We start from the raw sequence: 70,937 nt of genomic DNA on the forward strand, positions 1-70,937 counted from the left end.
AGGCCAATGACATGCTCAGAGATCTTTCGCCTCAAGGCTTGCTGTCACTCACCTGCCTCGCTCCCAACCAGGAAATGAAGGCTGAGTTTGCAAGGGAAGCCCAGGCAGGAGCAGAGCAACTCCTGCTCAGCGCAGCAGTGTCTGCTGGGAAGATTGCCATTGACAGAGGCTATGACATTGCCCAGATATCCGGTGAATCTCCTTCCTGATGCACTCTGCCCTAGCACTCCATGTACAATCGGAAGACTGGGCTTTTAGTCCCAGTTTCTCCAAAGATGTGTGACCTTGAGCAAGTCACTTCCCCTCTGTGTGCCTCAGCCTCCCCGTCCGTCAGACGGGGCATAACAATCCCTATCCGTCCTTTTCATTTGGGGTATTGTGCCGCTCAGTTGAGAAAGTCGTTATGAATATATGTATTTGTGGAAAAGGAAGTAGGGAAAGTTATACAAACCAGCCAGTCACTAGTCTCTGGAGGGGCAAGGCAGCAGTAATGATACCTTTCATTGCTAGGCTGCTGGGGAGTCCTCAAGGTGCCGTCACATGCAGGTGACCCCCTCCCTTTCCTGTTCACACTGCCCCTCCTCCTCGCCCTGACTCCTCATGGGTGAGAATGAGCAGTCCCCAGCCAAGCAGGCTGATCTCTCGGTGGAACAAAGGCATGGGTCTTAGGAAACCCAAGAGTAAGAGACAAAGGCTCTTCGCTTTGACTTTAGAATCTTCTTTAGGGTCTTAGGGAGTGTAGACGTGGTGCTTTAATTGATCACTTAGAGGGTGGGAATGAGGTGGCTCTCAACCATTTGCCCCAAACACCTGAAGCTCATGTTCATGCAATCCACCTGCAGACCCCCCACCTTTGTGTGTGGAAACCTTACACCCCACCAGGAGGAATCATAGGTTCAGGCCATCCTTTGGTCCTGCTCTCTCCTGACAAGGCTAGCTGTTGATGCCACTTGTAATCTGCTTTCTCAAAGATGAATGTGGCTGGAGTGGAGGGGGTGACGTGTGTTGGAGGCCAGCTCCCAATTGTGTGCTGGGGGAAGATTGGAAGAACCCCATTCTTGCCTTGAATGCTCCTGTGGGACCCTGAGCCCACTTCCCAGTGTGGCACAAGGGAGGTGGTCCAGCAACCTAGAGAGCGGGTCACTGGGTTCTACTGGGTTTTGGGTTAATGGCTTTTCTCTTGGCTGTCTGTTTCTCCAGCTCACATCCTGCTAGGGTGGTGCGCTTTTTTTCGCCTTGCCCTGCATCCACTCTTCCACAGACACCTGGACTTCATCAGCCTTTTGACCTACGACTTTCATGCAGCGTGGCGCCAGACCATAGCACATCACAGCCCCCTATTCCGAGGCCAGAAAGATACAAGTTCTGACAGATTCAGCAATGCTGTGAGTGTCCCAAAGGCGGGAGGGCTGAGAGGGGACCACAGACATGCCACTTGCCAGAGCTCAGACACCAACCTCTCCACACCTCAGTAATCCTGCAAGGGAGGGGTTATAGGGCCCACTTCACAGATGAGGAAACTGAGGCCCAAAGTTTACGCATTCTCCATAGCTCTGGCAACTGGGGAGGTGATACTTCCATAAAGAATCAGGACATCTCCTGATGGGCCTGTAGGGTGGACCTAGAGAAGGCAGAGGGCAGATTGAAGAGAGCACAAAGAGGGCTGGGGGCTGAGAGGGTAAGAGTCTAGTCTAGACCTGCCATTGTTTGCTGTGTAACCTGGGCCAATCACCAGATTTCTGCAACTATCGAACAGTAATAATCCCTTCCTATACCTAAGAGGATTTTTTTCAAGACTGAAATTACACAATGCTTTTTAGACTGACATTATAGGTTCCCAGAAGGAAGGGAATTCCAGACGCATCTAGACCTGGAACTCCACCTTTCAAGGCAGCAGTGGGAACTGCACAACCTTTCCCCTCCTAGACCACCAGCATCTAACTGCTCAAACTGTCCTGCCCTACCCACCCACAGGACTACGCTGTGAGCTGTGTGTTGAGGCTGGGGGCCCAGGCCAATAAGCTGGTGATGGGTATCCCCACTTTTGGGAGGAGCTTCACCCTGGCCTCTTCCAAGACAGATGTGGGAGCCCCGACCTCAGGGCCAGGAATACCAGGCCGGTTCACCAAGGAGAAAGGGACCCTCGCCTACTATGAGGTATGAGCTGGGGAGAAGGTAAAATTTCCCAGGGCACCCGCAGCCCCGGGGAAGGTGAGCCTCCCATCCCACCCACACTTTACTCCTTTGGAAATTAAAAAAAAATGTTCCAGTAGACCTAGCACTCTGGAGAAGAGGAAGGAGGAGGTCAGGCACATCCTGTCTGCACCCGCTCTGGCCACCAAGTTGGGGCCTTCCTTCTAGCCCAGGAAAAAGCAATGGCCAAGAGGTAGGTTCTTTTGTTTCGGTCCATCCTCTGCTGCTCTGTGCTGCCTTGGGCCGGTCCTCAGTGTCAAAGCACTACTTCCCACATCCCTGTTTAAGATGCAGGAAGCTAATCAGAGCCCCCATAATGCCCTCAGGTTACAGCAGCTACAGAATCCTGGGATCTTTGCATCTGTTTTAAGTAAAGTTGTGTGAAGCCTGCAGTCTCTAGGGGAAGATGTAGCCTGCAGGAAGAAGCAAGGGGCTGAGAGATTTGGGCAGTGGGGTCCCCCTGGTGACCTGCAAAGTCTCAGCACAGCTGCCCACACCACCCCTGCCCTGTTCTCTGCTCAGATCTGTGACTTCCTCCGCGGAGCCACGGTCCATAGACTCCTTGGTCAGCGGGTCCCCTACGCCACTAAGGGCAACCAGTGGGTGGGGTATGACGACCAGGAGAGCGTCAAAAACAAGGTACGTACCTAAGGCCACACCCCAAGTTGAAGCGGGGAGGGAAGCCCCCTGCACTGAGGGTGGGGCTTGGCTACAGAGGTGTTTTGGGTCTCAGGTGTCTGCTTTTCTCTCCCATGGGGAGGTTTCCAGATAGCATGCCCCCCATAAGCACCCTGGCCCAGGGAACCCAGCCCTGTCTGCTCTGGGGCTGCCTGCCAGGTGCGGTACCTGAGGAACAGGCAGCTGGCTGGCGCCATGGTGTGGGCCCTGGACTTGGATGACTTTCAGGGCACCTTCTGCAGACAGAATCTGCACTTCCCTCTCACCAGTGCCATCAAGGATGCGCTTGCTGAGGTGTCGCCTTCGGTCCTTGGGCACACAGTGGGGCAGAGATCGCTTGGCTCTAACTGGCTAGGAGCCTGATCACCTGCCCTGCTGGGTCCCCTGTTGAGCTTCAGTCTCCCTTCCTTGGGCCCATGCGGAGGGCCACAGCTCTGCCATCTGAGCTCAGCTCTGGTGGACAGGCAGGTAGGGGTGGGGCTGTGGGACCAACACAGTGTAAGACACAAGGTCAGCACATAGCTTCTGATTAAGGAGAATGCTCAACAACTCCAAGCCCCACACAAGGAGATTTCTTCAACTCCCTTGCCCCCAGGCCTCTATGCCTAAGGACACCATTTTGGCAAACTCTACCCCTGCAGAGTGAAATATCTTACAAGAAGCAGCAACCACACTAACTATATCCTCTGCCAAGCCCAACTTGAACCTTTACTCAGGAACATAATCATGTCCCCATTCCACTTCCCTTTCCTGATTCTGCAGCTGCTCCATAAAGCACTGGGGCTCACCAGTTATTAGCACTTGCTTCAGTCTATCTTTGCGGTCCCACTGGACCCACGGGGCTCACCTCTCCCATCTCTTCTGGATTCCTCTCTCTCAGGCTTGGTAGTCCTGAGCTGCAGAAAAGGAGACCAGCCTGTCCTCTGCCGGGCCCCAGGAAGTCCCCAAAAGAGGCAAGCATCACCAGACCCATTAGTCATGGACTTAACCCAAGAGGGCTGATGGGCTTCCAGATCTTAAACTCATTGTCGTCCAGACTTCTCGATACAGTTCCTTGTTGAAAGAAGCCTTTTCTGTTTCCAGGGGCTAGCAGGAACTAGGAAGGAAACCCTTGAACACCAACCCTTCATCTCCTCTCACCTCGGGGAGGTATAGGAGCCAACACAGGGTCAGATTAGAGAGACCCCTGACCTTGGACTCTCAGGGCTAGAAGGAGACACCTATGTTATCTCACACACCCTCCCTCTGTCCCAGGCCTAAAGTCTCTACAGGACTTGAGAGCTAGCCTTCCAACCTCCCCCCACACTCTCGGTGACCAGTTGCTCATTACCTTAGAGGAACCCTTTCCATTGCTGGACTGAAATCAGTCAGGTGTCCTAGGGCTGTAACCCAGCCCTCTGTCTCTCCCCTCTCAGGACATAGCCCTCAGCCCATGCAGAGATCCAGACTCCTCAGCTCAGCCTGGGACACGAGGTGGGGGCCAGATGGGACGGGATGGGTCAAACGGGATGAGCTCAGATCAGCCAGCCTTCCAGCCTTTATGAAGTAGAGAGGTTCTCAGCAGTTTCTGTGAACTCCCAGAGCCCCAAACATGCCTTGTATCTAGAGAGAGTTCAGCTGCATGCTCCAAAACCAAAGAGAATTTATTTGTGGATTCCCTGATGTTTGGATAATCTGTGACTTGGCCTAGTGGTTTGTGACACTGGTTTGAGGTGTGGGGAAGAAAAGACCTATCGGCCTCCCTGAAATCTGAACCAGCTGGAGCGGGGCAGATGCAACTGATCCCAAGGTCACCGCCAAGCTAAAGGAAAAGAGAGTGAGAACTTGGCCAGAGCTTCAGGGTGTACCTGGCATTTCACTGCTGGCCAGTGGGCCAAGCATTTCCTAATCCCTGCCCACTGCCTACCCTACCACACAGGGGTCTTTAAAAGCCAGGGGCTGTGAGTCCTCCAGGGAAGTCAACCCCCACCCTACCTCCCCTGGCCACCCTTCCCCCATCCTGAGACAGTCTCTGGAGGGCTGACTCAGGGTCCTGCAGAGTTAGTCACATTCACTTATAGCTGCAGAGTCAGAGGCCAGGGATAGAGATCGGGTCTCCAGTCCTGGAGGACTGCCCAGCAGGACACTGAGTCACCCGGCAGAGGGCATGGGCACCCAAGCGGGGCAGGATCTGGAGGCTCCCCAGGCCCTCCACTGCCTGTCTCCAAAAAGGACAGCCACTGGTGAGAGGTGGCCACACTCCTGTGCCCCCAAGCCCCGGGGCGGGGGGAGAGCATGCATGCCACTGAGGGCCCTACATAAATTACATGTGTATTGATTTTTAAATTATGGGATATATCATACAAGCTAAAGAGTGCATAAAATGTATTTGTTTAATTTAAAGAATTCCTATATAGTGAAAGCCTGTGTAACCACCACCCAGGACAGGAAATGAGGCCTCATTAGTGCCCATGAAACTCCACAGTCACATACATCCCTGTCCCTCTGCCCAGAGGCAGGCACTATCCTGACCTTCCCTGCCTTCTTTTGTGGTCTCACCCGCTAGAGACGCCCCTTGAAGAAGAGAGCTGGTGCTCCCGGTGCTTGAATTGAATATGAAAGGGGTCTTGTCGCTCTCTGTGCCTGGCTCCTTTGCTCCCCGTTATGTCTGTTAGATCAACCATGTAGCTGAAGTTTGCTCATTTTATTCCCTTTTTGGTTTAGAGGGGCACACACATGTCACAGTTATTTATGCATTCCCCTGTTGAGGGAGAGCTGTGTTCTCCAGATTTGGTGTTACAGACAATGCTGCTGTGAATGTTTGCATGCCTGTCTCCTGGGGCACAGGTGTGAGAGTTTCTGGGGGTGTAACTGCTGGGTCATAGAATTTGCACATTTTCAATCTGACTAGATACTGTCTCACTTTTTCCAAAGAGATTGCTCCCATCTACACTCCCACCAGCAGTGAGAGTTCTCGTCACTTCCCCTCCTCCCTGACGCACGTTATTTTCAGGCTTATTAAATCATTCCCAATCTTACTGTTTTATTGGATGAATGACACAATGACTAGCAATTTGGTTGTACCTGCCTCATTTCCTCGTGGCATGCAGATGTCCTGCTTCGAAGAGTACAAGTCTCAGAGTGCTGTCCTCCTCCAAGGTCTCTTCCAGGCCTGTCTTATGACTTGATTTTACCCCCAAGGGCTAGGGGACTGTCATAGTGCTCTCTGTAACAGATGGGGAACCTGAGGTCCAGAGCAGGGATTGGAGAGGCTGGGTAACCAGGGGCCTTAGACTCCCTTCCTTGGGTCCCATTGCTAGAAGACCTTCCACCAATCAGGCCCACCTTGGGCATCCCAATTCCCTCCCTCTCTAGGCCCTCAACCTCATACAGCACAAGTGAGAATTCCCAGGGAAAGTGAGGACCAGGGGAGTGTGGGACCCCAGGGACAAAGCTGGGAGTGCTCCCAAGAGAAGGCTGTTTCAGGCTGTCTGGACCCCAGCACCCAAGCTGAGAAGCCCTGGGCACAAGTGGTCCCCCAGAGGCCAAACACACAGAGCCTGATCTGGGTTCATTCTCTAGATGGAAGCTCTTGTTCCCATTGCCCTGACCCCTGGCACAGGCTCCTGGCAATGTCCCATCTCACCGATCTGTACCCTCCTCCCATCTGGGCACCAGAACTCTGCCTGCTGAGATCCAATCGGGGTGATGGACGAGACCGCGCACTCCTCAGGGGACCCTTGCCGTCCTCTGCCAGAGCTATTCCTGGCTTCAGCGCCTCCCCACGCACCCCCCCAGTCCCCCTGCCTGACCTGACCCCACAGCTGGGAATCATTTGCTTGGGGGTGGGGCAGCCCCCTGACTATATAAGCCTGGACCTAGGTGTCCCAGGCACCCTGGAATCACAGACCCTCCAGTGCTGCTCCCTGCGCTCTCCAGCCTGACCCTCCAGCAATCCTTGCAATGAGAGGAAAAGCCACCCGTGAAGCCCTTGCCTGTGGTCCGGAGGAGACTGCCTCTGAGTCTGCAAATGTGCCCACCACAGAGCCCTCTGGAGAAGTGGCAGCACCGAAGTCTACCGGGGAAGAGCAGGCTCCCAAGCCACAGGAGCCTGCCTCTCAGGCACCTGCTCCCGCAACCTCTAAACCCGCACCTCCAAGTGAAGGTGACAAGAGGCAGGGCAGGTGGAGGAGGGAGGCAGCCTTGGCGGAGACTGGTGCGGGCAGAGCTTTTGGCTACGAACCTCTTTATCTCCCCCTGCTTCTCCCTCAGATGTCCCCAGTGCCCCGCTGCTGCTGGCTGTGGAGGACGTGAGAGAGAGCTCGGTGACTGTGAGCTGGGAACCCCCGGAGAGGCTAGGGAAGCTGGGGCTCCAGGGCTATGTTCTGGAACTCCGCCGAGAGGGAGGTGAGCTATGGGCTAAGCCCTGCATACACCCAGGGGAGGTGGGCTTAGAGGGCAGCAGGGACAAGCCCCCAGACTCTGCAGTTGGGTCAGTCCAAGGGGAGATACAGAAGGAGGGAGAGGAAGCAGTCCGCTCAAGCCACTCACATACAGCTTCTTGCTCCACCAACGCACCTCTGAAAGCAGGAGGATGTCCAAACGGCCTTAGGAGGACCCCTGTCCTCCAGCTCCAGGAAGCCTCTGAGTAACAGAGATAAAAGGGTAGGCGACAGTGGGGCACTCCTCTGTGAGAAGGAAGGAGGTGCTAAGTCTCAGAGGACTCTCCTTGGGGAGGGCAAGCAGGAGGTGGACAGCAAAAGAAGCTGAGGGGGAGGGTAAGTTGTAAGAGACAGTGAGGAGAAATAGGGGACGGGCGGCTCTGGCCAAATTCCTCATGCCAGCATCCTGTTATCCACCTCCGTGGCAGTCAAGTTCAGCCTGGCCTCTGCCTTTGCCCCTACCTTGCTGTGTGATTTGGCAAATGTGTCCAACCCTCTCTGGGCTCCGGCAAACCCATCTCTGGCCACCACTCAAGGGTTCTAACATCAGGTGTCTTTGATGCCATTTGACAACAAGAAGTCAGGGAGGCAAAGGGAAATAAGTCCCAGAAAGGGAGGTCAGCTTCCTCAGATCATAAGCGAGAAGGGAAGCCCCACTGAGAAGGGTGCCCACAGCCATGGAGCCAGGACCTTGCACTCTCTTCATTTCTCTCAGCCTTGGAGTGGGTGCCTGTGAATTCCCGGCCCATGATGGTGACCCAGCAGACCGTGCGGAACCTGGCTCTAGGTGACAAGTTCTTCGTACGTGTGGCTGCAGTGAGCTCGGCAGGGGCTGGCCCACCAGCAGTGCTGGACGAGCCTGTCCACATCCAAAAGATCATTGGTAAATCCTGCTCCCCAGCCCTTCCCAGGCACCTTATCTAATGGATGGAGAAACTGAGGCCAATGGGTAGAGCGAACAGGGCAGTCATTTCCCCCCATCCCACACTCACGTGCACAAGCCACCTGCTATCGCCATTCTGCCTTAAGAAAGTCCCAGGTTCCTCGGCAGCAAGGGGCCTCTAGAGGTCAAAGAGGCCATTTCCCTGAGTGGCCCAGCCCCCAAGCTTCCTGACCTCCAGAAGTGAGAGCTCAAGCTCCCCAGGTCACCTGCCTCAGAGTCCCAATGTTTAGAGTCATTACATTCTTCCTAGCTAACTTAATTCCTTCAGCGGCCATGGAAGTTCATTTTCTGCTCATTTCATATGGCCTGGGTTCCAGACAGGAGTCTTTGCTTGCCTCTTGCTGCACCACGTCCCTAGTGGGAAGAAGATTAATGCCCTGCAAAAGGCCGGTGAAGGTTTCTCCATCCCCAGAGGCCAGTGCTGCACTGGGAACCTGGGAGGCCAGCTGCTGTCCCCTTGCTAGATTTCTATTTGTAGGGTGCATTAGCCTCAAGTCCTCCCAGGACTGATCAGGTTTCAGTCTGTTAATGGCAGTGAGTCATTTGGTCTGATCCAAGGTCTCTGGGGACAGCCCAGAGCCCCAGGGTGACAAGAGACATAGGCCAGCAGGTGGCCTGAGGCCTTCTCCACCTTTCTCCTTGTTCCCCCCTCCTCATCTTGACCCCATAATTCTGGACAAGGCCTCCAGACAGAGGGGGTTTCATGGCCACAGAAGGGGGTCAAGTCTGGATTCAAGGAAATACTTTTCAACTCTAAGGTCTGAGAGATGTGGGAACCAGGGGGTTGGGAGTGTAGAATTGTAGACTGTCACGGCTTGTCCAGCCAAGCCAAGCAGGTCCAAAGGCACCCAGGACTCCCTTGAGGTCACCTAGCCTATTAGTGGCAGTCCCAGAACCTAACTCCCACGCAGGACAGTTCATGTCTAACCAGGCAGCAGGGAGTCTTTTTCTGGTGGTTTTCAAAACCAGAGGACTTTCCCCTTCTTTGAGCCTGGGTGAGACATGGTCCCACGTGGCAGCTCCATATGGACTCATTGCTTCTAGCCTGGGAGTGCCAGGAACCCCTCCTTGTTGGTGAGTGGGGTTGGTGGGCATCCTGGACCTTTCCTCAGGGCCCAGGGATCTCAGACTCTGAGAGCCTGCAGGGGCCAGGGGCCTCTCCTTCAAGGCCTAACCCTGAAGGTATCAGCTAGACTCAGAGCACCCTCTACTCCATTACAATTCCTCTGGCAGGAGAGAAGGGGATTTCCTGGAGAGAAGAGGGGAGGAAGCTGTGAACAAACAGGGAGCAGCCAGCTAGGCCCCCCTCATGGGCAGCGCAGGGTGGGGACCCTGTCCAGAATCCTCAGCTGCTCAGCTGTCCCTCCTCAGCCACCTGGAGCTGCCAAGCATTCCTGGCCCCCTGCAGCTGCCCCTGGAACATTCCACGCCCGATGCTCCCAGGGCCAAGTGCCTGCACAGCTAATCCTCAGAGACGCCGTGTTCCTTCTGTCTCCTCCCTCTCTGCCCTGCGTGCCACTGACCAACTGCTGCCACCTGTTTGCCACTGAGGAGCCTCAGCCACCACCACCCCTACTCCCGCCCAGGGGGATGGTGGCAGGGGCTGTTGCAGCATCCCTTGGAATGCCCAACAGCTTCAGTGGTTGCACCTGATTAGGTGATAGTCAGGAAGGTGGTTCTCTACCGTAGCATGGGGCTGAAGTAAAGTGTCAGGAAGGACTTCCCCACCACAGACTGAAAGGTAGTGGCAGGACTAAGGGAGAAGGAAGTGGGTAGGTCTGCTCTGGCTTCATTTAAAAAGGGAAAGATCCCAATCCTCCCATATGGCTTGGAGACAGAGCAGTGGGCAAATGGGTCTCACAGGGGCTTCTCTGAAGGCCTGAGCTGTTCAAAGCAGAAAGGCAAGGGGGACTGGGAGGACAGTGTTGCCCCCCTTCCAGCGAATGCAGGCCCACAGGCGGAGCACACGCTGCCCACCAGGGGGAGCCAGGGAGCCAGCTGGGGTCCATCTGGAGCCCAGGAATACCAGAGCTGCAGGGCAAATCCCAGCCTGGCAGGGTCAGGGCACCAAGGGAGTGCCCGGGATGCCTACTACTTCACACCGTGGAGGCCCTGCCCTCCTGGAACCTCCTGGCTCTCAAGTCCCCAAGGGCCTCAGAGGATTTGGGTCCCTGGATCTGGGGCGTGAGCTTTGCCCTGTCCACAAGGAAGCAGCCTCAGAGCACACTCAGGAGACCTCCTGCCCAGCCAGCAGCCTTCTCCAGTTGTCCCCTGCCCCTGCCACAGAAGCCCCCAATCAGCAGCCCCCCTGCTGTGCTAAGCCTAGCCTCTCGCTTTAATGCAGAGGCCCCCAAGATCCGCGTTCCCCGCCACCTTCGTCAGACCTATGTCCGTCAGGTGGGAGAGATGATTAACCTGCAAATCCCCTTCCAGGTGAGTATGCCTCCTGCCCAGGATAAGAGCTTGGGTGAAATAAGGGCCCCCGTCTGAGGTGTATTAGAGGAGCCCAGGAAATGTCAGGATCCCCGTGGAGGTCTGCCTGAGACCCACCCACCAAGATGGCCTCACCCTCCCTCTGTTGTACACATGACTCAGTTGTGATTCTCCGGCTGGTGAACAGGACAGGTGGCCCCGGGACTGGCTGGACATCCGGAGAATGAGGCTCTAGGCAGCACCTGTGGCTCTAGCTTCTGCTGCCCCTGCTCGGAAGGGCCAATGGGGCCAGCTCCCCTGGCACAGGGATCCCTGGAGCTGAGTGGGTGTGGGGGTGCTGGCGCCTTCTGCGCTCACCTTGAGGGCTCCTCCCTCCCAGGGGAATCCCAAGCCTCAGGCCTCGTGGACCCACAACGGTCACGCCCTGGACAGCCAGCGGGTGAATGTGCACACCGGGGACCAGGACTCCATCCTCTTCATCCGCTCAGCCCAGCGCTCTGACTCAGGCTGCTATGAGCTCACTGTACAGCTGGAAGGCCTGGAGGCCAAGGCAGCCATCGACATCCTGGTGATCGGTATGGGGCCAAGGGAGGCAGGGCTGACTTGCTGGGGACCCAGAGACCTCACCTCCTGCCCCAGAACTGATGGCCAATGGGGTCAGGCCAAGAGAGAGTGATACGAGCCAGATCTTGGGTTGGGGGGATTTTGCAGCAAGCCCAGCCCTCCCCCTCACTCTCTCTTACATTCTGGTCCTACAGAGAACCCTGGACCCCCCAGCAGCATCAGGCTACTGGATGTCTGGGGCTGCAACGCTGCCCTCGAGTGGACACCACCCCAGGACACAGGCAACACAGAGCTCCTGGGCTACACAGTGCAGAAGGCAGACAAAAAGACAGGGGTGAGGCCTGCTAGAGCAGAGTACGGGGAAGAGGAAGGTCTGACTGGGGTTGGGTCTGGGGGGGAAGAAGTGGCCTAGGTGTCTGGGAAGGCCTGTCCACTAAGAGTCCACGGACTGAAGAGCTCTGGTCTGCCTACCACTAACCTGACTCCCTGTGTGGCTTTTGGCAAATCTCTTTCATCTCTGGGTTTCAGTTTCCTCCTGAAGACTGCAAGGGTGGCTCTCGGAGGCCCTTCAAGCTCTAGAGCTTCTGGAAATGTAATGTGCATATGAATTACCTGGGAATCTTGCTAAAATGCAGATCTTAATTCAGTGGGTCTGGGGTGGGGACTGAGATCCTGAACGTCTATGAAGTTCTCAGGTGATTCTTACTTTGCAGGACCTCGGGCCACACTTTGACCAGTAAAGTTCTAGAATTCTCTGAGGACCCCAGCAAGGTCACATTCTCCCAGGGGTTCCTTCTCCCAATTTAAAGTCCCTCAGACCCAAAGCTGGACGTTTCAGCCTCCCAGGGCTGGGGTGTGGAACAAGCCCCTCTGAGGAAGAGGCCACAGGGGGAGCAGGGAGGGGGAGGGTAGGGGGGAGGTGAGGATGACAGGCCCAGGGTCCTTGCAGCAATGGTTCACAGTACTGGAACGCTACCACCCGACGACCTGCGCCATCTCAGACCTCATCGTGGGTAACTCTTACTCCTTCCGAGTCTTCTCGGAAAACCGGTGTGGACTCAGTGCCTCGGCGGCCGTCACCAAGGAGCTCGCCCACATCCAGAAGACAGGTGGGTCTGGGTCCAAGACCGGAAACCAAGCTAGGTCTTGCCATGCTGACCCTTCTCCCTGTCTCTGACTTTTCCTTGGTGTGTCAGCACCCCTCCCTGTGTGCTTCTCATGGGTGCCCACTTGCCAGAGCTTTTGCTGCCCTCTCCACACCCACTCCACAGCTACCCACACGCACACATTCACACGGCGTGACTGTAAAGAAATGGATATGGTTGACTGATTATAACAAACACATCAGGGCAAACCCATGCAAATGAGAAGCACCCCTTGGGAGGCTGTGCACTTATTCTAAAGATGCCGTATAGCTGCCGACATCATAGCAGTCATTGGGTCTCCTGTGCAGTGTCCCAAGGGAGCTACTCTGAAGGGCAATGTGTGTGGGTAGGTAGACTGGTGAGTCTGCTAAAAGCAAACTCCCGACCCTAATATAACACCACATAGATGGACAAGAGAGATATGGGTATTTACTGTCTCTATACAGTCACATGGTCCTCTTGCGTCAAATGTGAAATTCCAAGCCCTTTCTCCCTGTCACCCTGTGTGCTCCAAGGCCCTCCCCCGTACCGTCTGTGCGGGCTGCAGAAAGCACACACTAGCCTGAACTGCACAGAATTAGGAAGACATTTTCGTTTAAAAGAAGAAAGCCAGTCGAGTCTCCAAAGACAAACAGAAATGAAATGTAGAATCCCTGGGTTTTTAGTCTCCACCTTCAGCCAAGATCATCTCAGCTGTTTGGTTTTGCTGCCCACTCCCCTCTCTCTTCCCCTCTGTGACTCACCCAGCTGTAGTTTCGGCTTTCCTCTGCCTCTTTGAGACATTCTGCCTCTAAGCTCCTGCATGTTGGCTGTGCCTGGCTTCTCAAAGACCCCAGGAGCCTAGGGTCCTGCCACGGGGTTCCAGAGGAGGAGGCAGGGATGAAATGGATTGTCTCCCACCCTTAATTTTCCTCCAGACCACCAGCTCTCTGCTCAGAGAGCCGTGGTCATCATGTGACCTTCCATTGCTTAAGCCGCAAACTCACTACGTGATATTGGGCAAGTCCCTCATCTATGAAGGGTCATAGTTTTCCATCTGTCAACTGGGGATGACAAGTTTATCCTTGCAAAGGAATGCTGTGTAGACTAAATGGGATACCTAAGTGTAAGCTGTAGTGATTTTAAGAAAATGGATGAGGTCAGTCTTAAGAGGTCTCCTCCTGTAACCTCAAATTAACCCTACTTTCTCCCTCAAAACCAGATATTGTGGCCAAACCTAAAAGTTTTGTTGAGCGAGACTTCTCAGAAGCCCCCTCGTTCACCCAGCCCCTGGCTGACCACACCTCCACCCCTGGCTACAGCACGCAGCTCTTCTGCAGTGTCCGAGCATCACCCAAGGTGAGGGGCAGGGCCCTGCTGTGCCCTGGGCAGGGGCGCTGGTGTTGAAGAATCTTCCCAGGCATCTTTCCCTAAGCGGAGGATGGCCTTCGAGAGCCTCATCCTGGCCCACAAACTTCCCAGCTCTCCTCTGACCTTGCTTCCCCAGCCCAGGATCATCTGGATGAAAAACAACATGGACATCCGGGGTGACCCCAAATACCGCGCCCTCTCTGAGCAAGGTGTCTGCACCCTGGAGATCCGGAAACCCAGCCCCTTCGATTCCGGGGTCTACACCTGCAAGGCCGTCAATGTGCTGGGGGAGGCGTCTGTGGACTGCCGGCTGGAGGTCAAAGGTGAGGGCTTGAGAGGGGTCACTCCTTAGGAGCCCTCCAACGGATGGGAGACCAGGAGAAGCCACCTCTTCTCCTGCTGGACTAGACGAGGCTGAGCGCTGAAAATCAAGGCAAGACAGGGGTAGTGAAAATCGAGGTCAGGCTGTCAGAAGGGCTTTCCAAGAGGGAGGATGGCTTAATGTGGGCAAAGGAGGCGGTAGAGTCTGCCTCGTAGACAGATGGATCACTGGGGTGAGGGCATGAGGCTCACTCACCACCCCCCACCTCCCACTCGGGTCCCCAGCAGACACCCACCCCCTCCCTGAGCTCTAACCTTCAAATTTCTCCCAGCCTCAGCCACACACTGAAGAGCCACTGGTGGAGGCTGTGATGAAGAGGAAGGTAAATGGCTGCATGCATTCCATCTGCTGCCTCTGGGGGTGGAGGCCAGGAGCAGGGGTGGGAGTGAGAAGGGAAGGGGGCAGCCAGCTCTGAGCACAAATCTGCAGTCACAGGCAACGAACACGCACAGTCCTGGGTGTGTTCCACAGACGCTGCAGGGCAGGGTGACGCTGGTGAGGCCTGGAAGGGATGGGCATTCAGTGGAAGGGATTCAGTGGATGGTCAGAGGACAGGATCTAGTCCTGGCTCTGAAAGACCTTAGGCCAGGGCATTCCCTTGGACCTGTTTTCTCAGTCAGAAAAGTAGGGGCAACATCCGTGCCCTGACTGCCCTCCCCAGGTGGTTCTGAGGCCCTGGACTAGTGAGGATGTATCCTGGAGCTGCAGTGGGCAGAGCTGAGACCTGGGCTTTGGGCCCAAGGGCCTAAGGGGAAGGAGGCCTGGGAAAGGAAGAGGGGTACTGCTTCGTACTCCCCATATCACCCCTTCAGCCGGGCACGTATAGCCCAGCTCTGCCTAACAGCAGGGGCTCATGAAACATGTTCTCTGCTAGGTGCTGCGGGCCTGAGGGTTCAGGGCAGCCAGGCCCAGAATCAAGCTCCACGGAGGCCAGAGGTCCCCATCTCCATAGTGATGACTGATGGCTTTGCTCCTTGGTACCTGCCTAGCAGGCCCCAGGCCAGGCTTCCTGGATATGAGGGGCCCTGGAAAGTGCAAAGATTGGAGCGCTTCTGCAGGGAGTTGTACACTGCGCGAGAAGCACTTGAATAAAGGTGTGTGGTGATACAGTGTAGGGGCCTCTGTGACAATGAGCATCATCATGATGGGGGCGGCACTGCGTCACCATGAAGGGGGTGTTGAATGTGTCACCATGAGGGGGTCTCCACCTCTGACACCATGAGGAAGGTGCCAGTGGGAGGGGGCTCGCAGTGTCACGGGGTTTTTCCAGATTTTTTAGGATCTCCTTTCACATGCAGAGTTTGCTACCCTAAGAGGATAACTAGAGGAACAGACACACCCTTCTTTGGACCCTCCTTGATCCAAATGCCTCCAAGTCCTCCCCTCCCTTCACCTCTCCCCACCCCCCACCATTGCGTTTTCTGTGTTGAGGTTGTTTGTTGCCCTCAGACAGTGGTGGGGTACGTTCTCCATGAGGGTTCACAGTCTTTTATTAGTCAAGTGGCCCGCCCTGGGAGTCAGGGGATATCCCACCTCTGAGAGCGGGAAGGGCCTGGAATCATGTCTGGAGTTGCTATTCACACTTAGAACCTGGCCCCTCATTCTTCTGTATAAGGAGCTTTGGGCTTGGCCAGGAGTGGACCCTTCCCCAGGGGTTTAGTCTAAAGGCCTAGACTCTGCAACAGAGCCTCAAAGCCCATGAACACTGTGCTAAGTGTCAGGGGTACTGAGGGTACCTAAATTCTGGTAAGACCTTCCTGCCCATACACCCAGGAGGGTAGTCTCCTCTGGCCTGACCACCCTGTCACACTTCATCCCAGCGTGACCACAGCAGCCCACTTTCCCTTCCTCATCCACTCCCCAGGCAGGCAGAATGCTCCCAAGAGCTGGCATGTCTGGGGTTCCCCTCTCCATCTGGCTCAGAAGCAACAGAGATGGGTGTCACCTAGGAGGGCACATGCCCATCACCGAGGGCTGGTAGCCCAGAGGACAGGCAGTTACACTCCAAGTCTCCTACATGGGAGGCTCAGGGCAAGAATTGAGGGCTCAACACTGTCTCCCAGTGGCTGTTTGAGGCCCACACCTACCATTCCACATTAGCTCCCGAGAGCTCGGAGCCCCCACTCAGGTCCAAGGGCTAGTGGAGAATAAAGCAGATACTGGAAATTATTTCTGGACTCGCTCTTTCGGCCTCTCCCAAGTATAACCCTGGAATCCCCAGGGCAAAGAGAGCAGGCACCCTGGCATGCAGCATGGCCAGGAGCACAGGGTTCTGGGAGGTGGGGACTGAGGCTCCTTGCTTCCTGCCTGTCAGTGGCTCTGGCCACCTTCTGCTACAGAACAGGAGAGAAAACAAAGCCAGGACATCTAGTTTCTCTCCTTCCCTCCATCTTGGCGGGGATATTCTCCTCTCCTTAAACTTGGTCCCAGGGCTGCACCACTACCACCTAAGACAAGCAGACTCCCCTCCCTTCCCGCCATGGGAGCTGAGCTTGCCCTCCCGGCCCACAGGGCCCCATGGCAGTCTCAGTGTCCCCAAGCCCCACTCAGCCTGATGCGCTGGGCTGCCTGTGGGCTGGTCAGGCAGGTGGGGAGGCTCAAGCCACTTTCCTCCTCCCCTCAGGGTACCTCGTTCTTTCCCCATGGACTGCCCTCCCAAAACTCCTCCGGGACCTCGAGGGGCAGGGCACTCCCAGCCCAAAGGCCAGTAGGGAAGAGTCAGGGAGACAAGGGAGACAGTAGGGAGGTGAGGACTGGGCTGAGATGCCCCAGGTGTGAGCAGCTGGGGGCAGGAGGTGGAGTCTAGTCATCGGGCCTCTCTTCTGGAGGATCCTCCTCAATGGGGGGTGCAGGTTGGCAGCGGAAGTGGTCGTTCCAAATCTTAAGGAAGGTAACCCGAAACTTCTGGATGCGGAAGGCATAGACGATGGGATTCATGGCCGAGTTGCCATGTGTGAGGAAGATGGCGACGTACATGAGGAGCCTCGGCTTATGGCAGGTAGGGCAGAAGAGTGTGACGCAGTTCAGGACGTGGAGGGGCAGCCAGCTGAGGGCGAAGAGGAAGAGGATGAGGGCCAGCGACTTGGCGATCTTCAGCTCCTTCCCATAGTACTTCTGCGGGTCGCCAGAGGAGGCCGACACCTTCTTGTTGAGCTGCTTGCGGATCAGGTAGAAGACCTCCAGGTAGATGAGGACCATGAGCAGCAGTGGGGGCAGCACCCAGACAAAGAAGTTGAAGTAGACCATATACTCCATGCTGATGACCTTCTCAAACTGGCACTCGATCACGGGCTCACCTACACTGCCATTGGCCACCCAGGCCCGCTCCACTGCATTCAGGTTGTTCCAGCCGAACATAGGTGTCAAGCCCACCACAAAGGAGAGTATCCAGCAGCCAACGATGGCCACCACAGCCCTTCGGGTAGTCACCACTGTCTTGTACCTGGGGGAGAAGAGGGCAGAGTATGAGGTCCCCTCCTCAGTTCACCCAGCCCCTGGGGGTCTCTAAGAGGAGGCCCCTGCTCAGCCAGGGCCCAGTGGGTGGGGAGGCACATGTCTTTGGCTAGAGGGTCAAGTCTTTGGGATCTAAAATTTAGGCCAGAACTTGCAATGCACTGGTTCATGTCTACTGCTGAGGGTGGGAGAAAACAGAGAAGAAAATAACAGATGAATTCCTTTAGGAGTTTTACTAAAATTACCAAAGTAAAGATTGCTCACATGTGCTTGGCACACCCCCACTGGTGACCTTATCATTGCTTCGTGACAGTTCCCATGGGGTAGAAAAGCACCAGCAGAATGAGTGCCCATTTGACAGCTGAGAAAACTGAGGTTCAGAGTAGTCACGTGTTCTGCCCAAGACCACATGGAGGGTGGCAGCGCTGTGCTTCCTAACTGACCACAACAGCAAGGTGATTAACAAACCACCCCTCCCCCGGGCCAGCTGACACACTATCATAAAAAGCCTTCCCCACCCCCTCCTTTTGGCTGTGTCCCATCTCTGCCAGTGCCACCATCTCCCACCTCTATCCTTACCTCGCCTCCCCTTTCAGTCATGTACAGTGCTTATCTCCTGAGGGGTTGATCTCAAGAACCAGCTCTCCACCCCCAAGCTAATTGGGAATTATTCTCAGGAAAGAAAACTGATTTTTATTGAGGACTACATGCAAGGGACTCCGATTTATGCATGCATGCACGGGTGTATCCATTCATTTTTGCCTGCTTTCTGTGCCAGGCATTGGTCTCTGTGCTAGGAGTAAGATTAAGAATCCCTACCTCTATGCAGCTCACATTTTGGGTGAAGAAATAGATAACACAAAAGTAAGGAAATAAATAAACAAGACAACTAGAGGTGGTGATATGTCCTTTGAAGGAAATAAGCAGGACGATGTCAAGGGGCAGAGCCACCAACCTTTTTCATGCCATGACATACACAGATGCTGAAAACATTTGGATGACACAGAAAATGGATGAGGCTGACCATGGGCCGTGACTCTTCCCCCACCCCTGCCCCCAGGGTTGAGCGGATGCCCCTCCGAGGAGGGGGGGCTCCCCACTTCCCTTTAAACCAATCCAGCCAGCAGCCAGCATGTCCTGTGCCCACACACTGGCCTTGGAGCTAGTGCCAAGGGCTGGGGCCCGCCCAGCTCTGTGCTGAGGAGCTGGCTCAGCCCAGCAGCTTGCCCAGTTGTTATTTTCCAATGTAGCTTCTGAGATGCATGGAGTGCCCTCCTGAGCATGTGAACGGCTACTGAGACCCACGGGTGTGAAGGCGGAGGCCTCCCTCTGACTACGTTTTTTTCTGTCCCGTGCCTGTGGAATCTGAGGCATTCTCCTTCACAGCAATGATTCTTAAGGTCCCTCTCACCCTGGACCAAAGCCTACTGCTCCTTGAAGGCTTTACAGGAGTGGGAAGGGGAATGATGTGAGGGATGGGAGAAACTGGACCCCACCCCCACCCCATCTAGAAAGGAAGCACTAGATAAGCAACCTCGTTTCTAATCTCATCATTCCAGTGGGGAAACTGAGGCCCCTAGATGACTCCAGCACCTTAAGTGTGGTGCCCCATCCCCTACTCTGTAGTCATAGGGTCCTTGTGTCCCCAAAGCTCCAAGGGGCCTTGAAATCTGTCCAGTTTGCTTCTGCCTTCCTGAAGTTTTCTTAGATCTAATCCTTGCTCTCTTGCTGTAACTAAAGCCTATTTCCACCTCTCGAATCCCCAGCAGGATAGCCAGCCTGGTGCATACTTTGGAGTCAGAGATCCATATCTGGGCCCCAGGTCTGCAACTTACTAGGTCAGCTCTTCCCCTGTAAAGTGAGACTGTGGGACCCACTTCAGATGAGCTAACATATGTGAAATGCTCTGTAAGCACGCCACCAACATTCCTGTGCCTGAGCTCCTAATCCTCCAAGCCCCTGAAAACACACGCACCTGAGAAACCCTGCTATCTCTAGATGCTCAGCAAACACAGCCTAATGGCTCTGTAAACATCTGGCTCAAGGTTTGTTTCTGATGAGCTTAAAGTGCTTCCCACATGTCCTATAGTGAAAGAAGCTCTGGGCAAGTCCATGGGGTGAGACTAAAGGAGTGCAGGTCATTCTATCAAAAGAGAAAAAAAGGCTAAGGTACTCCGCCACAGCTGTCACAGGCAGGGGGCAGGTCCCTGTGGTGAGCCTCAGCAGAGCCCAATGGAGCTGCAGCTGCAGAAGGAAGGATGTAGGCCAGGCACCCCCTATCACAGCCCATCACAGCTATGATTTACATCATATTGATCTTTTACAAAGCCCTTTTACATTCATGTCCCAGGTAATCCCCGTAACCACCCTGTGAGGTGAGTACAGCGCATAATGGAATCCCCATTTTACAGATTAGGAACTCGAGGTCCAGAAATGGGCAACGACTTGCCCACATCTCCTGACTCCAAGACCAGCTCTCCTCGGGGCACCAGGCTGACTGTGGGTTGTTTAGATGTGGATGACTGGCAGATTGGGAACATCCCTTTCCTACAAGCTTTAAAATGGGAATGGCTAGACCCTATTCAAAGGTGGTACCACCCAGAGAAAGGGGGGTAGACAAGGTGACCTCTGGTATTGCCGTCCAGCCTGAGGACTAGGGGAGGAGGTATCTCACCCAGGACCCACATCTGGGCAGTGATGACCCACCAAGAGAGGAGGTGAATTCTGACAGTGTCCCAGGTGACAGAGGAGGAGGTAACTTCTAGCTAGAGAGGTGCCCGCTCTTCTCTTCCCCTCACTCTTCCCAACTGCCTGGAGCCCCAGGGTTAAAGCTTTCCTGGGGCTCCTCCGGGCCAGGTCCCAGCAGACCTTGCAGCTTAGGGTATCAGTTCTCATCTGTTTTTCTTGCTATTTTCTCCATGGTGGGAAAGGGCGGGACCCAGGACCTTGGCTGAGGTAGGGCAGGCTCTCACAGGAAGGGCTGCCTCTCAGAGCTGGGAGAAAAGCTTACCTCTCCCTACACGTGGGAAAGAGAAGCAGAGGCTGCAAGTCCTAGGGTGCACATGGGGTGGGGCGTGCTGAATGTGCCACAAACACTTGTCCCACCAAGTCATGGTCCAAGGCCTCATAACCCCCAACTTTATAGACAGCCGTGTGAGAGCTAGCCAGAGAGATGGCTGCCCTCAGGAGTGTGCAGTCTCAGACAGACAAAGGGGAAGCAACAGAATGGAGGCACTGGAACACCAAGTGGAGCCCTGTCCACAGGCAAGCAGGGCAGGCAGCTCCTTAAAGATGTCATTGAAGAAACCAGGGAGGGCCCTGCCCCCTCCTGTAGCTCCCACATAGTGCATAAATAAAACGCCCCATTGGTGAGATGTTCCTTTGGGTTAAGAATCGCCCTCTCTGTGTGTTATTTTTAAAGCCAAGATAACACTGACTCCATAGTATGAATTACTTTATTTGTCAGTATCTTCTTATTGATGATGAGAAAAATGAAAAAACTGGGTACCTAGAGTAGTTGGGGTGGCAGAGACTCCAAGAGGAAAAGGGAGAGCTTAAGGAAAGAGGCAGAAGAGTCTCCTGTTGCCAAGAGCTGGCCTAGCTGAACAGACAAGTATTTCATAATATAGCTGCTGCAAGAATAAGTGAGTGTGGTTTAGAGGTCAAAGTTAGGGAAGGAGGGCTACGAATCCTGTACCCAAATAGGGCAAGGCAGAGGAAGCCTCTGCTACTCCCCTGGACACCCTGGCAGGGCTGCCATAGGAGAGGAGGCGGTCCTGGAGGCTAAGGGAGGGGGGATGTTCAAAAATAATAGTTAACTGATTGACAGTAATAATAACAATGCTAATAAAAGCTAACATTTATTGATGCTTTTCACGTGCTGGCACCCGCTTTATAGACAGCCCTGTGACTTAGGCATTATTATGAAGATTATTCTCATTTTCTAATCACAGTTACTGAGATTCAGATTATGAAGCATGTCCGAGGTCACTCAGTGAGTAAGAGGTAGAGATGGAATTTCTAAGACTGAGATTTGTCCTAGTCCAAAGCCCACGAAGGACCTCAGCTCTGCTGCTTCGGGAAGATGGAGGACACGGCGGGGCTCAGAGGGTGGAGGTCCAGGACAGAAGAAGGGAGTCATGGTGGACCCCCCCTGCTTCAGGTAACCCCCTGGACTGGGCAGCTCTGAAGATGGCAGCAGGCCTGCCTGGGGGCCTCCCTGCCCCCTCCAAGTTCAACCTCTTTGTAGCCCTCAGACTGGTCTGTTCATGATCTGCTCAGCTGTTTAGTCGTCAGTGCCGGGGCAAGTAGGCAGCTGAGGCACCCTCCCTTTTCATTCATTAAACAGATATTCACGGAGGGTTTTTAGGTGCCAGGTTACAAGTGCCGGGTTCAGGGATATCGAAGAGAACAGGCTTTCAGGAAAGTAACATTCTAGAGGCAGGGGATAAACCAATAAACAGATCGTTTGAGACGTACCAAGGGAAATAAATAGGACACCCTGAGAGCGAGTGGCTGGGCATGGAGTGCTGCTGACTTAGGTTTTGTACGTGCTCAGGACAGCCTCTCTGGGGAGGAGACACTGAGCCGAGAGAGACATGATCACCAAGGGCAGCCAGGCATGAGGTACCAGCAGGCAAAGTCCTGAGGCCCGAGTGGCTCAGGGAGCAGCTAGTGGGGGCTTCCCGAGAGTGAAGGCAAGGGCCAGGGCGGGGCAGTCACAGATGTGGTCTGGGACGGCCACTTGGGCTGGGCAGGTCACACAAAAGGTTCCAAGGTTTTATTCTTGGGCAGGGAAAGCCATTGTAAGCAAAGGAGTAATATCCAATTTCTGTTTTTAAAAGATACTTCGGGCTGCGGTGTGGAGAGTGTGTTGTGTGCAGCAGGGAAAGCAAGAACACGACGGGGAGCGTATTTCAGCCATCCAGGCAAGAGGCGAGGTGGTGAGCTCTCGTGGGTGGCAGTGGGGAGTGGGGAGGAGTGCCTGGCTGTCAGATGTGTTTGGGAACAGAGCCAACAGGACCTGTTGCTGAGTTTGGATGTCCAGGTGAGAGAAAGCATCATCAGGATGACTCTCATGTTTTGATCCCGTCCACTGAAGGGAGGATGGGGCCATTCCCTGACCCTGACCCTGACCCCTCTCTGGCCAGGGGCCCTTCCCCTACTGCCAATCCTGTTGCACTCACTCAGGAAGTCCAGACCCCACTGCTGGACACTTCTTTGTGTGCACCTCCCACCTGGGGCCTTTGCACTTCCTGCTCACCTCCCTGAGAGGGCTGGGAAGGCTCCTTCCCCCACATCCAGATCTCAGCTTAGATGTCGCCTCCTCAGAGGAGATTCCCTGACCACCCTGCAAAAGAAGCCCGTCACTCTGTAGCCTTCTGCCGTTTTTAATTCTCTTGATAGAGCTTATCACTTCTTGACTCTCTGAATCCATTCATCTACCCCCCCGCCCCCGACTGCTTCCTCTCTCGATTAGATATAGATATAAATACGTAGGTGTTTAGGAATTTATTATCTATTTCTCTCCAGTGGAATGTAACTCCATTAGGACAGAGATTCATTTTGCAATTTCACCAACTGCGTTCCCAGTACCTAGAAAAGTGCTCAATAATTATATGTTGAATGAATGAGTAACTAGACGTAAAAATGGATACATGAATCCATATATCCATTTATTCAAACACTTATGATTTATTCAATGGCAAATACATTTTATTCAATGATAAATAAATAAATGATAAATAAATAAAAATGATAAATTAAAAAAACTATTCAATCATTCATGATTAATTGAGGACCTACCATGTGAGTACGTCAGGGAACCACAGATAAGGATTAAATGGTAGGTGCTCAATTAGAGACAGTCAGATTAGAAAGGCATAGCTGAAGTCTTAGAAGCAATTACAGTGCCCTGGATGAAAAAAATCTTTCCCCTGGGCATGCGGCTGGGTAGGGGAATGGAGCATGTCTGCCTCTTTCTGCAACGTGCAGTTTGGATAGTCTGGGACCGAATCCTCCATCTTCCCTTCCCACTTTCTTGCCTTGTGAGAAGGAGCGATATTCCACAGCTCTGGTGACCTCCTTCCCTACCTCCCTCCTTATCATTGATCTCAGCTAGCTGTAACTGGAAACTTGGATCTCAAGACCAGGGAAGTAAGGCTTTAGGACTATAAACCACTTCCTTCAGAGAAATTCTCCCTCTCAAAGGAAACAGGAAACCGGATACAATCAAAGGCACTGAGCGCACTCCAGGGGCCAAATATTTAACATTAACATTCCCCGGGGGAGTCTGGATCAGGGACCCTGGGGAGGGACTTGGATGTCTGGGTCCTAATAATCCTGCCTTGAATCTTGCTTGCTTTAGGACCTGTGGCATCACCCACCAACTCTAAATATCAGTGTCACCAATCCCCAAAAGGGGGATCCATTGGACACCCTCAAGGCGAGTTTGCAGAGCTATAGAGAGCGGGCCCAGACACTGAACTCCTTGAAAGAACAGAGCTGGATAAATTAGTTAGGCTAGTAGTGTAATGGGCCTTGGAAATAACTCCTGGTCACGTTCTGAGGACAAACAACTCAACAGCCTGGTGGGAAAAACAATTATGTCTACGTATGTGACCCAGCAACGTCCTCTATTCTGAACGTCCTCTATTCTCCCTGCTTCAGATTCAGAGCCCCTTCCTTGAATCTGGGAGTGAGCAGAAAAAACATAGCCCCCTACCTCAAGGAGTTCTCCATCTGATGGGGAAGGTATAGCACCTGAGCAGAGGGAGTGCCCAGTCTGATGGGAGAGCAGCCCAGGCTAAGTAAAACATACAAGGCGCCAAAGTTCCTGGCGTCAACCCCAGACTCTAAGGTGGCACAGGTAACTGACATCGCAAGTTCTACCTCAGGCCTGTGTGCCTGTGACAAAGCCCCTCTCCTCTCTGGTTGCATCCTCTCATCCTTACAAAGAGGGGTTGGGATTTGTTCAGTGCACCTGATCCAGAGGAGGCTGCAGGGGGTAGTGTAGGGAGGGAGGTTCTCAGGTTTGGGGAAGGCATATTTTCAAAGTATACTTGCCTACAATCCCCAACCCTTTCCCGCAGTCCGGGGCATATCAGGATGTCCCCACACAGGCAATGGGAGGCCCAGGGACTGCACTTTGACACAATCCCCTAGGTAATTTTGAGATGCAGCCACCTCCTCCCCAGCCCCAGTCCTCTAACTCCTGAGACCAGTGCAGCCTCACATCCGAGTGACAGGGTGGTCTTCAGGGAGGAGGGTGTCTGACCTGAACTGTAAACTCAGGACAACTGGACCCAGACCTCAGCATTCCTGGCCATTTCCTGCTCTGAGATTTGATTCTCTCCGGCTCTTGGGGGTAAGGCCAGGATGGTGAAAGTACCAAGGCCAAATTACCCCACCTGCTGTGGGAGACTTTCTTTTTTTTTTTTTTTTTTTTGCGGTACGCGGGCCTCTCACTGTTGTGGCCTCTCCCATTGCGGAGCACAGGCTCCGGACGCGCAGGCCCAGCCGCTCCACGGCATGTGGGATCTTCCCAGACCGGGGCACGAACCCGTGTCCCCTGCATCGGCAGGCGGACTCTCAACCACTGCGCCACCAGGGAAGCCCTGTGGGAGACTTTCTGACTCATTCGGCAGTATGGTAAAAAATTATCCTGTCTGCATATGGATTTAATGACCTATGAGTGGCTGGCGCAGTGAGGCCTTACTGGGATGACCACTGTGGTAAAGAGGGTCAAATCTCTTTTCCAACTAAGTGGAAAGACCTGACATTATAGGAAAAGGGAGCTGATTGAATCATTCCCCACCAGCCCCTCTGGTCTTTGCAGACAGCGGTCACTTTTAAGAGGTGGCAGGGAATCCTGCAGCCTGGCTGGCACATCAAGAGGGTGAGGGCAGGAGGGAGCTGGAAATGTGCAGAGCTCCCCAGGCTTGAGAGAGCCGGGGGCCCACACTGCCCATCAAGGTGCCTGCAAGGACAGCAATGACATGAGGACCCCCAAAGCAGGGCAGTCCTCCCTTGGAGCACCTCACCGCGGTGGAAGCAGGAGACCTCGGTTCTGGTCCAGGCTTTGTTGGGAGGGAATGAGCTGGCCTTGGGTGAAGTTCCTCTCCTTTGGGGGCATCTCTATCCTCATCTGGATAATGTAGGACTGAATGAGATGTTTCCCAAGCTCTGGCAGGTCCAGTTCCCCTCTTCTGAAATGTGTCAGATCATCTTATACGAAGAGGTGAGCTTGGCAGGGGCAGTAGTTGAGAGGCACATACAACTCCCCAGAAGGGAGTCCCCCCTCTAAGGATTTCATGCTCCAGCTATGTGCCCCATGGAGAGGAAGATGGGGAGCAACATGGAATGGAAAGAGAAATAAATATTTGTTGTGAGTGAATGAACGAAGGAATGAATGAAGAGTGCTGTAGAGCCAGATCTGAGTTCAAGCTGTGGCTCTACCTGTTAACAGCTTGTGGCTTGACCAAGTAAAAATTCCTTGAGCCTTGCTTTTGTCCTCAGCATAATGGCACAAGAAGACTTGCTTGGCAGGCTCACTGTGACCATGAGGCCCCTCTGTGAATAGTGGCAACTGGTGCCTACTGTTATCACCACCCCTCTCCCAAGGGTGTCCCCGACTCCCCCAGAAAATACAGTCAGCTCCTGAAGAGATACAAAACAGGTGGCAGTGACACAGACAAACAAAAAGTTATTTGGTTCACTTTGGAAAGACTGGTCACGTGGCTTTAGTATCTATTGTGCACTCAGCTCTCCTACCTAACTCAGCCTTGGTACAGAATGAGTCTGTGTTCCCTGATCTGTCTGCCTAGCATCTGAGTCTTGGGTGGGGAGCAGGTAGGGATGTGGGAGCTTGCTGAGCCCAGCACAAACCCCACACAGGGCCCTGGAGAAGCCACACTTCCTGGCTAAGCGCAGTGAAGCTCTCCTGAGTAAGTGGCCAGTGTAGAGACTGGAGACGGGGGAGGCAGACTCAGGGGGAGCTCATGATGCCCCTTCTTCCACCTCCCTTCTGCATATCTCCTGGCCTATCTGGAATCACAGAGTACTCAACATCTGCCTGAAGGCCTGTTTCCCTCAAGGGACCATGATCCAACTCTGGCCAGAGAGACAATATACAGATTCCAGAGCAGCCCAAAGGCAGTGGTCCACTGAGAGCCAGACAGCAGACCCAGTGCCCTAGTGCCCAGAGCCTGGAGTCACAGGGGCTGGCCTGGGGGACAGGGATGCTCGCCCTGAGGAGGCAACTGCTCTCATAGGGCTTGGGTTCTTTCTCTGCTTTAGCTGCCTGGGCCTTCAGGGCTCCCTAAAGTCCATAGCATCTAGCCCTCTATTCTAGAAAAGATGCCACAGATGGCAGGATGTGGGAGGACAGAGAGGACAGGGAGACTTTTGTCCTGTTTCCAAAGAAAGGTCCCACCTTCACCCTCAGGCCTCCCTCCATTCCACTGCTTGTACTTTTACATCAGAAAGTCTTACCCAGGGGCTTCCCTGGTGGCGCAGTGGTTAGGAGTCTGCCTGCTGATGCAGGGATAGGGGTTCGTGCCCCGGTCCGGGAGGATCCCACATGCCGCGGAACGGCTGGGCCCGTGAGCCATGGCCGCTGAGCCTGCGCGTCCGGAGCCTGTGCTCCGCAACGGGAGAGGCCACAACAGTGAGAGGCCAGCGTACCGCAAAAAAAAAAAAAAAGAAAGAAAGTCCTACCCAGGATCTAACTTCAGTCCCTCTTGGTGCACCACCACCCAAGACAGTCCTGCTCTTGGGACCTGGAAGAAGTTGTAGTCATATTCTCCCAGGTCCTGGACTTTCTCCCCACTTCACATCCAGGTTGGTGGAGTTTGGAGCCCAGATAACAGTGGTAAGAACCCCAGCACCCAGCAGTTTCCCATCATCCCTCCCTGGTGCCTCTTGTTGCTTTCTTTGTCTTACGTCCCAACACATGCCTATTCACTGAGCCCCACAGTGTGCAGGAACATTTACATGAAGCTGCAGGCCAGGCCCAATCCAGGAACCAGTGCAGCCACTCAGGCAGCAGCACGCAGAAGAGTTTAGCAACAGCTATCAGCCCTGTGGAGCCCTGCCCCGCCCTGCCCCTCAACGCCCTGCCCCTCAACGCCCTGCATGTGCTCCAGGTTTTCCTCCTCTTTTCTGCCCCAGCCCCAGAGATGGGCTGGGGATAAGGAGGATCCTGATGCAGTGGAAGGTGGGGAAGCACCCAGTCTTGCCCAGGTAGATACAGGCTGGGCACAGAGTCCCCTGCCCAGGACAGCATGCAGCAGGATCCCCTGGATCAAGGTGGGAGCTGATGCCCTCCTCTTCCCCATGTGGGACAATCGGTAAAATTATTTGTTTCCTCCCTGAGCATATAACTGTAAGTCCCCCGAGAGCAGGAGTCAGGTCTGGTTCAATGTTGTATTCCTAGCACCCACTATGGTATCTGGTACATAGTAAGGCACACAATAATATTTTTAGAAAGGAAAATAGATTCATATAAAATGCTCAATTAAAACCAGAGAAGGCGGAAAAGAGAAGGTAGGGGAGAAACAAACAACAGACCCAGTGAATAGAAAAGTTACCAACATGGTAAACATTAATCCAATGATATCAATAACCACTTTAAGTGTGAATAAAGTAGGAAGGAGGGTAAGAGGAAGCCACTTTGAAGCTTTTTGCTTCTCTCCACAACATCCCTCCTGGCAGGTAGAAGACCCTGCACCCAGCCCACCCAGATGAGGGACCTTCCATAGAATCCTTGAGATTTCCATTCCAAGTTTCTGTCCCAGTCACCCAGTGACTTTCCATTATAAGTCATCCAGCTCAATACATTAAGCCACTTAATTAGGTGGTTCTAACTACAAGACCAGCCCTTCCCCTCACAGCTGTCCCTGGGTGGAAGTAGGGAACAGTCTGTTCTCAGGGAGCTGCCCTACACCCCTGTGATTTGCGCCAGGATAATGGAGCAGCATGGAGCCGCTGGCAGCATCCCAGAGCAGGGGCCTGGCAAGGCAGCTTCTCTGAGCATTGATCAATGATCATATTTTCAGTCCCTTCTGCCACTCTGCAAAGCCCAAGAAATCACTCACATCCCGCCATGACCCTCGATGCGGGAATCTCACATTATGATGTATGTGGGAGAGGAGGAAGCTTATTATATCGAAGCCTTTTTTTTCCATCCACCATTCACAAAAATTTCAAAGTGCTGTGCTCAGAGCCACAAAAAAGAAAATGCAGATTGCTGACAATAATGGGCCTTGGGGACTCAACTGGGCAAGAATCAGGTAGGACAGGCACTGCAGGCACAGGGTGGGGACACCAAAGTGGTGTCCCTCACCCAGCTGATATGAATACCAACAATATGGGCCAATTGGAAGGTCCAACTCTAGGGTGCCCAACTTTCAAATCCCACAAAGGCCTGACCACCCAAAACTCTCCCTCCCTGACCTCCATAGCTGGTACCCACTATCTCCAACAGAGTTACACCAGTGGGACAAGAAAGCAAAAGGCTCAAGATAGCAAAACACTGGCAGGCGTGTGACAGGCATTAGAGGGCCTGGGTTCCAATCAGACTCAAACTTGTGTTCGCAGATTACATCACCTTTCAGAATCTTAGCTTCCTCATCTAAAATGGAGCTGATATCTGCCTAGCCCACCTCCCAGCGTTCCTATAGTAACCACTTGGCATTGAGCTTTACATACAGTCTCTCCTTTCCTCTTTCCACAATCATCTTAGGAGGAAGACAGCGTCTCCACAGATGAGAAGACTGGGTAACTCCCTCAGGGTCACAGAGCTGGTGGTCAGAATTGGAACTGCAACTCAGGTCAGCTGCCTCCCAAACCAGGGTTTTGTGTTTCACACAATAATATCCCCATGAGGCTGTGAGGACTTTGAGAATAAGGACTATCGTCTTATGTTCCCCAGTATCCCCTATCGTCCAAGCTTCCCAGACTGCAGTGTGGGTGAGAAGCAAGGCCCAATGGCATTCAGCCTAACGCTGGCCCAGAAGTAACCCTCCCCACCCTTGTTTGGGGAGAAGCCTGTCTGAGGAGCCCAGAAAAAGGAAAGGCATTGTCTTGGACCCTTCAGGAAACAGGAATTCAAATCCCTGCCAGGTCCCCTGCAAACCACCTGTGTGACTTGTTTCTGTTAATGGACAGCCACCTCCACCATATGGAGAGAGGAAAGGCAGGGAGCCAGGGTGGGAGAAGGGAAGGCAAGAGGCTCCCCACCTCAGCGAAATGATAGTGGGGCACACAGCTCTCCTCACAAAGCATTTCAGCTTGCCTGATAGACAGGGCAGATTTTGTTGTTGCCATTTTACAGAGGCCCAAGAAGGTTCAGTGAGTGCCCAAGGCCATAGCTTGGCTGATTAGTGTCTGAGCTGAGACTGAACCCAGGTTCCTCTGAACCTGGCCCAGTGCTCTTTGAGGGATGCATGCTACCTGTGGGTGGCAGAGAAGGTCTCCTGGAATCTCTCACAACACTCAGCCCTAGGACCCAGCCCAGGGTCAGCTGGGCTGCCTCTCTAGCCCACCTCCTCCATTCTCACTTCCATGGACCTCATGGGATTATTTCTGCTGCCGTGATGTTAGCAACACCTCCTGATTTAGTTTCCCTGCACTTGTGATCGAGGTAGCTGTGCAAATGAGCACATGCAGGCCCTAGAACCTGAGAGAAAGCAGGCAGGGCCTAAAGGAAACCAGATGGCAGGTCAGGCCAGGCCTGTGCCCACTAGCAGCCTCTGTCCCAGAAGTCTCAGCCCTCTTAGCTCGGCCTGTGCCAATTTCTCTTAACTGCAAAATCTTGTGTTCTGCCTCCATCTTAGCCTAGAAGCTCTCTGAGGACAGGGGCTGTGGTTCCCCACAGTCTGGAAATCCCTGAGGGGAGTGGCTGGGTTAGCGGGTATATCACAAGCAGCATTCACCTTGGTATCTGGCAAGCTGGTTCAAAACCCAGTTTTGCTAATTACTACCTAGATAACTATTTTCCAGTTCCTTTACCTCCCTGGGTCTCCTATTTCTTTATTTGTAAAAATGGTGTTGATACCAGCCTTTCAAGGCTAAATAAAATTAAATATGCTACCAAAGAAGGCACTCATCACTGTCCCTGACACTGAGGGGACACTCAGCATGCAGGCACTCCCTCTGCCCCAAGACCACATGTCTCCTTCCTCAGGATCCTCTCACGTCAGGCAGCCCCTGGACTCATGGAGGAGCTTGAAGCAGAGAGGGAGGTGCCCCAGGCACTGGACCCAGAACAGTGACAGAGCACACCTCACCTGTGTATACGGCTCTATGCAACTCCGAGCCGTGCCACGGCCACTCCCCCAGGTGGAGCTCACCAACATTAGGCCGTGGCATGCATGTAAAGGAACCTCTCAAGCCACAGTGGAGGGTGGCTGGGTTAACTGTCCGCCCCAACCGCGACAGAGACAGAGAGACACACGTGTGCATGCTGCTATCCATCCATCGTCTTCCCTCCCATGAAACAGCAGGAAAGGGGAAGAACAAGCCCCTGTAGTACTGGAGAGAGACGGTGGGTTTACATTACTTTCACGTGTAATCCCCTCAACAATCCAATGAGGAAGATGTCATTATTTCCATTTTACACATGTAAAACAGGCTCAGAGAGTTTGGGCAAGATCACAGAACAAGTAACAGAGTCAGGACTGGGAGACCAACATTGCCAGCCTGACGCCTAAGGCACTCAGAGTTCTGTGCATCTCAGCATCCCTTCTTTCCTTAGACTCAGCACACACACTGCGTGCTGGATCCTTGCAGCAACCCTGAGAAGTCAGGCAGGGACCGTGAGTCCCCTTTGCTGAAGAAGATGCAGCGCCGGAGAAGTGAGGTGGCTTGTCCAAATGGGTACAGCGGCAGACTGAGTTGCAGCCTCTGAGTTCCCGGCTCCGGGTCTCTCTCTGTACTGGGTGAATTGGGGGATCAAGTCTCCCTGGTTTGGGAGGGGGTTCCTCTGTCCTTGATTCTCCTCCCAAGTGTTTCCCTTGAACATTTTTTTCTTCAAACCTTGACAGTAGACTGAGCTCAGACTCAGGCCATGTTCTGACAGGAAGACTGCGGCCTAGAGAATGGCCCCTCCTTGCCTGTGTGGACTTCAGCAGTGGGAGGTGACAACCGCTCCTGTGCAGACCCCTTGAGGCCCTGGAGCTGCCCGTCATGGAGGAGTTAAAGCCCAGCAGTCGCCTGCACATCCAGTCACTGTGAGTTCCCTCCCCACCAGGCCCAAGGCACCCGCCCACCTCGTGTGGTCAGGGAGTTGCTGGTGTGGAGCCTCCACTCCACTGAGCGCTGGAGATGCACAACCGTCTCCCAGCAGCCAGGAGAGCTGTTTACAGCTCGAGCAGGTGGTAGACAGTGTGGCGCGACACCCGAGGGGGGAGAGGGAAGAGGTTTTCTCTTTAAACGTGGGCTCCAAAGACAAACTCAGCCCCTCTGCCAGACGTGCGGCAGCACCCACTTCCTGATCCTCCTCACTTCCCGGTGGCAGTTGTGTCTGTCTCTCGAGTCTCTGCTCCACTCATGTACCCATAGGCCGGCAGCCAACATTAGCTCCTTCTGCCACCTCAGTGCCAGGCAGTCAGGCCAGCTCTTGGGCGGTACTCTGCAGGCCAGAGGACAGCTTGAGGTGAGGGTTTGGGAGCCTCCACACACACACCCAGAACCAACTCATCCCTGAACAATGCAGCCATTTTCCTCTTCTGAGAGCACTCCTTTATAGACAACTCTCTGCAATAAGGATAAGGAATTGTGCCCATTCTATAGGTGTGGAAACTGAGACCCAAAGAGGTAAGTGATTTACCCAAAATCACCCAGCAGTAAGGGTGGAGTCAAGACTCAAATGCAGGTCTTTTCATTCATCCATTCAATTGTTCATTCAACAATTCCAGTTACACTTAGATGTTCTGTGACTAATAATAAGTTGTTTAATCTCTCTGAGCCTCAGCTTCCTCAGAAAATGTGGAAAATAGGAAAATATTATTACTATTATACTATTAGTGTCTCTTCATAAAATTGTGCAAGGATTTAAATAAGAGAATCCATATAAAGTATTTAGTAAAGGCCTAGCAAATATTAGGTGTTCAAGAGTCACTTGCTACTATTACCATTCATTTATTGGTCAGGCATTGGATACCAAAAAATGGGCAGAAACTATGCTGGACACTGTGAAGGAGAGTTGAAGAGGCTTGGACCCCACCCTCACAGGCCAGTGAAGGAGGTTACCTCGGTGCAATCTGACAAGGGCTGTGTTACCGGGGAGCATGGGGAGCTGTAAACACACCAAAACAAGGAAGGCTTCCGGGAGGAGGTGTCATCTGAGTTGACTATTAAAGAATGAGTAGGAATTAGAAAAGAAAAGGGAACAGATTTCTGAGGGGTGTGTGTGTGTGTGTGTGTGTGTTTAAGACATGGTCTTAGATGTTAAACATCCTTCTTTCATCCTCCTCAACTCCAAGGCCTGGACAGGTTAAGATGTAACTGGCTAGGAGGCAGGGAAGGTGAGTTTTGAGCACAGGTAAAAGGTGGGGTGGGGTTGAGCATCCTAGGCTGGGGGAGTAACCTTGGCCTTGTGTGCTTGTGTGTGTGGGCCAGGCCTGCTCAGGCCTCCTGCTGCATGGCAGCTGGTAAATTGTCAGTCTTGCCCAAGAGACTGTGGGTCTGTGCCACTGAGGGCAGGACTTGTGTTGTCAGAAAACATTTCTTAACTTGAACATATAAACTGTGTTCCTACGTCAAGGAAGATTAATGGTGGCGGTAGGGCACGAGGATTGGGTGGGGCACAAAAGGAAAGAGATTAGCCTTGTTGGGACTCTTCCCTAGGCCTTGAATTAGGGATTGGGATGGGCGGGGGCAGGGGTGAGCAAGCAGAATTGAATGAAAGGTCTGGAAACCCAGGATATAATTTTTTTTTTTTTGCCGTGCGCGGGCCTCTCACTGTTGTGGCCTCTCCCGTTGCGGAGCACAGGCTCCGGACGCGCAGGCTCAGCGGCCATGGCTCACGGGCCCAGCCGCTCCGCTGCATGTGGGATCTTCCTGGACCGGGGCACGAACCCGTGTCCCCTGCATCGGCAGGCGGACTCTCAACCACTGCGCCACCAGGGAAGCCCCAGGATATAATTTTTTGACCTTTAAAAATAAAAAGCTATAGGGCTTCCCTGGTGGCGCAGTGGTTGAGAGTCCGCCTGCCGATGCAGGGGACACGGGTTCGTGCCCCGGTCCGGGAAGATCCCACATGCAGCGGAGCGGCTGGGCCCGTGAGCCATGGCCGCTGAGCCTGCGCGTCCGGAGCCTGTGCTCCGCAACGGGAGAGGCCACAACAGTGAGAGGCCCGTGCACGGCAAAAAAAAATAAATAAATAAAAATAAATAAATAAATAAATAAATAAAAAGCTATAGCTCCGTACACACACACACACACACACCCCATTAAGAGCCTGAAGCCACCATGGCCTCCTGTCATGATTACAGGTGATGATGGCAGAGGGAAGGCGTCATGCCTTCACACCCCTCTCTGGCTTGCTGGCTGCTCCCAGACTGTCAGCCCCTGAGCCTGACACAGCCACTGAGTGGTTTCTGCATCTCTCCCCAGCCCTTGCTGGGCCATCTGAGAATGGCAGACCCAGGAGCCCATAATGTGGGGTAGGGGGTGTTGTATTTACTCTGCAGAGGATGGGCCACCATGGCAGGTGTGTCTGGTGAGCACAGCGAGTCCCGAAACACACTGAATGTCTTCCTCCCCAGAGAGGATTTACGGAGCTGCTAGCCCCCAGTGGAGCCCTTGCTTCGGCTCCCTCAGAGGCCAACCGTCCAGGAAGGGCTGGACGAGGCCTTGGGAAGACAAGCAGAGCTTAGAAGGGACTATTCACACCCTTTCCTCATAGAAACAGGAGCACGGGGACCAACAGGAGTTGAGCTGGGGGTCAGGAGGCCAGAATACTCCCCCCTAACTTGCCAGGTAAGCTTGAGCGAGACCCTTTACTCCTCTCATCTCCTGGGGAGGTTTTAATGAAATAACTCTTCATTCTCCAGTACCTGCGTTTGCCCTCTGTGGGTGAATGTAAAATATCCAACTAACTTCTTCTCTACCTGGCTACTCAATCTACCCCACTAAGGCTTCCTTCCCCCCACAGACACTGATTCAGCCACCTACTAAGTGCCAGCCAGGCATGTGTTGTTAGGTACTGAAATACAATGAGCGAGGCAAGTGGTATGTGAGAACCAAGTTTGGATTATTTGACAATAGTAACAGCCCCCATTTACTGAGTGCCTACTATGTGCCAGCCCCTTAATGTATCTCATCCCTAAGCCTCATTACAACCTTTAGAGGAAGTTTTAAGAAGCCTGTTTTGCAGAAGAGGAAATGGAAGCTCAGAAAGGTTAGGTAACTACTCCAAGATGACACAGTTCCAAGTACCTGAACTTTCTGTCTGGGGAGACTGCTCTTCCCCTTTCATTCGACTCGTGTACCTCCATAAAGCAGGGGGAGAGAGATGTGTCTCTGAAAAGGTGATCATTAAAAATATCTGGGGTAAAATAAGTCATGGGAATGTAATATACAGCATAGGGAATATAGTCAATAATAGTGTAATAACTTTGTATGGTGACAGACAATAACCAGACTTATCCTGGTGATTATTTTGTAATGTATAAAAATATGAAATCACTATGTTGTACAACTGAAACTAATATTGTAAGTCAATTATACTTCAATAAACAAATGAAAAAAAAATCTGGGGTAGAGGGGCTTTTTTTCAACAGACCTTTCCCTCTGGTGCCCACGAGAGAATCCCTGCCTGGTACATTCCATTCCAGCTGGGTGGGTGTGCATCAGAGCTCTTGGTTCCGTTGGGCTAGAACAAAAGGGCTAAGAAGTAGCTCTTGCTCTGCTGTAGTCTCGGCCCCTGCTCTCCCGGGGTGGGAAGCAGAGGATTGGAAACCTGTGGACTCTGAGAGCAGGTTGCATGGTGAGAGCTGCAAGGTCTGGCCCTCAGGTTGTGCCCCAGCCTCACCAACTGCACTGCAAAGCTTTCTCTGCTACACAAGGCAAAAGATAGTTTCTGCACAGAAGAGCTGCCAGTGCTCCACTAAGCAGTCCAGAGCGACAGAGACCCTGTCCCTGTGTGCCCTATGCTAGCCTTGGGGCTCCCCCAGCCCTCCTGCTCTGCCCATCAGGGCTAGGCTGGAGCCGATACTTGATAACTGCCTGCTTATTGATTGACCATCTTCTCTGCTGCATTAGCTGAAACTGGGCCACCCAGTGCCCAATATAGCAGCTGTGAGAGGACCCTGCTGAGGAACTGGGGAGGAACGACCACTGTGCAGGGGATTAACACAATCCCCAGTGCCAGGCCACTAGTGGGTTCCAGCGATGAGGGTGGGAAATGAGGCTGTGGAGGCACAGAGTATCTAGGGAGAGTGACCACCTGACTGAGGATGGGTAGAGACTTGGGGGGCCTTAGCTATCACAGAAGCTACTGTGTCTCATTCTAAATAAAGCCTGGCAAGAAGGACGAACCCCCAACTCTGCTGTCGCCTTCTGGAAGCTTTAGGGAGCCCAAAGCCACATGTGCTTATTGCTGTGGTTTCAGCCTAAGAAAGCCAAAAGCCTCCTGAGAAGTGAGGTGGGAAGAGTAGATGGAGCAGCTGGAGGCACCCAGGAAACTTGCTGGATATTTGAAGGACTCCTTCTTTGGTGCTGTGTGAGGCAAAAGGGGGCCCATCTGTTGGACCACATGAAGGCTGGGGAATGAGCAAGAGAGAGACCACTAGTGGATCCGCCATTATATCACTACCACTTGAGTACCTACTAGGATCTGAATCTTCTCCCCATTCCTCCCTTCCCCACCCTTCCCTATCTCCAGAAATGGCACCCCATCCACCCCGTGGCGTCAGCCTTAATCCTGGGGAGTCATACTTGATCCTTCTCCCGCTCTGTACATCCAGTCCATCACCAGTTGGTTCTAACTCTAACATGGAATAAAACCTATTTGATTGTGATATATTATCCTTTCTATGTGTCACTGGATTTGATTTGCTAATATTTGGTTAGGGACTTGACATTTTAAAAATGTAATCTGGAATACGTCATTCCCTGCTTAAAGCACTCAAAGGCTTCACTGTGTACCTAGAATCCTATCCAAACTCTTGACCATGAACCACATGGCCTATAAGGCCCTACCTTAGTCCTTGGGCCCCGTGAGGGCTGGACTGACACAGGGTTTAGAGAAGCCAACAAGGGCCAGGCACAGTCAATTCCAGGATGGCTTCCTTCCTCAAATACTTCTCAAGCTGTAATTGTAGCTACCTCCTTGTTTATCTGTGTCTTGGCTCTCTCCCAGCTAGTCTCTAAATTTCATGAGAGCAGGGACCAGGACTGACTTCTTGGCCATGATAAGATACCAAATGCCTGGCATGGAGTCTGGTGCTTCTGAATTAGTGAAGGAGTGAACTCGCTGCCTCCTCCATGCCTGGACCTGTGCATCTGGACACTCAAACTTATCACCACGAACTTCAGGTGGGCCCTTAACGCTACCTCCAACTATACTAGACTTTCTGAGTCTAGTCTTTCTCCTACTTCCTAAAGAATTATTTCACACTTGCTACTCTCTCCATCACCTCCTCCCTCTCAGCTGATGACCTCGCTTCCCACTTCACTAAGAAAACCGAAACACTCCAAAGAGAACGTCACCTACCAGCACCCACATACTCCGCCTTTCTGCCTCTTAGATGATCTCCAGGCTCCTCTAAAGCCAATCCCTCTACGTTTGCCCTAAGTCCCAGCCCTGCTTGCCTAAACAATCCAGAAATTCTACGCTTTGCCCTATCATTAGTTTTGCGCTCTCTACTAGATGGTCTCGGTCAGTACACAGACATACTAATGTCCCTTCTTCTCAAACAACAAAGCAAAATGCCTTGTTTCCACTTGTCCTGACAGCTCTTGCCCCATGCCTTTATGCTCTGCAACAAAATACCTCAGAAGAGTAATCTACACCAGCTGTTTTCAATTCCATTCCTCTTCTCTCCTGAGCCCTCTCCAACGAGACTTTCTGCTCCTACTACTCTATTAACATTGCTCTTGCTAAATCCAATGGTAATTCTCAGTCCTTATCTCACTTGACCCATTGGCAGCACTTGACAGCCAATCTCTTACTCCTCCTTCAAATACTCTCTACTTGGCTTCTAGGACACCACACCTGGGGCTCTGGGTTTCTTCCTATATCTGTAGCTCTCCTTAAGTCCCTTTTGCTGGTGCTTCATCATCTCCCCAAACCCTCAAGCTCAGTCCTTGGTCCTCTCCTCTGCTTTCTTAAGCTTTTAAAAAAATTTTTATACAATTTTGAAAGGTTACTTTCCATTTACAATTATTACAAAATATTGGCTATATTCCCCATGCTGTACAATACACCTTTAAGCTTATCTTACACCCACTCCCCCACCCCTCCCACCCCCCGCACTGGTAACCACTGGTGTGTTCTCTATATCTGTGAGTCTGCTTCTTTTTGGTTACATTCACTACTTTGTTGTGTTTTTTCGATTCTACATATAAGTGATATCATACAGTACTTGTATTTCTCTGACTTATTTCACTCAGCGTAACGTCCTCCAAATCCATCTATGTTGCTGCAAATGGCAAAATTTTGTTCTTTTTTATGGCTGAGTAGTATTCCATTGTATATATATACCACATCTTCTTTATTCATTCATCTGTTGATGGACACTTAGGTTGTTTCCATATCTTGGCAATTGTAAATAATGCTGCTATGAACATTGGGGCACATGTATCTTTTCGAATTAGTGTCTTCGTTTTCTTCAGATATATACCCAACAGTGGAATTGCAGGATCATAGGGTAGTTCTAGTTTTAGTTTTTTGAGAAACCTCCACACTGTTTTCCACAGTGGCTACACCAACTTACCTTCCCACCAACAGTGCAGGAGGGTTCCCTTTTCTTCACATCCTTTCTAACATTTGTTATGTGTGTTCTTTCTGTTGACAGCCATTCTGACAGGGTGAGTTGATATCTCATTGTGGTTTTGATTTGTATTTTCTCTGATGATTCTTTTTATGTGTCTTTTGGCCATCTGCATTTCCTCTTTGGAAAAATGTCTATTCAGTTCTTCTGCCCACTTTCTAATCAGGGTTTTTTTTTTAATGTTGACTTGTGTGAGCTGTTTACATACGTTGGCTCTTAATCCCTTATTGGTCATATCATTTGCAAATATTTTCTCCCATTCAGTAGGTTGTCTTTTTGTTTTGTTGATGGTTTCCTTTGCTATGCAAAAGATTTTAAGTTTAATTAGGTCCCACTGGTTTATTTTTGTTTTCATTTCCATTACTCTAGGAGATGGATCCAAAAAAATATTGCTGCGATTTATGTCAAAGAGTGTTCTGCCTATGTTTTTCCTCTAGGAGTTTTATAATATCCAGTCTTACATTTACATTTTTAATCCATTTTGACTTTATTTTTGTATATGGTGTTAGAGAATGTTGTAATTTCATTCTTTTACGTGTAGCTGTCCAGTTTTCCCAGCACCACTTATTGAAGAGACTGTCTTTTCTCCATTGTATATTCTTGCCTACTTTGTCGTAGATTAATTGACCATAAGTTCATGGGTTTATTTCTGGGCTCTCTATCCTGTTCCATCGATCTATGTGACTGTTTTTGTGCCAGTACCATACTCTTTTGATTACTGTAGCTTTGCAGTACAGACTGAAGTCAAGGAGTGTGATCCCTCCAGCTCTGTTCCTCTTTCTCAAGATTGTTTTGGCTATTCTGGGTCTTTTGTGTTTCCATACAAATTTTAAAATTATTTGGGGGCTTCCCTGGTGGTGCAGTGGTTGAGAGTCCACCTGCCGATGCAGGGGACATGGGTTCTTGCCCCGGTCCGGGAAGATCCCACATGCCATGGAGCGGCTGGGCCTGTGAGCCATGGCCGCTGAGCCTGCGCATCCAGGGCCTGTGCTCCACAACGGGAGAGGCCACAACAGTGAGAGGTCCGTGTACCACAAAAAAAAAAAAAAATTATTTGACCTAGTTCTGTGAAAAGTGCCATCATTATTTTGACAGGGGTTGCACTGAATCTGTAGATTGCCTTGGGTAGTATGGTCATTTAAACAATATTGATTCTTCCAATCCAAGAACATGGTATATCCTTCCATCTGTGTGTGTCATCTTCAAATTCTTTCATCAGTGTCTTACAGTTTTCAGAGTACAGATCTTTTGCCTTTTAGGTAGGTTTATCCCCAGGTATTGTATTCTTTTGGATGCGATGGTAAATGGGATTGTTTCCTTAATTTCTCTTTCTGATACTTCACTGTTAGTGTATAGCAATGCAACGGATTTCTGTATATTACTTTTGTACCTTTCAACTTTACCAAATTCATTGATGAGCTCTAGTAGTTTTCTGGTGGTGTCTTTAGGATTTTCTATGTATAGTATCATATCATCTTCATCCTCTTCTTTATTTCTACTTTCTCTCTTGGGAATCTCATCCAGCCTCATGTATTTAAACACCATCTACATGCCAATGGCTGTCACATTTACATCCCCAGCCCAGACCTTTCTCCTGAACTCCATCCTTGTATATCCATCCAACTGCCTGCTCAACATTCCACTGAGGTATTTAATAGATACACCAAACTCAACGTGTCTAAATCTGAACTCCTTTTATTGATCCCCAAACTTGTATCACCTGCAGCCTTTCCCACCTCAGATAATGTGCACTCTATATTTCCAGTTGCTTAGAACTAAAAGTTTGGTCATACTTGACTCTTCTTTCTCTCACACCCCACATCCAATCCATAAGAAAAAAATTTTTTTCTTCCAAATACATCCAGAATTTAAAAATCGTGGCACATTCATTCAATGGAATTCTAACAGCAATGAGAAAAAACAAAACAAAACAAAAACAAACAAGCAAAATCTACTATTTTGCTCAATAGTATGGATGAATCTCAGACATAATTTTAAGCTTCAGAAGCCAGACAGAAAAGAGTATATACTACTCAATTTCCCTTTATAAAAGTTCAAGAACTGGCAAAATAAATCTATAGGGATAAAGGTCAAAATAGTGGTTACCTTTTGGAAAGTACCTTTGGAAAGCACCTTTTTTGGGGCTGAAAATATTCCAAATATTGATCTGGGTGGTGGTTACATAGATACACCCATATGCCAAAAATTTATTGAGCTATACACTTAGACTTATGTACTGTATGAATATTTTACCTCAATAAAAAGGATATAAAAAGTTAAAATTTGAAAATGCACATCCAGAATTAGTCACTTCTTACCACCTCCTCTGCTTCCTATCATTCTGATTCAAGCCACTTCCCTCTTCTCTTGCCTGAATTACTGCTGTAGCTCCTAACTAGTCCCCTGCTTGCCCCTACAGCATATTCTCAACACAGCAGTCAGAGTGAGCCTTTAAAACCTAAAAGTCATATCATGTCAATTCCTTGCTCTAAACCTGCAATGGCTCCCCATCTCCCTCAGAGTAAAAGCCAATGTCCTTCCAGTAGCCTCCAAGCCAGCAGCTTATTATCTTTCCAGCCTTATCTCCAACCACTCTCCCCCTTTATCCCAGCCACACAGACCTTCTTGCTACCACTTGGGTACGTTCCTTCCCTAGGAACTTTGCTCTAATTATTTCCTCTGTGTGGAATGTTCTCCCAGTATCTGCATGGCAGAGTTCCTCACCCCCAAGATTGTGCTCAAATGGCACCTTCTCAAGGAAGCCACACTTACCACCCCATTTGAAATTGCAAACCTTTCTCCCCACCCCCATCTTAGCATTCCTGATCCCATTTGCCCTGCTTTTTTTTTTTTTTAACCTTCTAACACTCTACATATTAGGTGTTATGTTTATTATTTAGCATCTGTCCACCAACCCATTAGCATGCAGCCTCCATGAAGATCTTTGTTTAGTTAATGAATGTATCCCAAGTATCCATAACAATGCCTGGCACATAGGAGGCACTCAATAAGTATTGCTGAATGAATGAATGAACAGATTTCTCTATATTAGGGCCCTGTATGGAGACAAATCGGGGTGACCAGTTGCCTTCCTCTTCCAAAGAATAGAGAAGTTCTGAAAGCAGGTGGCAGGAAGACAGTCCCAAAGGCCCTCTCCACCATGACCAGGGCTGCAGAGAGTGGGTGTGGAGTTGGGTCCAGATGCCCAGCCCAAGCACTGCAAGATGTCAGGGGCTGATTTCCAGCTCTCCAGCCAGCCCCGCTCCCACCAAAGCAGGTTGGGAGTTTCTACTCAGCCACCTTGGTCTGTGGGAATTCACAATCTCAACAGTGTCTAAGCACCCCCAGACAGAGATAGAGGCCAGACCAGCCTGCCCATCTCTGTATCCCCAGGCCCCACAAAGTACCCAGTAAATGGTCAGTACTCAAAGTATGATTATGAAATAGATAAATGGATATCACCAGCTCCCTAACTGAACAGCTCTCTGCAATCCTGCTAAGGAAAAAACTTCCAGGGTGAGGAGGATTGCAGGATAAGATGCCTGATCACCTTTATCTTTTGGGTCAGGGAAGCCCTTTGCCAGCTGCCCCTGTCTCCCTGCCCACCCCCAAGCCAGTATTTCCAAGGGGACATGAATGCCAAGGCCCACCTACACGCCTCCCCTTTGTATCCCAGCCCACCATCAACTGCCAGCCTTTTCTTTGCTCTACAGGTATGTAGCCAGGTATCCTCCTTCCTCTCTGTTCTGTGACCATCCTGCCAAATGAGGCCAACCAGGAAGTACCATACTCCAAGCCCTCTACTCTAGGGACTCCTCTCCTCACTAAGACGCAAAGAAACAGGATGCCCAGGCCTCAGGGAATAGAGACTAGGCAATGTGGACTAGACTTGGGGCCCAGACAGTCCTGCCCTACCTAGCCCAGAAGGGCAAATGAGCAGAGAAATGCCAGGTGCACCTCTGGGGGGTTGCAGTTTTGGTGAAACTGGGCAGGAGGAGCAGGGAGAGTTGGAGGAAAGGGAGTTGGGAAATATTTAACCTTATAAGAAAATCCTTACAGACAGAAGCTGTGCCATCTATTAGGAGGCAAAACCCAAAGTTCTAGGCTTGGCTCTGATCCTACAAACAATGTGAATTGTGGGCATCACTGTAGTGTTATTTGTAAAAATTAAAAAATCAATAACAATCTAGTCAAAATTATAAAAATGAGTCATATAAAATATAAAAGTCATATAAAATATGATAATCATTTATTCAAAAAAACGTTTATAGCATGGCTACTCTGTGCCAGGCATGGGGGTTTCATAGGTATGTGAGCAGATGTGGTCCTGGCCCTTTTGGTGCTTACCAAGCCCAGAAAAATTACCTGGGCCAGGAGAGATGGGGAAGGAAAAATAGATCCACCCGGAGTAACTAACAGAGGAAATGAAACTGGTCTAGTTGGCAAGGGGGTCAGAGAAGGCCTCCCTAAGAAGGGGCTGTTTTAGCTAAGACCTAAAAGATGAATAAAAAGACAATTCAATATTATACCATTATAAAAACCCTTAGAAATTATTCTTTATTGACATGGGGGAAATGCTTATAATGTAACATTAAGTGTATAAAATAGGATATAAAAACCATAGACGCACTCAACTATCTATCTATCTATCTATCTATCATCTACCTATGTGGGAAAATTTTCTGGAACACCAGAAATTTAACAGTAGTGATCTGCAGGTGGCAGAACTACTGGTTATTTTGTCATCTTTATTCTTTTCTATATTTCTCAAATTTTTAACAATAAACATGGATTGCTTTTATGCTTGGAAATAAATATCAAATATCAAACACAACACAGCCTCCAAGGCTCTGCCCCATGACCTCTGGGTAGAGGGGTTCTTCAGAAAGTATCCTGGCCATTCCCTTGCTTCCAAGCAGCACTCCTAAAGCACTCGGAGGCTTCCTAGATGCCATTCCAAAGTCAGCTGGGAGAAGCTTTCACCACTGATACTGATCTGGATTGCCCAGAGTGCTCTTTAGCATAATCTACCTGAAGGCTATCCCTAGTTCAAACAAAGAAATTACCTTTTTAATCACAAAGTTGACATCCTTCCATCACTTTCCCCCTCTAAGCCCACCACTAATTTGCTGACTTAAACTGTGGAGGCTGAAATTTCTCTGTTCTATTCCTTGCAGGTAAGCCTTTTACGTCAAAGGCTGGGGAGCAAGAGTCAGAAGTAGGAGGAGAAAAGAGCCTGTGGCTGAGTGACCTTGAACATGCTGGAACTCTGGGCCTCTGTTTCCTCTTCTCCAAATGTGAGGGGGCTTGCTATCACTCCTCTTCTGTCTCAGCCACTCTAGGCCAATGACTAATCCATCCGTACAGGAGCTAGAGATGGCCTACCTCTGCTGAAAGCAGATGGCACCACTAGAGAGCAACTGTTCTGGGACCCTGAGACCACAGGTGGTCGCCTGCTGCGGTGCAAGCACAGGAGGCACTTTAGTTGTCCAGAAAAGCCCAGGCTAGCTGGGGGGTGGGGGGAGAGGGCTAAATTGATGCCTAAAAGCAAACATACCTTAAAATCTACCAGATTTCTTTCCCAGAGCTCTGGTCCAGCAGTCTGGCCTCCGCCACACTTTGCTGTACTTCCCTGGTCAGCAGCCCAGTTGAGCAGGCCTCCAGCTGTGGACAGAGGCAGGGCTGCCAGGGGCTCAACTGCCCACTGGAGTGAAGGTGAGGAGGGAGGGAGAGGCACCAAGCATGGGCTGGAGCAGAGTGCAGCGGCCATGGCAAAAATCGGAGGGGAAAAAAATCACCCCCGCTGACAGCCGTGAGGAAACTGCTCCATAAATCCTATAGCTTCTCGAGGCTGATTGAAAACACATATGGGCTCACTGGTTAAAGGCATCTCTGGTAGACAGACCTGGATTCAAATCCTGTCTTGGCTCCTGATAAGATGTTTGGGAAAATTACTGAACCTTCCTGAGCTTTAGACCTCAGTGTATCTATAGACGTGTCTAGAGTGGGGATAACAGTAACCTCTACCAGCAAGAAACTATGAGCATTAAGTGAGATAAAGCATATAAAAAATATAGCACTGTGCCTAGCTCATAAGTACTAGGAGCTAAAAAACACAACACAATCTTCCCAGGATTTCAACACAGTATTGGCAGGAGTCATGGTCATGAAGAACTATAGAAAGTTAGAGCTGAAAGGAACCTCAGAGACCTCGAATCCAGAATCCAGTCCCTTCATTTAACAGACGGTGGCAGGGGGTGTGGTGGCAGAGAGGAGGCTCAGGGATTGAATAACTTATCCAAGAAGGTTGCACAGCTGGTTTGTGACAGCGAGGTTCAAACTCATGTATTTCTGACACCCAAATACCCATCACCCCTTCACCCCACACCAACCCATCTGGTCACAGACAGACCTTGCTTAGGTCTCCTTCCCGCAGAGAGGGCTGTGGTGGTCAGGGAGTGGCACTCCTCCCCATAACAAGCCCCCTGGAGTAGGTATCAAGTTGGCACAGAGTGCCCCCAAGAAAACCCAGGGATTCCCTAGAAGTAGGAGCTGAGGGGAATGGGGTGTCCATTACCAAGCATGTGGAGGTGCCAGGCAAATAACCTGTAAAATATATGTAAATAACCACAGGTTATTGATGCATCAACAATTTAAGCTTTTTTTTTTTTTTTTTTTTTTTTGGAACTGGATCACACTACACCACGTGAACCTTTTTTTTCTCTTGGCTTTCTGCCAAGTGGAAGGAAATAAAATTTGTGGTTGACTGGCCAAACCATGCCTTGCTTGGTGAGGGGCCCAGCTGACTCCTGTCATTGAATGCCCCATACATGCCTCACCAATGCTTGGGCAGTATTGCTCCCTGGTTCCCAGGCCACATCTACCTCTGACTGGCTTGTCAGGGCAGGGAGCCAGGCACCTGGGGACCTCCAGCAGAAAGGTGTTCTCCCAGACCCAGCAGCCTGCTGACTCCAGCTGCCCAGAGGGCAGCAGTGCAAGCTGTTCCTCCTGCGGGGGGACCTGGAGTGACCCGTCCCCTCAGCCCAGCCTCCAGGATCCCAGCTTTGGAAGCCAGGCCCAGCAGCCTTTCTCTAACTCAGGAGAAAGACTCCTCTCTCAGGCACTACTGGAGTGTGGCTCCGAAGGAACCACCTGAGCTGATAAGGGCAGCTGTGGTCAGGGCCCTGAGGTAGAATGCTGGGAAGATACAGGCCACAGCACGATGGTTAGAGGTTAGACCCCTGGAAGGCCTGCCTGAGGCTCAACCATGTGAGCTCTGAAAACTCATCCAATTCAATCAACATTTACTGAGTGTCTGCTATGCGCCAGACACTACGCTAGGCATTCTGGAGAATTTGTACAAACGAACAAAATGCGGTCACTGTCCAGGTCGCTGCACTTGAGGCATGACAATCTAGCAAGGGAGAAAAACATGTATAAATACAACTTAACAGTACTTTGACACCTCCCTGGAAACGTGGTGTGTCTTGTGTGCCCATGTGTGCGTGCATGTGTATAAGGGCACGTGTGTTGTTATGTAAAAGCATCAGTGTGGGGGGGTGGGGGCGCAGGGCTTGCCTATTCAGGCCCACTTTGAGCCATATGTTAACAATGATAATAAAACTACAAAATAAACCTACCACTTATGGCTTGCATATAACGCCAGGTGCATTATACAGTACCACGTACTTTATATGTAGGAGTTTATTATATTCTTTCAATCATCCTAGGAAGAAGGTACTATTATTAATGTCTCCTTTTATTGACGTGGAAGTTAAAACTGAAGGAGGTTAATAAGTGACTTTCTCAAGGTCATACAGCTAGGAATTCATAGCAAGGATTTGAACCCAGGCCTGTATTCTTAGCCTCTATGCATACCTCTGCCTTGGCCCTCCAACGATAGCTCCTAAAGACCCCCAGCTCTTCAAGGCTGGAGCAAGGAGCAACAGAAGCTGTCTTCTGGAAGAATGAGCCTGCAATTCTGCCAGCACAGCCATCCCCATCCCCACAGGACAAGGAGGGCACAGTCTGTGGGCCCGTAACCTCTGTTACATCACGGCCAGGCCTTTGGTTTGCCTTGGCACCCACTCAGTAGACCAGATTTCTTAAGCAGCCTTCCTATATTCACGTATCTGCATGACTTTCCTAATGTGGCAACACCTTGTTATAATCACCAGGCTCAGAGGCCCAGCCCACGCTAACGGGTTGAAATCAGGTTCATTGGTATAGCTCAGCCACAACCTGGGGCTAATGGCAGCATGAAGGCCCCTCAGCGGCTGAGCTTACAGGGTTTCTGGGCTGCCTTCCCTGTCTTCCCTTCTCTCCTGAGCAGCAGTCTTCACCTCACCTTCCCTGGGAAACTTGGAGGTTGTGAAGGAGGTAAACAGGGCAGAAGCACTGCCATCAGGGGGCTGGGACACTGGGGGAATCAGGAAGCAAGGGGAGCAGTGGAATCAAGGCTCTGCTCCCAGTCAGCTTCAGGAGGTTCTCTGGATGTTTCCCCTTTACCAGCTCCTACTTCACCTCCCTTATAGGATCACGATGAAAAGAGGAAAAACGTGATGCATTATAAAATCTTTGAAAAATTAAATGTGTACAAATGTAATGCAAACAGGAGAAACATAGGTGACTAGGCCTGCCTGGGCAAGTTGTCAGGTGAGGCCAGAGGCTCCACGTCCCAGGTATGGAAGCTACTCCAGGGACAACAGGTGCCGAAGACGTCTAGAACTCCGCAGTAGAAAGGGAATCTACTGGTGAGAAGATTTAAAGAGGGGGCAAGCACGCCTCACAAGAATGTCCCAGTGAGGCCAGCACTGGCAGTGTGCCCAGGCATTTGCTGGCACTTGGTGGCCCAGGCACTGCCTGGTGACAAGATTATGGCCTGGCAGGCCCAGGGAAAGAGCCCCAATGTGGACCGGACACCTGCATGACAGGACTGCCACTATTAGGTCACCCACCCTGGTGCTGCCTGGACACAGCATAAGCACCTCTGCTGTGACCGGAAAGACAACATGGTTTTGCAACACAACAGGAATATTAAGAGCCTGCCTCCTCCTGCCTGCAACAGAGATCCCGTAAGTGGGAGTTGGGCAGAGGTAATCAGATTGTCTGGGCTCCACAGGACAGCCCTGGGGCATGGAGCTGGCTAGCACAGGGTATCTGCAGAACAAGAAAGAGTATCCTCAGGAAGTTTTCCCAGGTCTGGTTAGAGAAGCAGCACTCCTGTCCGTGGTGAGCCACCCTAAGCCCACCCTAGCAATCTTCTCTGCCCCTTCCACTTCCCTCAAACTGGTGGAGATCAGCTCATTCCCAACCAGGGCTCACTGTCCACCCCGCAGCCGCCCACCCCCCACCCCCCGCCACCCCCCAGGCCAGGCTGAACAGGCAGCCTCAGGTTCCCTGGCCGGGTCAGGAGAACAGCAGAGCTTCAGCTCTGGGGTCCTGAGCACTGCCAGGTTCACATTCCTCCAGCCACCCAGTCCCCTCCTGCTTCAACTTCAGTTCAGCCTGATACTGCTGGGCAGAGGAGAGGAAGGCAGAGGGAGGGCTGGGGCACAATGGCCCAGAGAATATCCAGCTTACTTGGGGTCTTATGCTCTACCTTTTATCCTCTTTAGATGGCCCTCAAGCCACCCAGCATGGGGCACAGCAGGTACCTTCAGCTGCTCTGGACTCACCTGAGCGGGATCTTGACACGGAGGTAGCGGTCGACAGCAATTGCCAGCAGGGCCAAGATGGAGCTCTGAGTGAGGATGAGGACAGGGCAGGCGACCATGAGGCAGGTGTGGAAGTAGGTCTGTGGCCCAATGTTGATGAGGATGGCAAGTGGGATGACCAGAGCGCCCACTGCCACATCAGCCACTGCCAGTGACACGATGAAGCAGAAGGTGGCATCCCGCAGTGCCGGGTTCACCTTCACTGCCCAGATCACCAGCACGTTCCCAGGCACGGAGACCAGGGCGATGAGCACCTCGATGCCAATATATGCGGTCTGGAAGGCCGAGATGGAGGGCGGCATGGTGGGCACAGGCTGGGCACATCAGCAGACAGGCACCAAGGGGCAGGAGGCAAGCACCTGTGGTCACGGAAGCCTGGGGTGGGAAGGCCTGCCTGGGAGGGGGAGGGGAACCCAGGCAGCTCTGGAAGTCCAGCTGCCCTTTGGAGATGTGCCCCACTTGGCACATCTAGTGCCTGCCCAAGCTGGTGGGGTACCCTAACACTTTCTCTGCCGAATCTTTGTCCCCTCCCCTTATCAATCCCAGAGGATCCATTCGACAACAGAAAATAGCAGCACTCACTCCTCCACTGGCTATTTTATCAGGTGTGAGGCAGTTCCCAGCACACACTCACCCCACAGGGGTGCCCCGCGCCTGGCTCTGCCTACCCGTGCCCACAGAACAGGAGGCAGGGAGCTCACCATCCTGTCTGCTGGTGGCCAGGGAGTCCCAGAGCCTGTGCCCAAAGTTCCGGGCACCTGGTGCCGCTCAGGGCTTGAGGCCGTGCCAGGCAGGGCTGGGCTCTCAGCACCGCGCGCAGCAGCTCACGATCCTCCAGGCTCCCGCCGCAGAGCTCCTAGCCGGGCCTTTCAGGCAATCACATGGTACGGCAGAGGCTCAGCCCGGACGCTTTTAAAGAGGTAGCGCCCCTGTTTCGCACCTGGGACTGGCAGGCGTGGGTCTGGAGGACTGAGCCCAGCACCAAGCCAGGGTGCGGCGTCCCCTTTCCCCAGCTTGCAGCGCACACATGCCCTGCGCCCACCCACCAGAGGCACTGCTGGCTCCTGCTTCCTAGCAGTCCCCGGTCCCGGTCTGGCTCTGCCAGGGACCCTCGCACACACCCTGCCCCAAGGGGGCATTCTAGTCGCCTCTTTCAACCCTTTCCTGCATCCCCACTGGAGATGACCCGGAGGCGAACTGAGGTACAGACTTACCCAAGGTGACCAAAGCTGGCAGAGCTCCTAGCCACCTGAACGGTTCTGTCCAAGCGCCCTCCCAGCTCCGCGCCTTGGGCAGCCTCTTGCTCCAGGGATGCCTGAAGAATCCAGGGCCAGCCTGTCAGGTCCAGAGGGATGGCAGCTGTCTGGGACTCGACTCGGGCACCCGGCGCCTCCGTCGCCCACGGCGCCGGAGCTGAGTGGCAGTCGGGCTCCGCACAACCGGAGGGGGTGGGGGCGGCGGCGGCACCGCGGGGCCCCTCCCTCCTGGCCCTCTGTCTCCTCCCCCATCCCCTCCTCTAAACAAAGGCAGTGATTCTGGGTGAGAAAAGCTGGGAACTGTGAACTTGTCGTGGGGTTTGATGTGTGAATCCCGTCTCAAGAGTGGACAGCGGTGCAGCCTCCCTGTGTTCACTCTCCCTCTCTTCTCACATGTGGGGTGTCAGCGATCCCTCCACCGGCCACAGCAAGGCATCTCACCTGCAAGACTCCAGGATGCCCCCCTTCTCCATTTCCCCCAACAGTCAGTTGGAAGTCCTGGCACACTCCCGGACCCCTCAATCCTGAAACCCCGCTTTCCCATGAAATCAGCCCCTGCATATTCCAGCACGCATTGCTTTGCAGGCTCTATCCTGAGTAGTTATGTTCCTTTCTCCTCTATCTAGTAATTTCCTTTTTACAGAAGAGGGCACTGAGGCTCAGCGAAGTGACCTAGCTTCACAAGGTCTACATCAGTGTCACCTCCTCTTGTGCCCCTTTTCTTTCCTCCTTCTCCCTCTTCATAGCACAGAACCTAAGCCATAGGTATCCAGTCCATTTTCCACATGTTATTGATGAAAAAGCAGACCCAGGGAAGGAAGGGACTTTCATAAGTTCCCACAGCAAATCCTAACAGAACCAGAGTAAGAAACCATGCTCCTGACTCCCAGTACAGGGCTCTCCACCACTGTGCTCCATTCTGATCCCACTCTTGGCTGTCTCCTGCCACAGTTTCAGTTTAGGTGGGCCACTGGTATTGCCTAAGGACCACCCCATGGCAGATGCTCACTCAGACCAGGTGCCTTACAAAGATCCCGACTTGAGAAATCCTTGTTCATGGATATTGGGAAAGAGCTCTATGAGGGCGAAGAGAGTCAGGCTGGGAGACCCCAATGCCACCTGGCCACACCCCAGTCACTGAGGTCACTGCATTCTTGTTGGGTTTCAGGATGTCAAGAGAGGAGTTCTGCTGAGAGGAGGGTGCCAACTAAAACTGCCACTTGTCATCTGCCTCTACAAGGGTTAGGTCACTAGCCACTGCAGTCACTGATCTTCAGCACAGGAGCTCAGGGCAGAGATCAGGAACGAGGCACTCTAATGAGTTTTAGATTGTAATACTTGAATCATGACTAAGTGTTAAAATGAAACTATGAGATCTCTGGTTGTATCTGTCTATATGTCTATGTTGGCATATATGTCTTTACCTTTGGATGGTATTAGCTCTACTTAATTGGCTTAAAGGAAATTAAGTGCTTATATATATTTCTCAGAAAAGAAACTTGCCAGAATGAATTTTGTGTTCATGTGAACTGGGAAATATTCAGTATTAAAATAATACCTGGTATTAAAGTTAAAGTTTGTAGATTTAATTAATATAGATATGTCTTTAGAGTCATCAACATTAAGTGTAATACTTTTATTGTATCAATACCTAGATTTCATAGAAGTCAAATAAGATCTTATTACATCTGTTGCAAACTTGTCAGCAAGAAAAATAACTTGGTATGATGAAATTTTTATAAGTAAATTAAATGTAAGTGAGATAAGAGCTTTTGGGTGAACTCTTTAGAAGTGATTATATTTTAAGAATGTCTACTTAAAAATAATCTCTCCAGATATTCGGTAACTTAAAAGTTTAGAGTTGTGCTAAGTTAAGTTAAACGATAGAAGTTTATTGAATAGCTAAGTCATTCCCAAATAAAATAGGATACTGAAACATTAATTACTGAACATTGGCTTCCTTTTACAGAGAAACTAAAGGTATTGAGGATTATTAATAAATGTATTTGGTGCCACACTGAGACATTTTCTATAAAAAAGCACATTTTTTTAGAAGTTATTATTGGTGTTTATGTTTTCCGATCTACAGAATGCTGATGTAGAAGACAGTTCCCAATTGCTTACTTTTTCGTTCTCACTAGAAATTAAGGTGTTTAAGAGTTGAGGATTCTGGGCTTCCCTGGTGGTGCAGTGGTTGAGAGTCCGCCTGCCGATGCAGGGGACACGGGTTCATGCACTGGTCCGGGAAGATCCCACGTGCCGCGGAGCGGCTGGGCCCGTGAGCCATGGCCACTGAGCCTGCGCATCCGGAGCCTGTGCTCCGCAACGGGAGAGGCCACAACAGTGAGAGGCCCGCGTACTGCAAAAAAAAAAAAAAAAGAGTTGAGGATTCTAATTTAAATATGTCATTAAAGCTACTTGAAATAATAAAGGAAACATTTCAGTATGCAGCAAGAAAGTAGGATGTGTATTTTCAGTAAAGGAAGATATGAGGAATGGAATTGCATTTCACTAAGGGAAAAGTAATTTTGTCCTAGAGCTGGTTGTTGCTGGATGGAGAAAATAAGGGACAAACTAATATGGGTACAGAAAGTGATGGAAGGTTTGTGGGAAAGGAACCGTGAGAAGAGTTTTGTGCATGGTCAGGATTGGCTAAATTTAGAATAACTTTAATCGAGTAAATAAATTTTAAAAGTAAATTGGTGCAAAACTTGAATTTGGTTTTTCTCTCTGTAAAGAGGACAAAGTTTTCTTAAAATGTCGATTTGCTTTTTTTTTTTTTTTTTTTTTTTTGTGGTATGTGGGCCTCTCACTGTTGTGGCCCCTCCCGTCGCGGAGCACAGGCTCCGGACGCGCAGGCCCAGCGGCCATAGCTCACGGGCCCAGCCGCTCCGCGGCACGTGGGATCCCCCCAGACCGGGGCACGAACCCGCGTCCCCTGCATCGGCAGGCGGACTCTCAACCTCTGCGCCACCAGGGAAGCCCCGATTTGCTTTTGATAACAGATTTTAAGTTTCTTTACATTTTCAGTGATTTGTTCTGTATTTGTCTTTGAAATCTTTTATTGTCACTTTGGTTAAGTGAATAAGTATTATTTCACAATGACCTATGATCCTATTTGACCAAGTGTTTTAAAAACTTTCTGTTATTTTTTGACAAACTTCCCAAATCAAATTCTAATCAAGTTTCTTTGACCTCTAGCTAACTTTGGGATGCTTTAAGGGGCCCTAAAACATCCCAAAGAAAGATATTAAACTAATTAGGTTCATTTAGTATGTTAATTACATGGGAAGCATTGTCAAATGGGTAATAAATCTTCTTAGGTTATATTGTATGGGTAAATGTTTTTAATCTAGATATTCTAGAAATTATATGGAATTTCTAAAACTATGGTGTATCCTGGTAAAATGTTATCAGTCATATTTCTAGTTATTATCTTAAAATGTTGTATGTCACAGCAGTAACCAAGTTTCTTTGTCAATGACATTGTATCAGGTCTTTAACTGTGCCTTCTTAAGTCTTTGTCATTCATAGACAGTTATTGTTTTACACTTATGCCTGCAAAAATGTTTCCTCTTCAGGAAGACTCATAGCAAGAACTTTCTGACAAGTTACAGCAAAGCCAAGTGTTAAAAAAGCCTCTATGACCAATTATATGAGTCATTAGACCAAGTTTATTGAAAGCAGACTTATTTTGCAAACAAATTAGTCAACTTGGCTGTATTTGGTAGAAATGAAGGTAATTTTAGAGAGAAAAAGATTATGTTTCAGTGGATTTTAAATTCTAAATTTGTTAATTGAGGTCTGTATTCACTGCCTAAGACTCACTTCACATGTAGCTCTTTGCTGTTATGTCATATTATTGTAAAGTTTAATTGAATTATCAAAAAACACTCTAAGTTTTTTTCTGAAGCTTATCTCAGTAATCTATCTTTGGATGAAGATCAGATGCCCCATGACCTGAAACCAGGGTAGTATACATACTGGAAAAGACATAATTTAAAAGATTATCTCCAACCTAGATGGAAGGACCCTTATCAAGTACTCTTAAGTAGCTCGTGCACAGCAAAACTGAAGAGAATTGACTCTTGGATTAGTATACCCTCTTAGAAAGGGCTCCTGCGCTGAACCAGCCTATAGAGAGGACTTCAGACCTTAAAATCACCTTAAAACAATGTTCAAGCAGAGAAGAAACTACCAGACTAGGATAAGAGGAAGACAACATCTGAAGTAGAGAGCTGACCCAAGATGCTGGACCAGGCCTCTATACCAATTACTTTGATAATTGCTCACACCTTTGCTTATGAACCAACTATATATCACAATCTTATGCAGAGTTAAAGTTCAGCCAATTGTTAGGTTTATGGTCAATTACCTATATCCAGTATTTCTGGGTTACATTGGTGGATTTCTCCACTCCAAGGCTCTAATTGGAAGGCCCCTAGAGAATTATTCTAGAAGAAAGAAATTATAGCTCTGTTCAGGTCATTACTGATCTGGTATTACTAGGTGGGATCCCCTTACCTGGCCATTTAATAATACCTGCTCTGACTCTGACCATAAATATGAATTTTCTTCTAAAGTTACTCAAGCTCAGTCAGAGCAACAATTAAAATTTCACCTAAGGAATATAACCTCCCTCAGTTGTGGGATGGATTTATATGGCTAACACCAGGCTATAATCGTTTAAGTTTAAGGTCCCTCTTAAGTTGGGAACAATATTAAGGATAACCAGCATAATAACACTAGGAAATTGGGTTGGGTACCTTATGAATAAAACCAACATATAATTTCCCTTAAAGATAAGGACAGGTACAGAATTGACTGAGATGACTGGGGATACACTGGGGTGCACCTAATGGAAGTTCTTGGCATTTGTATTTTGCCTGATTTACAAAATTGTTGTTTCTTGCATTACCAAATGTATGACTGAGCCTCTGATAAAATGATGACTAAGCAACTTGAAGCAGTTGACCAATCACATAGTTCTATATGAACGATTGTAGTAGTGTAACTCTAAATATGGAAAAAAGCAACAATAAGGAATCATTTCCTGGACTGTAACAGACTAGTAAGACAGGTAGTCCAGAGACGTTTGGCTACCATTAATAAGGTCTAGTCCAGCAATAGCACATTGAAAGCAGCAGGATACAAAATTAATGCACAGAAATCTCTTGCATTCCTATACACTAATGATGAAAAATCTGAAAGAGAAATTAAGGAAACACTGCCATTTACCATTGCAACAAAAAGAATAAAATACCTAGGAATAAACCTACCTAAGGAGACAAAAGACGTGTATACAGAAAACTATAAAACACTGATGAAAGAAATTAAAGATGATATAAACAGATGGAGACATATACCATGTTCTTGGATTGGAAGAATCAACATTGTGAAAATGACTCTACTACACAAAGCAATCTACAGATTCAATGCAATCCTTATCAAACTACCACTGGCATTTTCCACAGAACTAGAGCAAAAAAACTCACAATTTGTATGGAAACACAAAAGATCCGAATAGCCAAAGCAATCTTGAGAACGAAAAACAGAGCTGGAGGAATCAGGCTCCCTGACAGACTTCAGACTATACTACAAAGCTACAGTAATCAAGACAGTATGGTACTGGCAAAAAACAGAAATATAGATCAATGGAACAGGATAGAAAGCTCAGAGATAAACCCAAGCACATATGGTCACCTTATTTTTGATAAAGGAGGCAAGAATATACAATGGAGAAAAGACAGCCTCTTCAATAAGTGGCACTGGGAAACTGGACAGCTACATGTAAAAGAATGAAATTAGAACAATCCCTAACACCATACACAAAAATAAACTCAAAATGGATTAAAGACCTAAATGTAAGGTCAGACACTATAAAACTCTTAGAGGAAAACATAGGCAGAACACTCTATGACATAAATCACAGCAAGATCCTTTTTGACCCACCTCCTAGAGAAATGGAAATAAAAATAAACAAATAGGACCTAATGAAACTTAAAAGCTTTTGCACAGCAAAGGAAACCATAAACAAGACCAAAAGACAACCCTCAGAATGGGAGAAAATATTTGCAAATGAAGCAACTGACAAAGGATTAATCTCCAAAATTTACAAGCAGCTCATGCAGCTCAATATCAAAAAAGAACAAACAACCCAATCCAAAAACGGGCAGAAGGCCTAAATAGACAATACTCCAAAGAAGACATACAGATTGCCAACAAACACATGAAAGAATACTCAACATCATTAATCAGTAAAGAAATGCAAATCAAAACTACAATGAGGGCTTCCCTGGTGGCGCAGTGGTTGAGAGTCTGCCTGCCAATGCAGGGGACACGGGTTCGAGCCCTGGTCTGGGAAGATCCCACATGCCACGGAGCAACTAGGCCCGTGAGCCACAACTACTGAGCCTGTGCGTCTGGAGCTTGTGCTCCGCAACAAGAGAGGCTGCGACAGTGAGAGGCCTGCACACCGCAATGAAGAGTGGCCCCCGCTCGCCGCAACTAGAGAAAGCCCTTGCACAGAAACGGAGACCCGACACAGCCAAAATAAATAAATAAAATTAAAAAAAAAAAACTACAATGAGATATCACCTCACACCAGTCAGAATGGCCATCATCAAAAAATCTACAAACAATAAACACTGGAGAGGTGTGGAGAAAAGGGAACCCTCTTGCACTGTTGGTGGGAATGTAAATTGATACAGCTACTATGGAGAACAGTATGGATGTTCCTTAAAAAACTAAAAATAGAACTACCATATGACCCAGCAATCCCACTACTGGGCATATACCCTGAGAAAACCATAATCCAAAAAGAGTCATGTACCACAATGTTCATTGCAGCTCTATTTACAATAGCCAGGAAATGGAAGCAACCTAAGTATCCATTGACAGATGAATGGAAAAAGAAGATGTGGCACATATATACAATGGAATATTAGCCATAAATAGAAACGAAATTGAGTTATTTGTAGTCAGGTGGATGGACCTAGCGTCTGTCATACAGAGTGAAGTAAGTCAGAAAGAGAAAAACAAATACCGTATGCTAACACATGTATATGGAATCTAAAAAAAAAAAAGGTCATGAAGAACCTAGGGGCAGGATGGGAATAAAAACGCAGACTTACTAGAGAATGGACTTGAGGACATGGGGAGGGGAAAGGGTAAGCTGGGACGAAGTGAGAGAGTGGCATGGACATATATACACTACCAAATGTAAAACAGATAGCTAGTGGGAAGCAGCTGCATAGCACAGGGAGATCAGCTCGGTGCTTTGTGACCACCTAGAGGGGTGGGATAGGGAGGGTGGGAGGGAGACGCAAGAGGGAGGAGATATGGGGATATATGTTTATGTATAGCTGATTCACTTTGTTATAAAGCAGAACCTAACACACCATTGTAAAGCAATTATGCTCCAATAAAGATGTAAAGAAAAAAAATAGCACGTTGAGTGGTCTATCAACGAAATCCTCACTTGACCTAGGAATGAGCATTCCTAGCAACATGGAACAAAATGGTCATAAAATGCCTCCCAAACTATGGTCGAATTTAGGACCATGAGGGGTCCCTGCCAGCTAAAAATTGTCATTTGCCATCTGCCTCTACAAAAATTAAGTCACTAGTCACTGCAGTCTGTGACCTTCACCCAGAAGTTCAGGGCAGAGATCAGGAATGAGGAACTCTGTGTTCTGGGAAAAACTGGAAGAATAGGCCTTCAGATAGTTATTTCAGGAGAATATTGTATGAGCCCAATTTCTTGTATTTTCTCATGTCTAGAAAAGCAATAAAATCATTAATGGAGGCATTTGCTCTTTATGACTAACAGCAACCCTCTGCCAAAATGTGTGCTTGATTGCACGTATCTCCCTTCACCAAAATCACATATATACTGACCACTCCCGCACTTCTTTGGGGCAGTTCCTCAGAGCTATCTGAGAAGCTGTCTCCAGGCTATGGTCCTCCTTTTCCCCCAAATAAAACTTAATGCACAAGTCTCATGTTGTTCATTTTTTTCAGTCAACAAGGGTGAACACACGGCTTCTGCTGGGAGTCTGTGCTGAGTCACAGTGAGGACTGGGGTGGGGCTTGAACCTGAGTAGCTGGGAGGAAAAGGGTAAGGGTGGGTTGAATCTTCCTGGGGGAGGAGGAAGCCCAGCATGGGGAAGGCTAACTTCCACTTCTACCTTCAGGGGGAGAAAAGAATCTATGCCTCAAATAGCAAAATTGCAATCTTTCCCTAGAGCCTAGCTGGAGAAACTGGGACATGTCAACTCTCCTTCCCCCGTTCCCCTCTACTTCCCCTACGGATTTCCTCCACACTCCCGATGGCATCCTGAAGGTCTGCTTATTCCCCATGTCATGTGAACATACAAGGCTTGTGTCCATGCCCCTGCCTCTCAGCCCTTTACTTGGCCCAAATTCTTTTTGGTTCAAGGCTTTCTCTTAATTTTCACTTAGCTTCCTAATTTTCACTCATCTAGCTGTCATAAAAACCTGCAAAGACCCAGGCAGGCCTGGCTTGGGGCAAGGGGTGTATGATTGGGTCACCCTATCTAAACTTCAGCAGCAACTTCAGCTCTGGAGACAACAGAGATCCCCTGCCACACACACACACACACACACACACACTCCCACCCCCAATTCTTCTCACCTCACCATGGATTGTTGACATATAGTAGATACATTTGCATAATACCTGTAGGTAATGTGCTTGTTCCTCAGTTCTGGGTAAAATAAACCAAAACAGTTTTCCCTTCTCTCCTCCCTCCCTCCTTCCCTCTCTCTCTCCTTCCCTCCCTCCCTCCACCCCCTGCCTGTTTCCAGGGTCAGGTCTTCTGGGGGACTGGACTGTCCTCTTTGAGAACAGAGCTGATTCAGTCAGAGTCCGTCCTGGAGAGCTGCTCTGGGAAAAGCACACCATCTCCTCGGAGTCTTCTGGGCGGGAGAGGGTGGGGGTGTTAGTGGTAAACACAGTGCTCCTGGGCATCAGGTCCCTTTGGTGCAGTGAAAAGACCACTTGATTGAGAGTCAGAAGAGCTAGAAGCTGGCTTCTGGACCATACTCTGCCACTCACTGGCTACATGGCCCCAGACAAGTTATTTTTCCTCTCCTGTCTTCAGTTTATCCATCAGTCATCTCAGACAATTGGCATCTATCATCCTGTCCTGCTCTGACAGCCGGTAAGTCTGTTCCAAGGTGGAAAAAATGCCAAGATGGAGCCCTTGGGCACTTGAATTTTCCATCTAGAAACTTCTAAGTCCAGGCTACCGCATCTAGGACAGATTCCAGGGCTGAGAGGAGGGGAGGTTTGTGGTGGGGGAAGTAGAGAAAGGGGTCAGAGGTCTATAGTGGGCAGAGGATGATGTGGAGAGGTGTAGGCAGAACAGGTGGAACAAAGGTGTCTGGAATTTACACTGAGCCAAAAACTCCGGCTTTCACAGTATGTCCAGGACACCCTGACTAGATGACCCTCCCCATGGCCAGGGTCCACTTACGCTCTGGAGACATGTGACCTCCATGCTTTCACCTGCCTTGAACAGCACAGCCTTGGTTTCCTCATCCGTAAAACTGACGTAGGAAAACCACCCCACAGCATGGTTATGAGGGTTTAATGAGCTGACTTATGGAGTGTCTAGCACAGATATTTGATCAACAAGGCAAGTAGGCAGTGCCAAGCAGGAGGAGTACTGGGGGTGGAAAGAGTAGAAGAGTGAAAAATTCTGGAATCTTCTCTGTGCAGCCAGTCATGCTAAAGTCCCACAGGTACCAGGTTTGGGTGTCCTTAAAGGTACCCAGTGAAAAGCTTCTATTTAGCATGTGGCTCTGGGAGCAAGATAACAACACAGAGGGTCTAAAGACCTCCAGGGCCTTGTCCTCACCGCCCCCCTTTACCTCTTTGTCCTGCTTCTGTCCTCCCAAGGCCCCTGCCCCGGGTTTCTCCACTGACCCTTCACACCTACAGTCTCTGCACTGGGGGAAAGGGTGGATAGGGGAGAGGGAGGGCTGATGTGGAAGCAACTCCTAAGGGGCAGCCCTGCATGTCTTCCTTCCTTGAGTTCTCCAAACTGAGCTAGACACCCCAAGTCAGGAAGGGGCCTGCCCATGGAGGCTGAAGCTATCCCAGTCACCCCTCAGGACACCAGCAGGGAAGGGGGCTGTCAAGGCTCGGCTCAGCTCCGGGTGGGTAAATGAGGTTTTAGGATTCTCCCCTGCCCAACAGCAGGAGGTTATTTTGGTCCTCGCCTTATTCTTCAGCATTGTTCTGGGCAGCATGTGTACGAGGAGAAGGAGGAAGAGGAGCAGGGCTGGGAAACGACAGGCAGTTTGGAAGGAAAAGATTTCCGGATGGCAGGGAAGCCCCTGGCCTTTCTCCAGTGGGGCCCACCCCAAGCCAAGTCTGCCTCTGCAGCGGCTTCCCTGAAGTTCCCTTCCTCTGCTTTTCTCCTCTACCTTTCCCGCTTCAGATGTGGAATCTAAGTCTCTCTGCCTCCTTCTCCCTCCCTCGTCCTCTCTCCCTTCTCCAGGGTCAGAGGCTCCTATGGGGGAGATGCTGGGTCTGTAGGAACTAGTGTCGACTCAGGCTGAGTATTCCCTGTGGATCAGTGTGTTTGTGAGGTCAGGGGGGGCGTGGGACAAGTCAGGGCCAGTTAGTCCAAGTCTCTCCAGACAGCACGGAATTGTTCCTAAATCCTGAAGATGTCACTTTCATTTCTTCTTAAACTCATTGTTCGTTCGTTCATTAATCCATTCACTTATTCTATTCAACAGACATTTATTGAACCCCTTTGGTTGTATCAGACAGTGAGCTGAGCACTGGGGATATAGAGATTAGAAAACCTCCCAGTCAGGTGGGGAACTGAAGGCATAAACGACCCCAAAACACAGTCCCTCTTGTGAGGATTGGGGAAGATTTTTTCTACTTCGAACCTCACTACCCCCACTGAGGAGTATTTCTTCCTGTTAAATTTCAGCAGGCATGGAAAAGAGGTCATGCCAGTGCTAGAAGGATCGCTATGATACGATAAACAGAGAATCCCCTCAGGGCTTGGCAAAGGAGCCTCCAAAGGCTGGGAAGGAGGGTCAGGTTTTAGGGGTTCATAGAGCTGCTCCTGTTTTAGCTGTTTTTTGTTTGTTTGTTTTGTTTTTTTTGTTGGGGGTAGGAGTTAATTAATTAATTTTTTTTGCTGTGTTGGGTCTTCGTTTCTGTGCAAGGGCTTTCTCTAGTTGTGGCAAGTGGGGGCCACTCTTCGTTGCGGTGCGCAGGCCTCTCACTATCGTGGCCTCTCTTGTTTCGGAGCACAGGCTCCAGACGCGCAGGCTCAGTAGTTGTGGCTCACGGGTCTAGTTACTCCGTGGCATGTGGGATCCTCCCAGACCAGGGCTCGAACCCGTGTCCCCTGCATTAGCAGGCAGATTCTCAACCACTGCGCCACCAGGGAAGCCCTGTTTTAGCTGTTTTGACTTATATGACATATGGGTTGCTAGTATAAGATTTTATTAGCCATGTAACTTTAAAAAAATTTGAAAATCTGAGCTTCAACTCAACCTGTCCATTGTATAGATAAGAGAACTGAGACTCAGGAAGGCAACAACCTTGTCCCAACCCAACCATGAGTTGGGGGGCAGAGCCTGGTGTCTGGGGAGATGTCTGGAGGTGAACCATGCTCAGAGAATCCCTCAAGCACCAGCGCTTCAAACTCAGAACTTGGTTGAGTGAGGGTTTTGGCTTTCACACCCTCCCCATCTCACATGGGAGGGAGGCAGGCTGTGAACATACACAGGTGGACACACATTTCTACAATAATTAATCCCCCTCACAGTTGCACAGTAGCTTAGTGTTCACACAAACACACATTATGCCTCACATAACAGCATCTCATTTAATGCTCACCACACACCTGGGAAATAACAAAGGAGATGTTATTAGAGCCCAATCATAGATGAGGAAACCAAGGCTGAGGGTAGTTAAAGGAGAGCCATGCAGCAGAGATGAGACTGACCCAGATATGATGTGCTTTACTCAGGGAGGTGTGTGTGAGGGTCAGGGGGTGATTAGAACCACTGAACCAATTGGTCTGTGAGGGGTTTCTGGAGGAGGAGAACCTCCAGCAGCCCCATCCATTCATTTACTTGCTCAGGTGGTTTTTATTACGGACCTCCTATGAAGATGACACTATTCTAAGGGGCCATCCAAGAGCTCAAAGCTCGGGGGCTTGGAGTGTCAAGTCTGCTCCAGGGTGTGTTCTGAGTGCCATAGACAAAAGAGAGAGCACGTGGGGCCAGCAAGGGCTGATAGAGACCTTGGAAGATGGGGAAGATGCTCTGTTTTTGTGCAGAGGGGCTGGTGGCATGGAGGAGAGTGTTCTGGGCAGACAGCAAGAGCAAACAGCCTGAGCAAGAGAGGTATGTTTTGGGCAAGGCCAGGGGCTTGGCGAGAGCATTGGCCTCCAACTAGGCTGATGGGTGATAGTGAGAGGTTACGTTTCTGAAAGCTTCCCAGGGGAGGCTGAGAAGACTGCAGTGGGCGGTAAAGAGGTAAAGCTGGAAAAGGCCTCGGTGCCTGTCCCGGCTCCACACTTCAGCCCTGAGTGAACCCCCGCAATTCACCACACCTCTCTGAGCCTCAGTTCTCTTACCCATAAAGGAGGGACAATCACATTACCTATTTTGTTTATTTGAAAGTGTTTTTCAGGTTGTAAATCACTAGGCAGATATCATGGTCTATTCTATTGGTGACAGAAAGACTTTGTAGATTTTTGAGCAGGAGACTGAAGGATCTGAAAGAGGCTTTGGAAAGATCATTCTGTGACTCTGCAGAGTGAGGTGGAAGAGGGAGAGGGTAAAAGCAGGGAGACCTGTCAGAGGTAACAGCAGTCTTGGTCAAAGAAGTTTAAAAGCCAAACATAAGGGTTTCCCTGGTGGCGCAGTGGTTGAGAGTCCGCCTGCCAATGCAGGGGACATGGGTTCGTGCCCCGGTCCGGGAAGATCCCACATGCCGCAGAGCAGCTGGGCCTGTGAGCCATGACCGCTGAGCCTGCGCGTCCGGAGCCTGTGCTCCGCAACGGGAGGGGCCACGGCAGTGAGAGGCCCACGTACAGCAAAAAAAAAAAAAAAAAAAAAAGACACAGGCTGGCAATCCTGCACTCCAGCAATATTTACCATAGCCAACACTTGGAAGCAACGAAAATGTCCATCAACAGAGGACTGCACAAAGAAGAAGTGGTCCATGTACACAGTGGAATATGACTCCAATAAAAAAAAGAGCCAAACATAAGAGGAAGCAGTGGGAACAGAGGAGATGAGCAAGAGAGATGTCACATAGGATTCCCGGGCTCCTTGGCCAGTCAAGCAGAACAGCCAGGCAAAGATCACTCTTGGATTTCAAGCTTGAACTCCTGGGGAAATGCTGAGGCCTATAGGGAGATAGTGAGCAGCAGAAGCTGGTTGTGGGGACTGGAGAAGGATGGGAAGTCCACTCCTGGGCAGGTTGGTGGGATGTGCCTCTGGTGACATCCAGGCGCAGGGTCCAGCAGGCTTGTGGAAATGGCCAAGGGGACAACTGGAACCCCCCTTGATGTCTGGTTCATCTCAATTGTGTTCTGGGAGAGATGAGATCACTCAGGGAGAGGATGTAGAAGAGAAGTTGGAAAGAAGCAGGGCTGTGCCCAGAGCACCAGGGAGGGAGAGCAGCCAAAGTGGGGAGCAGGCTAGCAGCTATTTCAGGAAGAAGGGTCCTGGGCAGGGGGTTCAGGGCTGGAGAGCAGCTGTGAATGATACGAGGGGGAAGTGGTAAGATTTTGTGACAAGAAGGGGGAAGAGTGGGGTAGAAGTGCCATCTCACAGGTTAACACTGGAGCAGGCAGGAAAAGGTGGGGGTGTGGGTGCCGATGAGGCTTTGAAAGGGTTTGGCAGGGAAGAGAATAAAAGATGGACTGGTAGCTGCAAGAGAGTGGGGTCAAAAAGAGGTTGGTCTTAGATGGGGAGAACTGAGCATGCTCAGAGCCTGAGGGAGGGATGCAGTGGCAAGGAAGAGGTGAATCAGAGAGAAGAGAGACTGAGAAGAGATCCTACTTGTCAAGGTCCTAAGTGGTTAATGACGGCTGCTGGGCACAGAGTTTTGGATACTCAGAAACTTGGAAGTACTAGTGTTCCAAGCCCCTCTCCCCTGCCCCCACTGAATCTTGAGGGGAGGCTCCCAGGTCTCCTGCCCCAACCTAGTCTCTCCGAAAGCCCCTCCACTCCCCTGCCCCCACCCACACCCGCCACGAAGCCAGCAGTTTGCCCTGCCATGTTGCACATCAGTTAAAGAGCCAGCCTTCTCTCGGCATCAGCTCCTCTTCATCTGGGCCCATGGCCCAGCCCCCACTCCTGACCCCAGCCCACAGCGTACTTGCTATGAATTTCTTGGCTTCTCTGGCCCTTGACGGCAGCCAAAAGGGCACCTCTGGGCAATCCATCTGCCGCCCCACCACAGGCTGGAAGACCTGGAGTTGCCTACCATTAGAGCTCACACCTCCCGGCACAGCCCACCCCATCCTGGCCAGAATATTCGTGCCCAGTTTCCTGGACTCCTCAAACATCACCTCCAAGGGTGCAAGGCAAGGATTCTCTGCTTCCCCTTCCCTCATTGGGCAGAAGGAAAAATCAAGGCTAGGGAATTATGTGACTTCTCTTGGAGATTAGGCAGACTGGTATCCGGACTCCCTAATGCCTCCCTTATTCCTTCTCACTCATCAGACAGTGCCCTTGCTACTCAAGAAAGGAATATGCCCACTACTTTCTGTATGTTCTGAAAAGGAGAAGAAGGCCGTGAAGACTGGGGGGAAAAGGGAAGGAAGGACAAAAGTAGCGTTGCCAGATTAAATTCAGAACCAGTTAAAATTTTTTAACAGACTTATTGAGATATAATTTACATAACATAAAGTTCTCCCATATGAAGTGTACAATTCAATGGTTTTTAGTATATTTACAGAATTGTGCAACCATTACTATAATTTAATTTTAGAACATTTTTCTCACTCCCCAAAAAACCTTACACCCATTAGCAGTCATTTCCCATCCTCTCCCCACCCCTACCCAGCTGCAGGCAAATACTTTTTTTTTTTTTTTTTTTGCGGTACGCGGGCCTCTCGCTGTTGTGGCCTCTCCCGTTGTGGAGCACAGGCTCCGGACTCACGGACTCAGCGGTCATGGCTCACGGGCCCAGCCGCTCCGCGGCATGTGGGATCTTCCCGAACCGGGGCACAAACCAATGTCCCCTGCATTGGCAGGCGGACTCTCAACCACTGCGTCACCAGGGAAGCTCCAGGCAAATACTAATCTACTCTGGTCTCTATGGATTTTCCTGTTCTAGACATTTCATATAAATGGAACAAAACAATATGTGGACTTTGTTACTGGCTTCTTTCACTCAGCGTAACGTTTTCAAAGTTCATCTATATTGTCCCATGTGTCAGTGTTTCATTCCTTTTTATGGCTGAATGATATGCTGTTGTGTGGATATCCCACATTTTGTTTATCCATTCTTCGGTTGATGTATGTTTGGGTTGTTTCCACTTTCAGACTATTATGAATAATGCTGCTATGAACATTCATGTACTGATACAAGTTTTTGTGTGAACCTATATTTTCATTAGTCTTGAGTGTATATAGGACAGAAGTAAAAGTAGAACCATGTGCCTGACCCTTTCTCACGTTTATTTCATATACCATCATGCTGCCTTGTTGGGAAGCTAGTGCCCTTTAACAGATTAAAACACTGAGGCTCAGAGGGAGGCCTGAAAGCACCAAATGCTAGAGCTGAAATATGAACCCAGTCCAGGGTTCTTTGCAACACAGCACAATGAGCCCCTCTCAGAGAGTCTGCAGCCCACTCAAAGGAATAAAACACATGAACTTTGAAAGGCAACATAATGTGAACATTCACCTCGTCACTCTGAACTCCTTATCAAGTGCTTTGTGGACTGTGTCCTGGCATAAGGGCTTAGACTGAAGCCAGAATCTTCTTGGAAGGAGTAAGGTAGAAAGCTAGCCAGTGGAATGGCCACTCTCCTCCAATGGGACCCCGGGAGCCTGCCAGGGAGCCCACCACACACAGGCTTTCATAGTGATTTGTCCAACTGAAGCCCTGCCCAGGAGGGATGGAGCCAGGAGTCAAAGCACTAGGCACTCATCCCATCACACTGAGGAGACAACATTCCTGGGAAACAGTTCTGGGAAAAGAATGGACAGGAGACCTTTATTCTGGCTTCAGCTCATTCTCTCAGCCCCAGTCTTGTCCTGGCCCTAATTCCCTGATCTTAAGCAGAACTCTTAATATTCCATTCACATCTGCCTTGCCCCTCTGCCCTGAGCCTAAGACCCTTTCACCAAAGAGCACTGGGAGTGCAAAAAGACTCTGCGCTAAGTATATTTTCCTGAAGTCAGGATGGATGGAGAGGTAGGCTGTGGCCTGGGCTCCCCGGCCCCTCTGTGAGCCCACCCCAAAGTCCCAAATTCCAGGCCATGAGAACAAACAGGAGCTTGCCAGAGGTGTCCATCTATACCTAAGAGCCATCCACTCCATCCAGCTGATCAGATGGAGTGGGAGACAAGAAGAGCTCTCCAGGTGCTGGACTTTTCTATTTCAACCACTGTCCCTGGCCCAAGGGTTGGGGGGATTCCATCTAAGGCTTAAAATCACTCCTGGTACATAGTAGAGCTCAAGAAGCATTTATTGAATGCTGAATTTTCAGAATAATATAGTACAAGACTACAACAACAAGAAGTCTAGCAATGCTTTCTTGTTTATTTAGAACTCATTTAACTCACAGCATTGCTGGTGAAGTCAGTATAATTATTTTCCCTTTTTCCAGAGCAGGAAACTGTGGTGCAGGGAGGTGTGTGGATATGCTCAGAGAAGGGATCCAGAGCCAGAAGAAGCCACCCAGCTCAGGGCTATTGCCTGGGGCTCAGGGTCCCTCTGCTGGCTGCCGGAAGACTGGGTATGGTTTGAGGATCTTGGAAGGGCCGGCTTCCACTCCAGCAGTAGAGGCTCCCTCCCTGGGCCGGCTCTGGGCTCGGTTCCTGAGGCTGGGAGGAGGCTCAAGGCTAGGGGGACCATCAGATGCACTGTGAAAGGCTTCAGGTGGGATGCTGCAGGGTAGAATGGACAAGACCTGTGGGAGACAGACAGAGCTCACGCTCCCTAACCTTTCTAGGCTTTTCCCATCTCCTCTGGAGAGCCCACCCAGAGGGAATGCATAGACTGCTCTCCTGACACCCAATCCAAAGTACTTTGTTCCCCTTTTTTCTAGGCAAAGCCTTCTAAACCAGCCCAAAGCAATGGGATGGCTCCTATTTAGAGAAATCTCTAGAGAAGAGGATTTTCCAGCTTCCTTTACTTTTCACCGCACCTCATCTAGCAGCTCTCAGTTCTGACAGTGAGAAAGGCTAGCTTAGACCCATCCACCTCTTGTTCCTTCTGGAGATGTGGGTCTGCTGGCTTTCCGCTGGATATTTTGTTAATTCAACCCTCCTCAAGGGTTCTGAGTTTGGTCTGTAGTGACAAACAAACTTGGCATCAAAGCTCACTTCTGTCCCTTCTTAGTGTCTGACTTTGAGCACATAACCAAGAAACCTCATTTTTCTCACTTCTAAAATGGGCTTAACTTTCATAATGGGTTGTTGGGCATATTCAGTGATATATCATAAAATCAATAGCACTGTGCATATAGCGTGTTCAGTAATTGTTATTAATAATCATTATGATTTTCGTAGTTCTTTTACTTCTCTTACTCTGTCACTTAACTAAAGAGGAGTGGGATGAGGGGTACAGTAGGCAGGTAGGAGTCCTGGACAGAAAAGTGTGGCGCATCCTGACATGTGCTTGAAATGTCCCCAACCTGGTTACCTCCTTTTGCTCCTACCCTTGTCTGCAAAGGGAGGGGTGACAGCTGCTCCCCCGCCCCACACCTGCCCAGGACCTGACCCAGCCAAAGAACTGGCACAGCTGCTGGAACAGCGCAAATGCCTTGGATTTAGGGCTAGGTAGAGGACAGCTGAGGATGGGGGAAGAGGGTGAAGGGCCAGATAAGGAACACTCTTCTCTCTCATTATGTCCACTTACCCGGCAGCTTCCTAAGCCTTTCAGGTCAGCCTGGGACCTCTGACCTCATGCCTGCTCCACCCTGGGGGTTGGACAGGAGGTGCTCCCCCTCTTTCCCTCCTTTGTCCTCTGCCCTCTCATGCCTCCTCCCCCATGGCTGAACCCGACCACCCCACCCCCATGCTCCTGCTCCCTCCCCCACCCATGTGCTGCCCAGCTGTCACTGGCCCTGAGCTGGGCACTCTGCCTGCCTGTACCACTCATGAATTGCCACTATTCACACTCTGGCTCCAGGGTCTCCACCTGTTCCCCTTGGTCTGCACAGCAGGACAGTGTGGCCTCATCTGTTGTCCTCCATCCAGGACCCAGTGCAAGAGACTAAACTTAAAAATTCCCAACTTCCACCTGCCAGGACTGGGGTAGGGAGGACTGGCTGAGAGGCAGAGTCTGCGTTAGGGGCGCCCTCATCTCCTGGAAGACCAGGCCTGGTTCTTCCCTGTCCCCGACCCACCAGCACTGTCTGAAACAAGCTGCAGTGCAGTGTGAACAAAAAGCAAGAAGCCCACTCTTCCCAAAAGGACATTTGCATATTTCATAACGTTCTCTTATTACATTTCATTTATTTGTGGCCAGGGCCTGAATCAGGGGCTGGTCAGTGTACAATGTAAACAGAAAGAGACACAGTGGCAACATTTTTAAAATTAATTTCTTATTATACAAGCAATATGTGAATACATTTTCCTTGATTGGGAAAATGAAACCATTGCAGTTCAGGCTCACATTCCCTTTGATCAATCCTCTAAATCCAGACCATTTCCCCTAAACACAGAGGTGGCCACTGTTACCAGCTTGTCTATATATTTGCATAATATATCCATAGAAAATATATAATTCTATCACGTGGGTTTGGGTTTTGCTGTTATTTTTTACATAAATTGTAAACTACAAATATTTTGCAACTAAATTCATAAAAAAGGTCTTATCTAAGTCAGTACATATAGATTTACAGCAATCTCTTTAAATGCTACATGATATTCCTAGCATAGACACATCACAGTTTATTTAGCCATCTCCCTATTGATAGACATCAGGTTCTGTCATTTTCTCCCATTATAAGCATTGTGTTCTGTCACATGCTTGAGGCTTCTCCAACCTGGTCCTGCCTGGTCCTATGTTCCTACCCCTGTGAAGAGGGAAATTTATCATTTATACTGTTTTAAGGGTGCAGAAATGGCAAAAGTGTCCTTAGGAGCATTTAATAACAAATTTTTAGTAATTTAAAAAATCCTGGGTCCTATTAAGATGATCTCTACATCCACCTGAGGACAAATTACTGCTCTAGGAAAGAGAGTGCACCCAGTGAGGTAGAAGGAGATGCAAAAGAGAGTGAAGAGAGTAGAAAATGAAAGAAAAGTGAACAGAAAAGAGCAAGAAAGAGAAAGATGTAAAAGGACATGTATATGACAGCACTCTCTGCAACAGAATAAAACTGGAAATGTCTAGCGGAAAAGAAACAGTTAAGTAAAATTTGTCATATCCATTCACCAGAATATTATGTAGCCATTAAAATGATAATTATGAAGACTATGTAGGAGTATGAAAAATGCTTCTGATATTAAGTTAAAGAGTAGAGTACAAAATTAAAACTGCATTATGATGGCAACCATGAAAAATGATGGGAAGGGAATATAGGCAAATAAAACAATTTGATTTCTTGTAGTAGCAGAATTGTGGGTATACTATTATTATTGCTTACTTACATTAATATTGTCATAATATTGTTTTGCAATATATGATTAATGTTAAAGTTAAATAGCAACAGGAAGAAGGAGGGAAAGGAAAATGAATAAAAAGAAAAAGGACAAGAAGAAAGGGAGGGGAGAAGGGCATGGAAGAAGAAATGAGAGAGGAGAAGAGAGATGAAAAGAGAGGAATTGGAGTAAAGCCCATGTTTTGAGGGCTGGGCCATCTTTAGCAGCCACGTCAGCCGTAGTATGGACTCAGGCTCTTCTCTTCTTCCAGGCTCTTTGGACTGAAAACAGTTTTCACTGTACACAGAAGATGTTCACCTCCCACCCTCTTCCCTTCAGTATTTTTTAAAGCCTATTAAGGAGTTAGGGATACCAAGCTCAGGATTTCAAGAAACTCAGATTCTAGTGGCTAGAGAGAGATAGGGGCATAGATGTGTGAGCAAACAATTACAGCCAATCAACAAAAGCTCAAATAGAGGTCTAAAACTCTGTAGGTGGAGGCCGTAGGGTCGCAGAAGGCTTCATGAGCAAGGGACATTTGAGCTGCGTTTCAAAAATTGGGCAGGAGATTATCAGAGAAAGGGGGGTAGCATCCTAACATCCTAGGCAGAAGGCACAAGTGTAAAGGCACCAGGGCCTAAACACACACACACACACACACACACACACACACACACCACATATACTACCATTTAGTATGGCTAAACATAGGATTCAGGAGGAACAGAGGCAAGAGATGTGACCTTGAACTTATCCTAAGGGGAATGAGAAGGATTAAAGCATTTAATCAGAGCAATAGCACACTCTAATTTGTGCTTTAGAGAGATGACTGTTGAGGCAATGAGGAAAGTGGGTGGTAGTAGGGCAAAGTGGAGAGAAGGAACATAAATTAGGAGGTTATTGTAGGAGTTCGATAAGAAAGAGTAAGACCCGCTTCCCTGGTGGCGCAGTGGTTGAGAGTCCGCCTGCCGATGCAGGGGACACGGGTTCGTGCCCCGGTCTGGGAAGATCCCACATGCCACGGAGCGGCTGGGCCCGTGAGCCATGGCCCCTGAGTCTGCACGTCCGGAGCCTGTGCTCCGCAACGGGAGAGGCCACAACAGTGAGAGGCCCGTATACCGCAAAAAAAAAAATAATAATAATAAAAAAATAAATAAAAAAAAGAAAGAGTAAGACCCTAAACTGAGGCAATTAATGGCATAAGGGTAGAGGGATTAACTCAAGAAATCTTTATGTAGAAATAATAGAACTTTATTCATTAACTCATTTAGTGAACAACTTTTGAGCGCCTCCTATGGCATTGGGTAGTCAGTGATCAAAGACAGTGTCTGTCTTAAGAGGGGAAGATAGACAGAGAGACAGCTGGTTACAGATCAGTGTGAAAAGTGCTATGATAGAGATAAGCCAGTGAGGGAGAGGCCTTGAGAGATCAGGAATAAATGGGATATGGGAAGGGAGGGAGGAAGGGTCTAGGATGACTTCCAGGTTTCCACCTCAGATGTTGAGTGGAGAGTTGAGCCACTGGTGAGGTGCACAGGGTAAGTGTGTGTCTGGAGGCACAT

The 70,937-nt window shown here is 50.0% G+C and overlaps 3 protein-coding genes across 3 annotated transcripts in view; 2 read left to right on the forward strand and 1 right to left on the reverse strand.

The window, feature by feature from the left end:
* The window catches only part of LOC307066182 (chitinase-3-like protein 1), a gene marked incomplete at both ends in the record, with an annotated part of 10,327 nt that extends 3,533 nt beyond the window's left edge, over positions 1 to 6,794 (forward strand). Inside the window, 8 exon segments of the mRNA XM_079723290.1 lie at positions 72 to 192; positions 1,262 to 1,264; positions 1,267 to 1,385; positions 1,975 to 2,157; positions 2,716 to 2,832; positions 3,031 to 3,192; positions 6,226 to 6,248; positions 6,608 to 6,794. Coding sequence (XP_079579416.1) covers positions 72 to 192; positions 1,262 to 1,264; positions 1,267 to 1,385; positions 1,975 to 2,157; positions 2,716 to 2,832; positions 3,031 to 3,192; positions 6,226 to 6,248; positions 6,608 to 6,794 — 915 coding nt within the window.
* Positions 6,795 to 6,813: 19 nt separating this feature from the next.
* Positions 6,814 to 14,079, forward strand: MYBPH (myosin binding protein H; the record flags this gene model as incomplete). Its single annotated transcript, XM_079723299.1, has 9 exons — positions 6,814 to 7,015; positions 7,123 to 7,257; positions 8,008 to 8,175; positions 10,580 to 10,668; positions 11,048 to 11,243; positions 11,427 to 11,566; positions 12,182 to 12,341; positions 13,579 to 13,715; positions 13,864 to 14,079. The coding sequence occupies 9 exons, from the start codon at positions 6,814 to 6,816 to the stop codon at positions 14,077 to 14,079; spliced, it is 1,443 nt and encodes a 480-aa protein (XP_079579425.1).
* Positions 14,080 to 16,911: 2,832 nt separating this feature from the next.
* Positions 16,912 to 48,579, reverse strand: ADORA1 (adenosine A1 receptor; the record flags this gene model as incomplete). The annotated part of the gene is made up of 2 exons (XM_079726826.1): positions 16,912 to 17,551; positions 48,239 to 48,579. The coding sequence occupies 2 exons, from the start codon at positions 48,577 to 48,579 to the stop codon at positions 16,912 to 16,914; spliced, it is 981 nt and encodes a 326-aa protein (XP_079582952.1).
* Between the last annotated feature and the right edge of the window lie 22,358 nt (positions 48,580 to 70,937).

This window comes from Hyperoodon ampullatus, assembly GCF_949752795.1.
Source record: "Hyperoodon ampullatus genome assembly, chromosome: 2".
Lineage (NCBI taxonomy): Eukaryota > Metazoa > Chordata > Mammalia > Artiodactyla > Ziphiidae > Hyperoodon > Hyperoodon ampullatus.